Genomic DNA, 72,089 nt, shown 5'->3' with positions numbered 1-72,089 from the left:
ATGATATACCGTTTAGTGGTCTGGAGAAAGAGCCTCAGGTGGATGAGATAGCAGAACTCCTTCAGTTGAAGATATCAGATGTGAAAGCAAACATGACTAAAAAAGGAGGAATTTGGGGGTTGACTTCTAAGTTCTTGATTGGAAAGGCTTCTATGTTGGCTAGTAAAGGAAGCATGATTGCTTTTGAGACATTTTTGGCCTTGCTCATCTATGGTTTGATACTCTTTCCCAACATTGAAAATTTTGTCTATGTTAATGCTATTCGGATCTTCATGATTGGGAATCCTGTACCTACTTTGCTTAGGGATACTTATCATTCCATTCACCATAGGAATGATAAGAAAGGTGGACTTATCAACTATTGCACTCCTTTGCTCTATAAGTGGTTTATTTCGCACTTACCTCAGGCTAAGAATTTCTTGAACAATCATGATGGTCTCTCATGGTCTCAGAAGATCATGCCTCTTACTAATGGGAATATCCATTGGTACAATCCTGCTTATGACATTGGTGAGATTATTGATCGTTGTGGAGAATTCCCTAATGTACCTCTTCTTGGTATACAAGGAGGAATTACCTACAACCCCATTATTGCAAGGCGTCAATTTTGTTACCCCATGAAGGAGCGACCTGCTAGTATTCTTGTGTCAGGAATCTTCTATCTTAATCAGGATGGAAATTCGGATATGAGAAATCGGTTTGTGCGTGCTTGGCACCATGTTGATAGGAAGAGACATTTGGGAACGAAACAATGCGTTGCTCTCAAAGACTACACTGATTGGGTTCAAGCTAGAGCTCACACTTTTCAAATGCCTTATTTACTCGAGGAGCCTTCTCTACTCATTACTCCACCTTTGTCTTCCACTATTCCTGTCGAAAGTAATGAGGAGCACCTAGAGCTCGTGGCCAAGATGAGATTGGAAAGAGATGCTTGGGAGAAGAAGTTTTATGCTTTGGAAGTGGAGAATAAAGAGTTGAAGATACATTTGAAAGAAAAGGATGAAATGCTTGATATCCAAGATGGTTGGTTGATGGAAAAGGATGATCAAATCCGTCATCAAGAAGAGTTGCTTCAACAACATGGAGAAAAGCGAAAGAGACAACAAGAAGATTCGGTTGCATGGAAGGAAGTGGCTGATAAGCTGATGGTCGAGAATGCTCATTTGAAGGCCTTTTATGAAGATGAATTGGAGAAGCTCCGTAGGAAGCTGCAGAGAGGAGTTGGATCATCGTCAGAAGTGTTCCCTTCCAGTTTCTAGTTTTTTCTTTATTTTGTAATTTTGGATCTTTGAATCCTTTTGTAAGCTTTTCTATTATTAATGAAGAATATTGTTATGTTTTATGTTTTTTGCTAATGTTTACAATCAATGTCTTAAAGTTCCTTGAAAACCAATAATAAAAATCATTTGCATTGCATTTCATGCATCATTCCGCAATTTGGTCTTGCTTTCGAGAGTATTCCCGAGGTCTTATTCAGTGTTCTTCATACAAAATCAAGTTGTCTCACCGGTATAATACTCGAGCTAACTTCAAGAAGAAGATGGAAGGTCTTGAACAAGAGAATCGTGAGCTACGTGAAGAGGTTGTTACTTTGAGATCTGGTGTGGAACGTCTCACTGCTCTGGTTGAGACATTGATGGCTAATCAGAATCGGAATCAGAATCAATTTCCTACTCCCAATACCCAAGCTCAGGGTCAAGCTACTGTGATTTATGAAATTGCTGCTACAACAATTCCTGCCGTTCCTGTTGGTGCTACTCAGCAACGTATGCCTAATGGATATCCCTGGGGCATGCCTGAAGGTTATTTGTCTGTTCCTGAGATGACTCGTCCGTTGACTCCTGTTATGATCAACACGTCTCCTATTGTTCATACTGGTCCTTTTGTCCCGGAGCCCATTTATGATGCTGCTCCAAGTGAAATTCATGACAGAATGGATGGTTTCCAAGATCAGTTTGAAGAATTGCAGAAAGAGATGAAAGCCCTGCGTGGGAAAGAACTGTTTGGAAAGAATGTGCATGATCTTTGCCTTGTTCCCAATGTGAAAGTACCTGCTAAGTTCAAGTTGCCTGAATTTGAGAAATATAAAGGAAATTCTTGTCCTCAGGCACATCTGGTGACGTATGTAAGGAAGATGTCCATTCACACTGATGATCAATGTCTGTTGATCCATTATTTCCAAGACAGTTTGACTGGAGCTGCTTCTAAGTGGTATATGGGCCTTGATAGCACCCATATTCGCACTTTTAATGACTTGGCTGAGGCGTTTGTGAAGCAATATAAGTATAATGTGGACATGGCTCCTGATAGAGATCAATTGCGAGCTATGATGCAGAAAGAGAAGGAATCCTTCAAGGAATATGCTCAGAGATGGCGTGAGGTTGCCGCCCAAGTGATTCCTCCGATGGAAGAAAAAGAGATGACTAAGATTTTCCTTAAGACTCTTGGTCCATTTTACTATGAGAAGATGATTGCAAGTGCTCCTGTAAACTTCACCGAAATGGTGGGTATGGGTGTCAAGTTGGAAGAAGCTGTGCGAGAAGGTCGTCTGGTTCGGAATGACAGTTCGTCTGGTGGTGCGAAGAAGTATGGTTCTTCATTTCAGAAGAAGAAAGAATCAGATGCTAATGCTGTTTCTCATGGGAGGAATAGTCGATTCAGAAATCAGTCTCAACAAGTGGCGTCAGTAACTCCTGTTGTGAATTCAGTGCCTGTAGCTCCTGTTAATCAACACCCAGCAAGGCGGAATCCGTATCCTTGAGTTAATATTGATCCTATCCCTATTACGTACACTGAATTGTATCCTACTCTAATTCATAAGAAGTTAGTTCAACCAAGGTCACCACCTCCTGTTCCAGAGAAACTCCCTTGGTGGTACAAAGCTGATGCCACTTTTGCTTTTCATCAGAATGCTCCTGGGCACGATTTGGAAAACTGTTGGTCCCTGAAGAATGAAGTTCAGAGATTGGTTCGTTCGGGAATGCTTTCTTTCCGTGATATTGGCCCTAATGTGAAGAACAATCCGTTACGAACTCATGAAGCGTCTGCTGTGAATATGGTGCATGGATGCCCTGGGAAGTATAAGATTTATCGTGTGGAACACATCAGAGGATCATTGGTAGAGATGCATGCCACTCTGTGTGAATACAGTCATTATGAGCATAATCATGCTGCTTGTAGGATTTGTTCAGTTAATCCTCGAGGGTGTTACATTGTGAGAAGAGATTTACAAGAGATGATAGATCAAAGGCTCATCGAGATTCTGAGGGATAGAGATGAAAATGATGTCAATGTGATTGAACCATGCTTTGGAATCCCAGAATGTGTAGAGATTGGGTATTATGGCAAAAGTGCTGTAGAACCTCTTGTGATATGTTTGCCTGGATCTGTACCTTATAGTTCTGACAAAGCTGTACCCTACAGATACAATGCCACCATGTTGGAAGCTGGAAAAGAAGTTGAGATTAAGCCTCTGTCTTCTGTTGAGAATATAGCAGATGTTAGTAGAGTGACTAGAAGCGGACGAGTTTTTACTCAACCCCAAACAGTTGTGGATGTCTAGAGGAATCCTACTCAAGTGCCTGTGAACAATAATGATGCGACAAAAGTGAATGCTGGGTCATCTTCAGGAAAGGAGATGGATGAGATTTTGAAGCTTATCAAGATGAGTGATTATAAGATTGTGGATCAGTTGCATCGCACTCCGTACAAGATCTCTATAATGGAGCTGCTGACAAGTTCTCCTGCTCATAGGGATTCTTTGATGAAAATACTTGATCAAGCCTTTATGGATCATGATGTGACGCTGGATCAGTTTAATGGGGTTGTGAGTAATATCACTGCATGTAACAATTTGAGCTTCAGTGATGAAGATTTGCCTGAGGAAGGGAGAAATCATAATTTGGCTTTGCACATCTCTGTCAGTTGCAAAGAGGACTCGATGTCCAATGTGTTGATCGATACTGGTTCATCGCTGAATGTCATGCCGAAATCCACTCTTGCTAAGCTGTCTTATGGTGGCACACCAATGAGATTTAGTAATGTGATTGTCAAGGCTTTTGATGGATCGAAGAAATCAATGGTTGGAGAGGTTGATTTGCCTATTGGTATTGGACTATTTGTCTTCAAGATTACTTTTCAAGTGATGGACATTTTCCCTACATATAGTTGCTTATTGGGACGCCCATGGATCCATGAGGCTGGGACAGTTACTTCGACTATTCACCAGAAGTTGAAATTTGTGAAAGATGGAAAGATGGTTGTTGTGAATGGCGAACAAGCTTTGCTGATTAGTCATCTCTCTTTATTCCGTACCATAGAGGCTGATGAAGTAGTGAATGGCGAACAAGCTTTGTTGATTAGTCATCTCTCTTTATTCCGTACCATAGAGGCTGATGAAGTAGTCATTGGAACTGCATTCCAAGCGCTGTCTGTTAATGATGAATTCAAAAAGGATGAAGCTTCCATTGCCTCCTTCAAAGATGCTCAACTGGTGGTTCAGAATGGACATTCAGGAGTATGGGGACAAGTGGTGAGTCTGCAAGAGAACAACTGGTTGTTGTGAATGGCGAACAAGCTTTGCTGATTAGTCATCTCTCTTTATTCCGTACCATAGAGGCTGATGAAGTAGTCATTGGAACTGCATTCCAAGCCCTGTCTGTTAATGATGAATTCAAAAAGGATGAAGCTTCCATTGCCTCCTTCAAAGATGCTCAACTGGTGGTTCAGAATGGACATTCAGGAGTATGGGGACAAGTGGTGAGTCTGCAAGAGAACAAGAATAGAGCAGGTCTGGGATTTTCTGCCTCAGACAAGTCTCTGATGAAGCCTGAATCTGCTTTTCGTCCTTATCAGGAGATGTTCCATAGTGCTGGGTTTCTACATCCGACTCCTCCAGAAGTGAATGCTATTGTTGAAGACGAATCAGAGCCAGAAGTGCCAAACTTTGTGACCCATAGAAAGATGATTAAGAACTGGATCACCATTGACATTCCTGAGTATACTCATGCTTCAAAGTAATTTGCTTTTATGTTTTTCAAAAATCCTTTCATTCTGCTCAAGATGAAAGTGAAGTTGTTAGGGCTTTTTCCTGTTTGTTTTAAACATTAAAATCATCAATAAAAGTCATTTTGTTTCTGCATATACATGCTTTTTATCTTTTTGCTTTTTCTGGAAAGTGGTAACACAAAAAACCTTAAAAATTGTTTTCATTTGCCATAATCTGCACGATTACATGTTTGCATATATCTTTCCTTTTCCTGAAATAATAATCACTTGTGCAGATTAATCAGTAAAACCGTTGAAAGTAATGACCCTGCACCCTCTCCTAACTTTAAGTGTCCTGTGTATGAGGCGGAAGAAGAGAGTAATGAATGTATTCCTGATGGGATTTCCCGACTGCTTGAGCACGAGGAAGACACCATTCAGCCATATAAAGAGCCGTTAGAAGTCATCAACTTGGGTTCTGAAGAGGATAAGAAGGAAGTCAAGATTAGGGCACTGCTTGGTCAAGATGTTAAGAAGAGGATGGTAGAGCTTCTTAAAGAGTATGTTGACATTTTTGCGTGGTCCTACCAAGACATGCCTGGGTTGGACACAGATACTGTGGAGCATCGTTTGCCGTTGAAACCTGAATGCCCTCCTGTCAAGCAAAAGCTAAGAAGAAGTCATCCTGATATGGCGGAAAAGATTAAGAATGAGGTCTTGAAGCAGATAGACGCAGGTTTCCTTGTCACTTCTGTATACCCTCAATGGATTGCCAATATAGTGCCTGTTCTGAAGAAAGACAGAAAAGTTCGTATGTGTGTTGATTATAGAGATTTGAATAAAGCCAGTCCGAAAGATGATTTTCCTCTACCTCACATTGATATGTTGGTAGATAGCACGGCAAAGTTTGAGGTTTTCTCCTTCATGGATGGTTCTTCAGGATACAACCAGATTAAGATGGTAGCTGAAGACATGGAAAAGACAACCTTTATTACGCCATGGGGGACATTCTGTTACAAAGTGATGCCTTTTGGGTTGAAGAATGCTGGCGCGACGTATCAGAGGGCCATGACCACTCTTTTCCATGATATGATGCACAAAGAAATTGAGGTTTATGTGGATGACATGATTGCCAAATCCCAGTCAGAGGAGGGGCACATGGAGGATCTGTTAAAGTTGTTTCAGCGTTTGAGAAAGTATCGTCTCCGCTTAAATCCAAATAAATGCACTTTTGGTGTCTGTTCTGGAAAATTATTGGGTTTCATTGTCAGTCAGAGAGGAATTGAAGTAGATCCTGATAAAGTCAAAGCAATTCAGGAAATGCCAGCACCAAAGACTGAGAAACAATTGAGAGGTTTCCTCGGACATTTGAATTATATCTCCAGGTTCATTTCCAATATGACTGCTACCTGTGAGCCAATCTTCAAGTTGTTAAAGAAAAATCAGGGATGTGTGTGGAATGAAGATTGTCAGAAAGCTTTTGACAACATCAAAGAATATCTGCTTGAACCTCCCATTTTGCTCCCTCCGGTTGAGGGAAGGCCTTTGATTATGTACCTCACAGTACTTGAAAGTTCAATGGGATGTGTGTTGGGTCAGCATGACGAGTCTGGTCGAAAAGAGTATGCAATATACTACCTTAGCAAAAATTTTACCGAGTGCGAAACAAGATACTCGCCGCTTGAGAAAACTTGCTGTGCTTTGGTGTGGGCTGCTCGCCGACTAAGACAGTATATGTTGAATCACACCACCCTATTGATTTCCAAAATGGATCCAATTAAGTATGTATTTGAGAAACCTGCATTAACTGGAAGGATCGCACGCTGGCAAATGTTGTTATCAGAATATGATATTGAATATCGAGCTCAGAAAGCTGTGAAAGGAAGTGTGTTGGCAGAGTACCTCGCTCACCAACCAATTGATGATCGTCAATCTATCAGAATGGACTTCCCAGATGAAGATATAATGTATTTGAGATCTCAAGATTGGGATGAACCATTTCCAGAAGAAGGGCCAGATCCTGAATCCAAGTGGGGTTTAATTTTTGATGGAGCTTCTAACGTTCATGGCCATGGAATTGGAGCCATTATTGTCACTCCGCATGGGTCACATGTACCTTTCATTGCAAGGATATGTTTTGATTGCACAAATAATATTGCTGAGTATGAAGCTTGCATCATGGGACTTGAAGAGGCCATTAATCTGAGAATTAAGATTCTTGATGTTTATGGAGATTATGCGCTTGTGATTAATCAGATTAAAGGAGAATGGGAAACTCGTCATCCTGGCTTGATCCCTTACAAAGATTACGCCAGAAGGCTGTTGACGTTCTTTAACAAAGTTGAATTTCACCACATCCCTCGAGATGAGAATCAGATGGCTGATGCATTAGCCACATTGTCCTCCATGTACAAAGTGAACTTTCATAATGAGGAACCTCTGATTACAATCAGGCGTCTTGATAGACCTGCTCATGTATTTGCAGTTGAGGAATCAACAGATGAAAAGCCTTGGTATTTCGATATTAGGCATTTCCTTCAGACTCAAGAATACCCACTTGGGGCATCAAATAAAGATAAGAAAACTTTGAGGAGACTGGCTGGTAGTTTCTTCATCAATGCTGATGTTTTCTATAAAAGGAATTATGACATGGTTTTGCTCAGATGCGTGGATAGACACGAAGCAGACATGTTGATGCATGAAATCCATGAAGGTTCTTTTGGTACTCATGCCAATGGACATTCGATGGCTAAAAAGATGCTTAGAGCAGGTTACTATTGGCTGACAATGGAATCTGATTGCTACAAGTTTGTAAAGAAGTGTCACAAATGTCAAGTGTATGCTGACAAGATTCATGTGCCCCCGACACTTCTCAATGTCATTTCCTCTCCATGGCCTTTCTCTATGTGGGGTATCGATATGATTGGCATGATTGAACCCAAGGCTTCGAACGGACATCGATTCATCCTGGTAGCAATTGATTATTTTACCAAGTGGGTAGAAGCTGCTTCATATGCTAATGTGACAAAGCAAGTTGTGGTCAGATTTATCAAGAACAACATCATCTGCAGATATGGTGTACCGAGCAAGATCATCACTGATAATGGCTCGAATCTGAACAACAGCATGATGAGAGAACTGTGTGAAAGTTTCAAAATTGAACATCACAACTCTTCGCCTTATAGGCCAAAGATGAATGGAGCTGTTGAAGCAGCAAATAAGAATATTAAGAAGATTGTGCAAAAGATGGTTGTTACGTACAAGGACTGGCATGAGATGCTCCCATTTGCTTTGCATGAGTACCGTACATCTGTTCGTACTTCAACCGGGGTAACCCCCTTTTCTTTGGTTTACGGTATGGAAGCAGTGCTCCCCATTGAGGCTGAATGGTGTCAGAGCAGGTTTGATTAGTTGAATATGATAGAAGAAAAGAGAATGACGGCTTTATGCCATGGTCAGTTATACCAGAAAAGAATGAAGAAAGCTTTTGATAAGAAGGTTCGACCTCGTGTATTCTGTAACACCCCGTTAAATCTTGTTATTAATTTAATTATTTTTCTTTAATTAAATTATAAGAATTAATAATTTTGGGAATTATGTGGAAAATGATGAAATATTGGTTTGGGCTAGAGTGGTGAGTAGCAGAAGGGGGGGTGTTAGCTAAGCAAGCCCATTATAATATTTATTTCATTTTTCATAAAATAAAAGGATTTGGGAAAAGAGGAAGTAGAAGCAAAGGAGACAGAGTCTGAGAAAAGAAGAACACGTGAAAGTGAGAAGAGCCAAAGGGGGAGAAGAACTTCGAAGATTCGACTCTGAGGTAAGGGGGGATTCTTCGGGTTAGTAATCCTTATGCAATTGTAGGTAGTATGATTGATTAGGATTATTGTCTAGTTCAATCGTACGTGTCGGGTTTGGGAATTTTGTTAGGTTTTGATGAATTTGTATGAATTACATGATTCTGTTAATACTCATGATATATGCTGTTATTACTTGGATAAAACTTGTCTGAAATGTGTGATGATGTGAAAATTGATGGTATTTGTGTGCTATGTTCGTATGTACCTGAAATTGGGGAAATGGGATAGGGTAAATGCTGTCAAAATGGTGAATTTGGCTGTGCAGGTACGTAGGAACCGGTTCCCGTGTGGGACGAACCGGTTCCCCCTTATAAAAAACAGAGCGTGTGGATTCTGGGCAGCTGGGAACCGGTTCCCAGGTAGGGACAACCCGGTTCCCCATAGTAAAAATCAGAGGCGTGATTTTGGATGCAGCCAGGAACCGGTTCCCATGTGGGACGAACCGGGTTCTGCAGCATATTTTATAAAAATGTTTTATTTTCAAAAACCCATAACTTTTGATTCGAGTATCCGTTTTATGTGCCGTTTTAGGCGTTGCGAAGCTAATGAGATGCTTTATCTGATGAAGTAATAATACGGGCAGTGGCCGACTTATTTATTTATTCAATTAAATTATTGTTGAATTGGATTGAGGTGGCAATTAACATTAATGTGATGTGTATGTTATTGTGATGATGTGGTGTATGTTGTGAATGATTGAATGATGCTTATACATGTACATACTTGTTATGATGTATTGGTAAGAGGTGATAAGCGATGTTAAGCATCGGAATGATGATCATGTATGATGATGTAAGTATATGTCATGTGTGCATTATTCATAAATCATTTGCATTGGAAGGCTAATTCCCATTGTGCGGAGATTAGCGGGAAGTCATCGTGTGCCCATGTGGGGTGTGAGCGATGAGGCAGTAGTCGTGTGCCCATGTGGGGTGTGAGCGACTAGAGGGCAGTATCAAAGAGAGAAGTCCTGTGATGTGATTCACGAATCTTGGTACCACATGCATGAGTGTCAGTCCATTCATTGCATTATAGCTTGATATAATTGGATGATTGTGTGGTGTGATAGATGATGCTTATGTGCTGATGTTTGCCTGTTATAATAATTTCCGATTATAAGTATGTTGAATGGATGATAATTGCTATGAGATCTTATTGCTTATGATTGTATAATGGTTATTAATTCGAATGAAACTCACCCTTACTTTGATGATTTCAGATTAAGGATGGAGAGGCGTCTTGATTGGGTGAAGATAGCTTGTAGGCTAGCCCGTAGTTCGTGTCGAGTCATGCTCTGATTGTAACACTGGGATCGATTAGTCTAGCATTACTTGTTATACTTTGTTGCCATTTTGGCTATGGATTATGTATTGAGTATTTGTGTGGAGTTGCTTCCTAATACTGTTGAATTATGTTCCGCTGTGCTAAACACTTGTTTGATTTTGGTTAATTTCTAATAAAGCATGACAATCGACTTGATGTTTTTATTTATTTAATAATTGTAGCATCCTTGATGTGTTATTACTCTGATAATATTATATTTTCCGCGGGGTTTAGAAGGGTGTTACAATAGTGGTATCAGAGCATAGTCGGTCGTTAGAGTCAGAGTCTTAGTGTCAGTGTTCCCTTGTATGTGACTAGTGTAAGGTAAACACTGTCAATACTTTTATTCTGATGAGGTTGTTTTGTGATTGAGCAGAACAATGGCTGGAAGAGGTGGAAGGAACGATGACGCTATCGCGGAGGCTTTAGGCATGATTGCTGGTGTACTGGGAGGGAATGCTAATGCAACTGCGATTGGTGCTGACAGGCAGTTGAACAGCTTTCAGAGGAATAATCCTCCACTGTTCAAAGGCACTCATGACCCTGATGGTGCTCAGAAATGGTTGAAAGAGATCGAGAGGATCTTCCGAGTAATCGATTGTGCAGAAAATCTGAAGGTGAGGTACGGTACTCACATGCTATCAGAAGAAGCTGATGACTGGTGGGTTACTACTAGGACTGAGTTGGATTCAGATGGGATTGCGATTACTTGGGCCATATTCAAGAGAGAATTTCTGAGGAAGTACTTTCCTGAAGATGTGCGGGGAAGGAAGGAAATTGAGTTCTTGGAGCTGAAACAGGGTAGTATGACAGTGCCGGAATATGCTTCCAAATTTGTGGAATTGACTAAGAACTACATACACTACACCAACGATGCAGCTGGAGAATTCTCTAAGTGTATCAAGTTTGAGAATGGTCTTCGTGATGAGATCAAACAGGGTATCAGGTATCAAAGAATTCGCCGATTTGCTGATTTAGTGGACTGTAGCAGAATCTTTGAGGAAGACAGTCTTAAGCTGAAATCATCTCACTCTCGCGAGTTAGTTGATAAGAAGGGTAAGAAGCCTATGGACAGAGGTACACCATATGGTAGGGGAAACCCAAGAGCTGGTAATTGGAAAAGGCCTAGTGGGGGAGATTCTGGTGCTCCCGTTAGGTGCTTCAACTGTGGTGAAACAAGACATAAGAGGAATGAGTGCAAGAAAGAAGAGAAGAAGTGCTTCAAGTGTAACAGAATGGGTCATATTGCTGCTGATTGCAAAATGAGAACAGTAACATGTTATAACTGTGGCGAAGAGGGTCATATCAGTCCGCAGTGCACCAAACCAAAGAAGGACCAAGCTGGAGGGAAAGTCTTTGCTTTGTCTGGATCAGAAACTACTCCGGAGGATAGACTGATTAAAGGTACGTGTTTCATACATAACACACCTTTAATTGCGATTATTGATACTGGTGCGACTCACTCGTTTATTTCATTGGATTGTGCTAAGAGGCTAAATTTAGAGATATCACAGATTGGTGGAAGTATGGTTATTGATACTCCTGCGTCGGGTTCAGTGACCACTTCATCTGCATGTTTGAACTGTCTTGTTGATATATTTGGTAGGAAGTTCGGAATGGACTTAGTGTGCCTTCCACTCAAACAACTTGACGTTATTTTGGGGATGAACTGGTTGCAATTTAACCGAGTTCATATCAACTGTTTTACGAAGACGGTCATCTTTCCTGAAGAAGCTAATGTCGATGAGTTGGCAATGACTGCAAGACAAGTGGGTGAAGCAATTCAAGACGGGGCAGCCGTGTTTATGCTTTTTGCGTCGATGGAAGTGAAAGGAAGAATAATGAGTAATGAACTACCGGTGGTACGAGAATTTCCAAAAGTTTTTCCAGAAGATGTTAGAGAGCTACCACCTGAAAGGGAATTAGAGTTTGCCATTGAGTTAGTTGCTGGAACCAGTCCTATATCGATGGCACCTTATAGAATGTCAGCATCTGAATTGACCGAATTGAAGAGTCAATTAGAAGAATTGTTGGAGAAGGAGTTCATTCGTCCGAGTGTGTCACCGTGGGGTGCACCGGTGTTATTGGTAAAGAAGAAGGAAGGATCTATGAGGTTGTGTGTAGACTACAGACAACTGAATAAAGTTACTATCAAGAATTGGTATCCATTGCCGAGGATTGATGATTTGATGGATCAGTTGGTCGGAGCTAGTATATTCAGTAAAATTGATCTGAGGTCTGGGTATCATCAGATTCGTGTGAAGGCGGACGATATTCAGAAGACTGCGTTCAGAACGAGGTATGGTCATTATGAATACACTGTGATTCCGTTTGGAGTTACTAACGCACCTGGTGTTTTCATGGAATATATGAATAGAATTTTTCATCCGTATCTTGATAAGTTCGTCGTGGTGTTCATTGACGACATTCTGATATATTCCAAAAGTGAAGAAGAACATGCAGAGCATCTCAGAATTGTACTGGGAGTGTTGAAAGAGAAGAAGCTTTATGCCAAACTGTCGAAATGTGATTTCTGGTTAAGTGAAGTGAGTTTCCTGGGTCATGTAATTTCCAAGAACGGTATTGCCGTAGATCCAGCAAAGGTAGAAGCTGTGTCTCAGTGGGAAGCTCCGAAGTCCGTGACTGAAATTCGTAGCTTTCTGGGTCTTGCAGGTTACTATCGGAAGTTTATAGAAGGATTTTCAAAGTTAGCTCTACCATTGACGAAGTTGACTAGGAAGGGTCAAGCACTCGTTTGGGACTCGAAGTGCGAAGAAGGGTTTCAAGAATTAAAGAAGAGGCTGACCAGTGCTCCTATTTTAATCTTGCCGAATCCGACAGAATCTTTTGTGGTGTATTGTGACGCTTCATTGATGGGACTTGGAGGTGTACTAATGCAGAACCAACAGGTAGTCGCTTATGCGTCGAGACAACTTAAAGTGCATGAGAAGAATTACCCGACTCATGACTTGGAGTTGGCAGCAGCGGTGTTTGTGTTGAAATTATGGAGACATTACCTTTATGGTTCACGGTTCGAGGTATTTAGTGATCATAAGAGTCTTAAGTACCTATTCGACCAGAAGGAGCTTAATATGAGACAGAGGAGGTGGTTAGAGTTCCTTAAAGATTATGATTTTGAGCTGAATTACCATCCGGGTAAGGCGAATGTTGTTGCTGACGCTTTGAGTAGGAAGTCCTTGCATATGTCGATGTTGATGGTGCGAGAACTAGATTTGATTGAACAATTCCGGGATTTAAGTTTGGTATGTGAAGGCACTTCGAATAGTATTAAGCTAGGTATGCTAAAGCTGACAAGTGGAATTCTTGATGAAATCAGAGAAAGGCAGAAGGAAGATGTGGGACTAGTTGACAGATTGACTTTGATTAACCAAGGAAAAGGAGGTGAGTTCAGAATTGATGAGAATGGCATAATGAGATTTGGCGACCGTGTTTGTGTTCCTGACGTTACTGAACTAAAGAAGAGTATCTTGGAAGAAGGACATCGTAGTGGATTGAGTATTCACCCTGGTGCTACTAAGATGTACCATGATTTGAAGAAGTTATTCTGGTGGCCTAGAATGAAAAAGGAAATAGCTGAATTTGTTTATTCTTGTTTGACTTGTCAGAAGTCAAAGATCGAACATCAGAAGCCGTATGGGACTATGCAGCCTTTATTTATTCCTGAATGGAAGTGGGATAGCATATCCATGGACTTTGTATCTGGATTGCCAAGAACAGCTAAGAACTATGAAGCCATTTGGGTTATTGTGGATCGACTGACGAAGTCTGCTCACTTCATACCGATGAGGATGGATTATTCGATGGAAAGGTTGGCACAGTTGTACATTAAGGAAATAGTAAGTTTGCATGGTATTCCTTCGAGTATCGTATCAGATAGAGATCCGAGATTTACATCCAGATTTTGGGAAGGGTTACAGAAGGCCTTGGGTACTAAATTGAGGTTAAGTTTTGCTTATCATCCACAGACTGATGGTCAGACTGAAAGGACGATTCAATCATTGGAAGATCTATTGTGTGCTTGTGTATTGGAAAAAGGTGGTGCATGGGATAGTTATTTGCCGTTGATTGAGTTCACTTACAATAACAGCTACCATTCGAGTATTGGTATGGCTCCATTTGAAGCTCTGTATGGTAGGAGGTGTAGGACACCACTGTGTTGGTATGAATTTGGTGAAGGTGCAGTGATTGGACCAGAAATTGTTCAAGAGACGACGGAAAAGATTAAGATGATTCAAGAGAAGACGAAGGCTTCTCAAAGTCGTCAGAAGAGCTATCATGATAAAAGGCGGAGAACACTTGAATTTCAAGAGGGAGATCATGTGTTTCTGAGAGTAACTCCTAAGACGGGTGTTGGTCGAGCACTAAAGTCAAAGAAGTTGACGTTGCGTTTTATTGGTCCGTTTCAGATTATGGAAAGAGTAGGAGAGGTGGCTTATCGTATTGCTTTACCAACAACACTTGCAAACCTACATGACGTATTCCATATATCTCAATTGAGGAAATATATTGCGGATCCGTCTCATGTAATCCAAGTGGATGATGTGCAAGTGAGAGATAATATGACGGTTGACGTGTTGCCAATGAGAATTGAAGATCGGAAGTTAAAGCAACTACGTGGTAAAGAGATAGCTCTAGTCCGAGTAGCTTGGGGAGGAGCTGCAGGTGGAAATGTTACGTGGGAACTGGAGAGTCAGATGAAGGACTCCTATCCCGAACTCTTCGTTTGAGATATGTTTTCGAGGACGAAAACTCTTTTAGTGGGGGAGAGTTGTAACACCCCGTTAATTCTTGTTATTAATTTAATTATTTTTCTTTAATTAAATTATAAGAATTAATAATTTTGGGAATTATGTGGAAAATGATGAAATATTGGTTTGGGCTAGAGTGGTGAGTAGCAGAAGGGGGGGTGTTAGCTAAGCAAGCCCATTATAATATTTATTTTATTTTTCATAAAATAAAAGGATTTGGGAAAAGAGGAAGTAGAAGCAAAGGAGACAGAGTCTGAGAAAAGAAGAACACGTGAAAGTGAGAAGAGCCAAAGGGGGAGAAGAACTTCGAAGATTCGACTCTGAGGTAAGGGGGGGATTCTTCGGGTTAGTAATCCTTATGCGATTGTAGGTAGTATGATTGATTAGGATTATTGTCTAGTTCAATCGTACGTGTCGGGTTTGGGAATTTTGTTAGGTTTTGATGAATTTGTATGAATTACATGATTCTGTTAATACTCATGATATATGCTGTTATTACTTGGATAAAACTTGTCTGAAATGTGTGATGATGTGAAAATTGATGGTATTTGTGTGCTATGTTCGTATGTACCTGAAATTGGGGAAATGGGATAGGGTAAATGCTGCCAAAATGGTGAATTTGGCTGTGCAGGCACGTAGGAACCGGTTCCCGTGTGGGACGAACCGGTTCCCCCTTATAAAAAACAGAGCGTGTGGATTCTGGGCAGCTGGGAACCGGTTCCCAGGTAGGGACAACCCGGTTCCCCATAGTAAAAATCAGAGGCGTGATTTTGGATGCAGCCAGGAACCGGTTCCCATGTGGGACGAACCGGGTTCTGCAGCATATTTTATAAAAATGTTTTATTTTCAAAAACCCATAACTTTTGATCCGAGTATCCAATTTATGTGCCGTTTTAGGTGTTGCGAAGCTAATGAGATGCTTTATCTGATGAAGTAATAATACGGGCAGTGGCCGACTTATTTATTTATTCAATTAAATTATTGTTGAATTGGATTGAGGTGGCAATTAACATTAATGTGATGTGTATGCTATTGTGATGATGTGGTGTATGTTGTGAATGATTGAATGATGCTTATACATGTACATACTTGTTATGATGTATTGGTAAGAGGTGATAAGCGATGTTAAGCATAGGAATGATGATGATGTATGATGATGTAAGTATGTGTCATGTGTGCATTATTCATAAATCATTTGCATTGGAAGGCTAATTCCCATTGTGCGGAGATTAGCGGGAAGTCATCGTGTGCCCATGTGGGGTGTGAGCGATGAGGCAGTAGTCGTGTGCCCATGTGGGGTGTGAGCGACTAGAGGGCAGTATCAAAGAGAGAAGTACTGTGATGTGATTCACGAATCTTGGTACCACATGCATGAGTGTCAGTCCATTCATTGCATTATAGCTTGATATAATTGGATGATTGTGTGGTGTGATAGATGATGCTTATGTGCTGATGTTTGCCTGTTATAATAATTTCCGATTATAAGTATGTTGAATGGATGATAATTGCTATGAGATCTTATTGCTTATGATTGTATAATGGTTATTAATTCGAATGAAACTCACCCTTACTTTGATGATTTCAGATTAAGGATGGAGAGGCGTCTTGATTGGGCGAAGATAGCTTGTAGGCTAGCCCGTAGTTCGTGTCGAGTCATGCTCTGATTGTAAGACTGGGATCGATTAGTCTAGCGTTACTTGTTATACTTTGTTGCCATTTTGGCTATGGATTATGTATTGAGTATTTGTGTGGAGTTGCTTCCTAATACTGTTGAATTAAGTTCCGCTGTGCTAAACACTTGTTTGATTTTGGTTAATTTCTAATAAAGCATGACAATCGACTTGATGTTTTTATTTATTTAATAATTGTAGCATCCTTGATGTGTTATTACTCTGATAATATTATATTTTCCGCGGGGGTTTAGAAGGGTGTTACATATTCAGAGAAGGCGACCTCGTGCTCAAAAGGATCTTGTCTTTCACCTCCGAATCAAGGGGCAAGTGGGCTCCTAATTTTGAAGGACCATATGTTGTTAAGAAAGCCTTCTCTGGCGGTGCATTAATTCTTGCAACTATGGATGGAGAAGAGCTCCCACGTCCCGTGAATGCTGATATAGTCAAGAAATACTTCGCCTAAAAATAATAAAAGAACAGCTCGCTAAGTTGAAAACCCGAAAGGGCGGCTTAGGCAAAAAAGAGCGTCTCGGTGGATTGAAAACCCGAAAGGGTGGTCCAGGAAAAAATTAGAGACATAAACAAAATAAAATACCCGGTGGACTGAAAACCCGAAAGGGCGGTCTAGGCAAAAGTTAGGGATTCATGGCAAGTAACTACATCAGACAAGACTTGATCATCAGCAGTCATCTGTTTATCATAAAGAAGTTCAACACATTTCAACGGAAGCCTTTGCTCAGGAATTCCAAGTTGAGAGAGAGGATAGGGTCATTACATTTCAATGTACCTTTTCCACAAAATTACCACTTTCCAAACTTTGTAATAATCCATGGGGTCTTTCCTTTTGCAGGCTACCATTCTATTAAAAAAGTTTGAGCCTTTACCTTTTATTGGCAATCTTATTTCTTTCATATCTCTCAAAATGTCATTTATTGTTGATAGTAATTTTTGAAACAAAAAGAAAATTGGTCTCAACAAAATCCTTTTTTGAAATATATAAAAGGAAGTTTTACTTTGATTCATGAGTGCATTACAAGGAATGGATATGTTGATATGCAAAAGAAGAAGAATGTGTTCCACTTAATGCATCTTTGGCCTGGTTCGAATATGGTGTAGAAATCAGCTGTTTTGTTCTCTCAGCTCCAATGTTCCCTAGTGTTGGGTAGCATTTATTCTGAAGCCATCAAAAGATTGTTATAGCAGTTTCTGCTCTGGTGTCCAGCTTGAGACATGCTTGATTATGTTATCTTCGTACTCTATATCTTGAGTTAATTCTTGTGTTAAGTTTTGGCAGCATATGCATCATTAACATGCATCAAAAACAGTCATACATTCACATTTGCCATCATGAAGTTCACTGTCAAACAGACTGCTCTTTCATTTAGAGTGTTTTAAGCAGAAAAAGCTCACTTTCCTTGAAAATTCCCACTGAATTTGTTTCTAGGTGGATAATATGTTTCAGTTATTCTGTTCAGATATCTACGAACAGAAGACCAGTGAGTTTCTCCCTCACTTAGTCTAGTCTTTTTGGCAGATTCTTTCCATTTGGTCATGGATTGAATTTTGGTTGTTGGACGATGAATATTGAGATTATGCATTTGTGTTTGCATCCTCAAATCATTGAAAAAAGTTTTATTGATTGCTCTTCACCGTCATTGGTACAAAGGGGCATCTCTTCATACCTTCAGTGGAACGTTGGTATGTGTTATCGTCAGTGGTACGGAGGTACATCTCTTTCATCGTCAGTGGTACGTTGATGAGTTATCTCTTTTTATATCATCTGTGGTACGGTGGTATATCTCTTCATACCTTCAGTGGAACGTTGGTATGTGTTATCGTCAGTGGTACGGCGGTACATCTCTTTCATCGTCAGTGGTACGTCGATGAATTATCTTTTTCTATATCATCGGTGGTACGGTGGTATATCCCTTCCATACCTTCAGTAGAACGTTGGTATGTGTTATCGTCAGTGGTACGGCGGTACATCTCTTTCATTGTCAGTGGTACGTCGATGAATTATCTCTTTTATATCATCAGTGGTACGGTGGTATATCTCTTCATACCTTCAGTGGAACCTTAGTATGTGTTATTGTCAGTGGTACGGCGGTACATATCTTTCATCGTCAGTGGTACGTCGATGAATTATCTCTTTTTATATCATCAGTGGTACGGTGGTATATCTCTTCATACCTTCAGTGGAACGTTGGTATATGTTATCGTCAGTGGTACGGCGATACATCTCTTCATATCATCAGTGGTACGATGGTGTGTTAACGGAAGATTGGCATTCTGATTCAGGATGCGTACTTTCTCATCCCCAGTGAAATAGGATACCCCATTTTCTCACCTCCAGCGAAAGGTGATGCTTTAACCTCTCTGGTGCGAAGTGTTTTCCCCAGAGAAGTTTCTTTTCCCACCAAAGTTTCGTCTCTCCAACAAAGTTTTGCCTTCCCCAGTGGAGTTATGCCAGCAAGACATTTGTTTCCCCAGTGGAGTTCCTTTTTTCTCCCCGGTGTTGCCATGTTTTTTCCTCATCATATGCATTCATTAAACATTGCATAGCATCTTAGGTTCAAAAATTGTGTTTTGTATATTTAAGTCTCTTCGATTTCGTCAAAACGAAGATTTCCAATCATCGTATCTCCAAATCGAAGAAACTTAAATAGGGGCATCTGTCATACCCCAATTTTTGACCCTAAGATCCTATATCATTCATATCCCAATCATTAATCAAGAGCTTCACTTGGAAGTTTTGTTTGTGGTGTTGCACTCACCTCATCAATAAGAGGAACCATCAAGCACCAATGATTGTTTATCTTGTATGCATATTGTACTAACCCAAATACAAAAAATATTGCTCTGTTTCTTTGTAAGCTTTTGTTTTGTAGGTATCAAGCCAAGACATGCAATAAACAAGGCATTTTTCATGTTTTGGACTAATGAAATCGATTTCCCTACTGGGTAAATCGATTTCCCTGCAGCAATCTTCAACAAAATCACATTCTGGACAGCATGAAATCGATTTCCCTCCTGGGTAAATCGATTTCCCTAGTGTAGTTTGCGCCAAATTCTCTTCTGGAACAGTGTGAAATCGATTACACTCCTGGGGAAATCGATTTCCTTAAGGCGAAATTCAAAAAAATATAAAGAGGGAAGCTTGACATCATTTTGGCACCTTTTTATTTGATCATTTTATCAATTTTCCACCTCATCAAAATTAACCCCTTCATTAAACCCACTTAAACCTCATTTTACCATTTTTACCATTTAAATGCCACTTTAATTACCAATTAACCACAAATTAATTACCAAACACAAAAAGACCAAACTACCACTACTCTTGCTCCAATTCTATAAATAGAGACCACTACTCTCTCATTTCTCAAGCTTTGAGAGCCAACAAACCCCTTGCAATTTCTCTCCTCATCCCTACCAAATTCACCAAAGCTCTTTGTTCTTTCATAAAGTTTGTGAGTCACACCTTGAACCTCACAAAATTTGAGCTAAGCCACCTTTCATTTCACTCTTTTTCTTCAATTGTTGAGAGATCAAGATTTGTGTTGGTGATTCTTGAAGTAGATCTAAGTTTTGTTCAAGAATTGGTAATTTTCATCATCCTTTTTCATCTACCATAATGTGATTCTTTTGTGCTTGTATGTGATGCATCTTTGATGCTATATTGGTCCTATTTGATGGTGATTTGATGGAAAATTCGTGCTCCAATGGATATGTGATCATAAGGTGTTTGTATATTTGTTCAAATCAAGTTTCATGCCTTTAAATGATGTTTTTGCTGAAATTGACACTGATGAAATCGATTCCCTTAAGGCTGAAATCGATTTCATGTTGTACGTAACTTGTTTTTTTTGAAAACTGCACTATGGAAATCGATTTCCCCCTGCATGAAATGGATTTCCTGCTGGCAGAATGTGGTTTTTTGCCTTTTTATGCTTGTTTTGGTTTCCTTCTTCCTCCACTTCATTAATATCATTGGATCTAGGATGTTGATAGGTTTGAAATGACCAAATCCATAATATTAGATGAATGATATTAATGATAGTGTGAGTTGATTATCTTTTATGTTTTTTTATCTTCTTCTTCTCCTTTTTTCTTTTGATCGATGAAAGTCTTAATACTTTGAGAATTCTTATGGATTCTTAGTAAAGACTAGATCGTTACCTATTTTCTTTTCGTGTGGTATTGCTTTCGGAGAATGATCTACATATCATTTCTCTCGCATGCATTAGCACATAAAGTTTTGACCGGCCTCGTTGTAGGGTGATTTCTACATAAATCACTTGGCGATCTGCTTAACATAGCGCAATATTTCGTGTCCCGAATAAAAAAAGATCAAATATGGAAGAGAATTGTATGCGGTTGATTTAAGACTTATGGAAATTTATCGTGTAGTCGCTATGATTTTATCAAGCTTCTGATAAGTTTCCATTAAATTTAAATCCGAGAACATCCTTCACTCACCATTGATCTTTCTTACTAACTTTGATAACATACTTGACCAGTTTCAAGATGGTTATCTTTAACATCTAACAACTAACTTTAATTTCCGCAATTTATTATATCGCTCTTTATATTTCTCGCTTTATTGCTTTATTTTATCATTTAATCATATTTACATTCCGCTATTTTCTCTTTGTCCATTTGGACATATGTTTATGTTTCCGCTATTTTCTCTTTGTCCACTTGGACCATACTTTACTTTTATGCTAAAACACTAATAAACAACAAAAATCTAAAAAACACTTAAGGCTCTCTTTTGGACTATTGGTTACTATCCCTAGCATTTTGGAGATTCGGACTTATGGACTTAGTGCCTCTGGACCCTTATTCTGTTGTTACTCTGCTCTTATTCTGTCTGTTTGGCATTGGATTGTTGTCTATTTGTATGTGCAGGTATTTCCTTGAAAGCCCTTGATGGTTAATTCCAAGGCATTGATATAAGGATTTTACCCGAAAACAGCCGTTACTCTGCCCAATTTTCGTCACAATTTTAATGCGCTTAATGCAAAGTGGTGCTAAGATAATAAGTTCATTTGGATCCCCAAGTGATAATGTGTTGGTTTGGTATTGATAAGTCCAAAGGATGGGAAATCTACCTTGACTCATAATGTCAAGTGTTGGCTTCTTTTTCTGTTAGATCGTTTCTTTCCTTAGCTTTTATTTTACGCAATAGGATAGCCTCTTCATCTCCTCCCATTCTTAAATTTTCAAAATCTTCTCTCTTTTTCCAAAACATTCTTATGTTTGCAAACCTTTTCAAAACCTTTTTCTTAAAAATTATCTTTTGCCCTTAGTGGCCTTTTCCTCTTTTCTTCAAAAGTTTAGACACTATTAATTGTCGAAACGAGTGGTTATACCCCACGATTTTGAAATTGATTGATATAATGCCGCGTGAGAGAGCTAGTGGCATACTCGTTGATTTTATCCGAGCTGGAGCCCTTCTTTCATTTGCGATGCAAAGAACTCATTTGTTCTCATGCTCAAGATCAATGGCTGAGTATTTCTCTCCGACGACGATAAAGTGTTTATTCGTTTTTAAAACGTTTTTCCCTTTAAGCGGAACTACATTAGCTCTGACTTCTCCATTGCACCGAGGAGGTATGTAGGCACAAAGCTTAACGCTTTGCCGAGCTTATTTTAAAAATAAAACAAACCCTTTTTAGCACACACGACACAGATTTTCAAAAAGGTTCCTGTGGAGTACCACAGATATGAGGGGTGCTTAAAACCTTCCCCTCATATAATCAACACCCGTACCTAAGATCTCTTCTTTTTGTTTTAAAAACAAACTTTGGGTTTTATTCGTTCTTTTCCCTTTTCCTTTGGAAACAATAAAGCGCGGTGGCGACTTTCACTGAAATATTGAGTCGAGTCAATCCCATGGCTTCGATATCAGATTTTCCCCGCTACAACAATCACCTGCAAACCCCCTCAGAAACATGGAGTAGATCCACTTTCTTTAGAAGCGTCTTTAGCCCAAAACAGGTGGTAGTATCTTTTCCCAATACTTCGACCAGGTCGATATCGAAGAACTTTTCCTTTATTTTGTAAAGGAGATTTGGCTATTAGGTTCTGCATTATTGTCCACAGAAGTGGTCGAAGAGGCTCCATCTTTAATAGGCGAACCACCCTTTGCATTCATCATGGCTTTGAGGAAGCCCACAGGATTGGTAGTTTTGAGACGCTCTAATTCAGTTGAAAAGAGTGTTGGAGGGGTATTGGTCAAAACAGTCTCGTGAACAATGATCTTCCCAAAGGGTTAATTCTCTGTTTTTTCTAGTTTCATTCTCAGGGTCAGTTTCCTCACTCCTTATAGACTGTTCAATTCCTTCATCAGTATTAGATAGCTGGGGGTTGTCCTCCATCTCAATATTTTGATCAATGATTGGAGATGAATCATTCAAGCGAGTACCTTCAGTGTGTTGAATGGAAGGAACGTTTGTGGAAGGTTCATCATCTTTGATAACCAGAGAAAGATCTGGTGAATTTCGTTGTTGGATAGCTTCCACAAGAGTTATTTTACATCAAATCGAGATTTATCGAAAGGAAAATATTAGTAAATAAAAGGGACATAAGAATGTATCTTGAAGATTTTCAATATCAGCAGAAGGATTTGATGTCTTGAGATCAGAGGTGGCAGTACCCACATCATCCTACAAATTTAGAAGGGTTTAACTCGAATTAAAGGTTAGGATGGAACTACAGTAAGGTGATAAAAGATCAGGTTCCTTACCTTTGCCAGAATATTATCTGGGCTCGAATTGTGACTCTCACCGACAGGTATGGTTCCAACTATCTTTTGAGGTTGTTCGTCAGAAGAGATTTTGTCACTCGAAGACGTAGGCTTCGAAGTCCCAGATCCCTTTCCCTTAACTGAGGAGACGCTGATCTTTTGTCTTTTCTTCATCATCAGTTTGGTGTGAGGAGGAGACCCATCTTCGTCATCTGAAGCAATGGCGACGCTTGCAGTCGAAGCTTTCCGTTTGGGAGTCGTGTGAGGTTTTGTATTCTGGAAATAGTTATGTCAGAAATATTAATGACATTAGAGCAAAACATAAACCAGAGGTCAAAGTACTTACCACAGGTTTTTTGCTTGTATTGGTGGAATCGTTTCCACTTGCTTTCTTGCCTTTCGAAGCTGCAGCAGCTTTACGAGTGTTAGTAGCAGGATCTTTGATAACTTTTCTTCGGCCAAGAGCTATAATCAAAACAAGACAAGTTAGTTTAAAGACAAAATGAAGAAATGCCAATCGAAAGGTTATCCAGTTCCAAACCTTCAGGTATTGGATTTAGAACACTAACGTGTTCGAGACTTATGTGAAGATGTCCTTTGAAGGTATGCTTAGTCGGAACCACTCGTTCAGCATGTTTTTTAGATTATTCACAAAGAATTTTGGGGACATTCCCACACATAAACCAGCATGGGAAAGGAGGGCTTAGAGCCACACCATAGTCAGCGCTGGGTAGTGGAGGAAATTTGGGAGGATATAGTTTGAAAGCCACTTCATAACGTTGTTCAGGATGAACATATGTGGGCAGTTTTAACTTATCCATTTTGTTAGAAAACTTCTCGCGTAAAGTAATCGCTGCTTCATGAACGGTCTGACTAAGATCATTAGGCCTATAGATAGTTTCAAAGAATTTTTGGAAAGCCTTGATTTCTTTAATGTGCGTCGTAGTACCTTTCTGAAAGCACTCCTGTACGACAGCAAAAGCCTCAGTCAGTTTGTGTGAAAGACCAACAACGTCGAAGATCTGATTGTCATAATATTCTGCCCACCACTGATGAAACTCTATAGTGGAATAGAATGTGGGTTCGAAAGAGATAGGAGTGAGGGTTGTAACGCCAACATATCTAGCGATCTTGGGTGCAAAGTTTTCCTCTGTCGAATGCATGGTATGTAGACACGTATGGCTCTTCTTGTCATACATACATTTGGGTTTAAGATGAATAAGCCCGAATTGTCTCGACACTAGATTAGGTTGATAGCTTAGGAGACAATAATGGTTCTTTGTAATCTGCAATCGATGATATAACATCTTAGGAGTTAAGAAAGGTTCCCAAATAGTCATCGATTCAACCTGTTGATCCAGGGAGGGAGTAGGAAACTTTCGTGTAAACCATTTAGGACCTACTTCCCTTTTTACAAATGGAGCCATCGAGGGACTAAAATTTTAGCGCTTAGCAAACATCATGATATATGCTCGAAATGCCTCAGGAAGTTGACCTCCTTATTCTGGGGGAGTTAGGTAAGCAAGTCTTGTTCCTTCGACTGTTCGGTTCTGAATAGTTGCGTCTTCTTTGTCAACTATACCTTTATTTGGGAGAAAAGCTTCAAAGGAGGCATTAAGCCACAATTGCAATAACCAAAAAGGCCCCGCGAAAAGTAAAGAAGTCCCAGTTTTGTATGTTTTCAAGAAATCTACGGATTCGCCAAGACTTTCGTAGAGGTACCCAAGAATCAGTTGGTTCAAATTCAATTTCTTCATGGCATTAAGTTGATTGGCCATACAGAGATATCTCTTAGCTACTTGAAGAGACCTTGAACAGAAGACACGTCTCGAGAGCCAGAGCGCTAAGAATGCAATATGTTATTTGTCTGAGACTTATCGTTTGTTTTATCATGGTGTTTTATAGTAAACACAGTGTAGGTGGCTTTAATCTCACCAAACTTTATGGTATCAATATCCATATAGTTGGGGTCGAAATCTTCCCCCGTTGGTCGAAGCCTTGTGATAGCAGCTATATCGAAGAGAGTTGGGGTAACCATCCCACATGGGAGATGGAAGGTATTGTAAGAAGCATCCCAGAAATACATGGATGCTACCAACATGGTTTGGTTATACTCTAAACCAGATTTCGATAACTGGATCAAATCGTAAATCCCTAATTCTTTCCAAAATGAGGCTTTTTTGGCTTCAACTTTAGCCAACCAAGCGCAATATAGATCATAATCTTTTGCTAAGGGAATTGCCCTAAAGACCCTAAGGATATTGGTTATGTATTCTAACCTAATTGTTTCTCGGACTATAGAAGCTTTAGTCGAAGAACCTTCAGCGGCAGTGTTTTCAGCAAGGAGTGGTTTACCCTCATCATCTATCTTATTTCTACTAACTAAAGGCCTAGTCTTATAGTAAGCAGGAAAAAATTTATTTTGAAGGTGAGTATTACAACCAAGTAAAGGACCCATGAAAGCATGAGTTTTTCCAAAAATCGTGAAAGGGATAATTACCTGAGAAGCGTAAATAGCGCGAGTTTCCTCCATATTTGGTTCTGGGATGTATTGTTGATTTCCCAATTGTGAAGGACGTTGAAGTTAATGAACATGTTAAGAAGCGTTCACGGTTTGCATCGTTTGGTTTTGATCGGTGGAGGAAGCCATGAATGAATTTCTTCAAAAGATAAAGAGATGATGAAAAAGGGTTTTGTTTCTGCGTTTGAAGATGCTAACGGAGGAAACGATTGTGAGTAGAAAAAAAGGTATTGCAAACACTGAAATCCTTTATTTAAAGGTTTAGTAGAAACCCTTCAATTTTCTATTTTATTTGGTTAATTGAGTTAATGAGACACGCGTCAGCAGTTGATTTATCCATCTGACGGTCTAACAGTTGTTAGCCTTACTCCTAGTATCTATTTATTGGGGGAAATTTGTTAGTTGAAGATTTTGAATAATAATTATATTCTTCGAAGATATAGGTCTCGGAGGAAGAATGGCTTTGAATGGCTATTTTTGAGATTGTTATAAATCATGAAGATTCCTAAATCGAAGCTGGATTGGAATAGATGGCCTTCGAAACCTAAAGGTCGAAGAAACTTAGGGTATTTTGATATATTCTCATAAAGGAAACGTTTCTACGAGTCGAAGAGGGTTCGAGCGGGAAGATTTGAAATTCAAAAAGTTTCGTTTGAATCAAGGAGGAGATGTGGAGCCTCAAGAATTCGAAGCGAATGCAAGCGAGCAACATGGCATTTCGTTAGAGTAGGACTGTTAGGGTCAAATTAGTATAATTAAGGGTCTTAGTGGTAGGATCCAAGTGTGTTCATTTTGTACAAATCAATCAAGTATCAAGCGTTAGAGAAAGAGTTTTCGCTGAGAAATGTACGTGTAACACCGTTACCTTTTATATATTTGTCTTTCCTTTACAAGAATGAAGTATTTTAACATTCCTTTATTTTCTTGTCGAATCTTTAACATTTACAGTTTAAATTCCTTTACATTTCTGTCGAAGTCATTTATGTTTATTGTCTAACCAATTTCAATTTACTCTTTGCAATTTATTTCGTCGCATTAGGTCTAGTTTTACTTTATAGTCATTCATAGATTAGGATCATCTCATTAAAGAAAACTAAAACTCATAAAGTATGAATCGAATCATCATAAAAGATAACTTTTCGACACATATCGTAGGATCAATCTAGTCGATCCTGCGAGTAACCAAAGTATATTCATAGTTTAGGGGACTAGCGGTTGTTTGCCAGAAATCACCGTAAACAAGTACCTGATGTCCTCCGCAGCCATGCGGTTAAGACCGCACCTGTAGAAATTCGGCACCTGGTTCCCTCTAAGGGGGGTGAAAGCACTGGCACGCGACATGACCTCTGTGTACTCCTCTACCTCTCCCCAGACAATAATGTATGGGAAGTGCTGTAGTATCCAACCCTGAAAACACGGTTATTTTAAAGTACTATCAAAAAAATATAAAAAAAGTAGAAGAGTATAAGATTGTTACCACCAAATAGAGTACAGTTTCCCGCAACTATCCTTGCCTTCCATAGACATCCCTCAACTGGAACAGATGTAGAAGTCCCGGCTGGAGCGGGTGTATCAGGTGGAACAGCAGCTCCATCTGTCACCTGAGATATAGCACCCGTTCGTGACGCACAGATGCGTGCTGCGCAGTCCTCCCATGTATATCTCTATCTGGCCCCTGAGTCATAATGTCTGCATAGGTAACCATACATGAACAATGAAATATAAATAACAAGAAACTAAAAAAAATACTCTTTCCGTAGATGCACCTACGAAAGCATGTTATTTCAAAAACATTGGGTGCTTCCATAGATGGACCTACGGAAGCATGTTAGTTTTCAAATACATTGGATGCTTCTGTAGATGGATCTACATGCCTTTTAAACAAATAAACAAGTAAATTAATCATTTAATCAATTAATTAAAAATTGTTAAAATCAAATAATTATGCTAATAAAAATTAATTAGCAAAACTAATCAATTTTAATTAATAAAATCAACTAATTAAAATAATATTTAATTAATCAATTAAATGTAAACAATAATAAAAAAAAGCAAGGATGTTAATGGACTTTGTGAGTGTGTGTAGTAAAAAAGGAAATTTCTTAATTCACCCCTTGATACTCTTAGGCATCTAGCGCAATTCCATTTATGCCCCCTGATTTCAGAGATACATATCAGAAAGAACCTTTTTTTGTTGCCAAAATTAGGTTTTTTCCGGAACTACATCTACGGAAGTATTTTAAACAAAATAACATTGGGAAAAACTTCATAACAATTCAGTTCAGGGGATTTTTTGGAGCTACATATACGGAACGTCTTAGAGCTAGAAGATTCCATAGATATAACTTGAGAACTTTCTGAGATACTTTGAACCAACATGATCACTCCCCATTGTTGTTTTTCTTCTTCAACACTCACCTTCACCAATCTAAAAACACCTCTTCACTCCAAAACATCAACTTTTTGGTGCAACAAATCAAAGAGAGCAAGAAAAGACTGAATTTCAGGTACATTGCTCACATTAATCATGAAGTTTTTGTAAAAAAGAAAGTAATTTTGCTTATGTAGGTACAACTTCAGAACGTGTTAAAGATGAACACGTTCCGTAGGTACATCTCCGGAACATGTCTGTGCTATTTTTTACAGCAGTTTTGTAATTATTTGTTATTGTTTACAAATAGTCATGGTGCATCCCGATAATATCTCAAAAGAATTAGTTTCTACAAACGATGTTTCTCCGAATGTTCAAGGGGTTGTCGTGAAGTCGGTAAATGTCGACGGTGACTTTAATAACAAGTAAGAGTTTGATGATCGTGATAGCATGCTCACATGGATTCGTAGGACTGCAACTAGACTTGGTTTTGGTGTGGTAATAAGAAGATCAGATAATGGTTTAGAAAGAAGAAACGCTTTTGTAACAATATGGTGCGAAAGAAGCGAGAAATACAAGACTCCTCTAGAGAAGTTTAAAAGAGACGACACAGGTAGTAGAAAATGTGAATGTCTTTTTAAAATTCATGGTTAGATGTTGGCTACCAAGAATTAGAAATTTCGTGTTATTTGTGGTTTACATAACCATGAATTGTGCTCAGTGTTACAAGGTCATCCTAGTGTATATCAGCTCAAAGCGGAAGAGAAAACATGTATTAGTGACATGACCTTAAATCTTGTACAATCAAAAAATACACTTGCCACATTGAAACGGAAGGAACCCGACAATGTATCAAATATAACGCAAGTGTATAATATCTGGTACCACACTAACAAGACGATTAGGAGAGATAGAATTGAGATGCAACAACTGTTGAAATTGTTGGATGATAATAGTTACGTGTCTCGGTACAGAACTTGCAACGATGGAGTTACAGTCTGAGATATTTTTTGGACTCATCTGGATTCGATAAAGTTGTTCAACATGTTCTCGACAATGCTCATTCTTGATTCTACCTACAAGACCAACAAGTATAGACTTCCATTATTTGAGTTGGTTGGTGTTACATCTACCGATAAGACATATGCTGTTGGTTTTGCTTTTTTGAAGTGTGAAAAAGAGGATAATTTTACATGGGCATTAGAGGTGTGTCGGTCACTTTTGAAGGAAAAAGTAGATATGCCTAAGGCGATTGTTACGGACCGCGATACCACACTGATGAATACGGTGGCAAAGGTATTTCCTTTTTCTAATGCATTATTTTGTCGATATCACATATCAACGAATGTGAGAAGTCGGGTTAAACCTGCGGTAGAGAAAAAACAACTAGAGTCCAAAGGTGGAAAATTGGTGAAGCCCAGTGTGATTGTTGAAAAAATAATGGATGCATGGAATCGTATACTAAATTCTTCCACAAAAGATTTATATGTCGATTCCGTCATTCAATTTCGGAAAGTGTGTAAAAAGTATCCTGCTTTATTGAAATATATTGAAAGCACCATTCTTGATCAGGTGAAGGAGAAGATTGTTTATGCATGGATTGATAATGTTCGACACCTTGGGAATACAACCACCAACAGAGTTGAGTCGGCCCATGCTAGTTTGAAAAATTAGTTAGGTAATAGGAGGGGGACTTGTGGCGAGATTGGGACTCTGTTGCACCCCAATTTTTGACCTCTGAGATCCCATCATTTTCTAAGTGTTATGATCATTATTGTTATACCCCAAAATTTGCCTGCGTTTTTAAAAAAAAGAGAAGTCAACAGACTTCTGTCTAAAAATTTGGAGTTTTATACAATCTTGGATTTTTATATCATAAATATCCTGATTTTATAAATACTCAATTTTTAGAATTTTTTATACAGTATTTTGGTTCGCTGTTAAATTTATTCTTACATAAACGCCAAATACTGTTTATCACTTCATACACTGTTTATTTGAGATTTATTTTCAGATAAATAATGCTGACGCAGTTGGTACAGAATTAAAATTTGCAGGCGCGGAGTCCGGGTTTCAGATTATACTGGAGAACGAGTTTTTGAGACCTCAAATGGATTTCATGGATCTCCATATGTCTCAAAATACCACCAGACAAATTTTCAAACTTCGATTCGCTCAGACGCACAGTCAACAGCTCAAACAGTCAACAGACGACCAGTTTGACCAAAAAGTCAACAGACAGTCAAAAATGCAATTTTTTGTCAACATCCATATTTTTTCAAAAGATTCATCATGTGATCAATGGTTGATCATAATTCATCAAGAAAAGTTCAGAAATCGACAAAACTCAAAATTGCAAAATTAGAGTTTTTTAGCTAAAAGTCAACTGAACTTTGACCGACCATAACTCTCTCATAATTTATCAGAAAAATTCCAACCAAAGCTCGTTCTCAAGGAAATTCAATTCTCTACAACTTTGATGTTGGGACCAAGGTCAAGAAATGCTTCCGCCTAAGAGATATAAGCCAAAACATTACGGGTCATTTTGAAAGTCAACAAAAAAGCAGTTTTTTGTCAAAGCCCATATCATCAAAATAACTTCTCCAAATGCAAAAACGCTTCCAAAGTGGCTTGTAGAGGACATCTTGGGATTTCCAAAAAGTTAAAGAACACTTTCATAGGATCAAAATTGAGGGAGATATGCCTTGATGAAGTTGACCTTTTTGGAAAAAATGCATGGAACAAGTAATGACCAAAATTTGATTTTTTTTCAAAAAGGCCAATTCTTTTGTGATTCAATCTTGATTCTCATATGTTTAAAGGGCATCCACGACCCATCCATGATTCATGACATTTTTATTTCATTTTAATTAAATTTTATTCATTTAAAGTTTAATTAAAGTGAGATAATTCAAAGATATTATCAAAGATGCTTATGGTTGCCAATCAAGACCAATTCAAGATGCTTAAATATATTATTGCAAGGTTGAAGAGAATAATACTTGAGTGTTTTAACCATGGTTAAGAAATACACTCATTGAAAATATTCCATTATCATATTTTTTCCACAAAATCAATCATTATTTTTTCCACTTGCTTGGCCTCCTAGATCAAACTCTTTGCCTATAAATAGAACTTCATTTTCTTCATTCAAGGGAAGAGGAAAAAAAGGGAGAAACAAGAGGAGAGCACAACAACAAACACCAAAGCCATAGCATAAGTTTTATATTTTCCAAAAGTTTCAATAAACTTGTAAAAATCAAGGCTCATTCAAATAGCCACTTTCAATCAATTTCAATCACTCTTTTCCACTCTTGGAACATCATAGAGTAAGTACAATGTAATTTTTAATATGTAGTAGTGTTAGGAGTTCATGAATTAAAAACTCCATATTTATGCATATTTTCAATTTCTCAAAAAAATGTTTTAATTTTAGTTTTAAGTTGATAAAATGTTTATTTAATTTTTAACATAAAAATATTTTATTTCTTTTCATAATTAATTTATATTGCTTAATTAATTAGTAATTATGTAAATATTGCTTTTTAATTATTTTTAACCAATCAAAAAACTCCAAAAATATTTTCCTTTTAGATTTAGGTTTATATTTTTTATAATCTAATTTTTTGACATATAAAATAATATTTTTCTTGTTAAGTTTAATTATTTGTATAATTATTTGTTTAATTAGCTTGTTAATTAACTTAAAATCAAATTCCAAAAAAATCACAAAAAAAATGAATTGAGTTTAATTTGTTTTATATTTATTTTTGTATATTATTTGATATTATTTCTTATCTTCCTTTTCTTTGTCCAAGATCGGAATAAAAGATCAAATATGGCAGAGATTGTATGCAGTTGATTTAAGACTTTTGGAAATTTATCGTGTAGTCGCTATGATTCTATCAAGCTTCTGATAAATTTTCATTAACTTTAAATCCGAGATCATCATTCACTCACCATCGATCTTCACTAACATCGTGAATATACTTGACTAGCTTCAAGATGATTCACGTGCTAACATACTAACAATTAACTTTAAATTCCGCATTTTATTATATTGTCCTTTATATTTCTTGCTTTATACTTTATTTTATCATTCATATTATTTATGTTTCTGTTATTTTTTCTTTGTCCATTTTGACATATTATTTATGTTTCTGTTATTTTTTCTTTGTCCATTTGGACATATTATTTATGTTTCTGTCATTTTTTCTTTGTCCATTTGGACATATTATTTATGTTTCTGTCATTTTTTCTTTGTCCATTTGGACATATTATTTATATTTCTGCTATTTTTTCTTTGTCCATTTGGACATATTATTTATATTTCTGCTATTTTTTTCTTTGTCCATTTGGACATATTATTTATATTTCTGCTAATTTTTCTTTGTCCATTTGGACATATTATTTATGTTTCCGCTATTTTCTCTTTGTCCATTTGGACGTTTATATTCCGCTATTTTCTCTTTGTCCATTTGGACGTTTATATTCCGCTATTTTCTCTTTGTCCATTTGGACGCTATGTTTATATTTCCGCTATTTTCTTTTTGTCCACTAGGACCATACTTTACTTTTATGCTAAAACACTAATAAATAACAAAAATCTAAAAAAAACGCTTAAGGTTCTCTCTTGGACTACTGGTTACTATCCCTAGCATTTTGGAGATTCGGACTTATGGACTTAATGCCTCTGGACCCTTATTCTGTTATTACTCTGTGGTTGTTCTGTCTGTCTGGCATTGGATTGTTGTTTGTTTGTGTATGCAGGTATTTCCTTGAAAGTCCTTGATGGTTAATTCCGAGGCATTGAGATAAGGATTTTACCCGAAAACAGCCGTTACTCTGCCCGATTTTCATCAGAATTTTAATGTGATTAATGCAAAGTGGTGCTAAAGATAATAAGTTCATCTGGATCCCCAAGTGGTAATGTGTCGGTCAACTGTTGGTTTCTTATTTTGGTTAGATCATTCTCTCCTTAAACTTTTATTTTAAGCACTAGGATAGCCTCTTCATCTCCTCCCACTTCTTAAATTTTCAAAATCTTCTCCCTTTTTCCAAAATCTTCTTATGTTTGTAAAACCTCTTTTAAAAATCTTTTCTTATAAAATACCTTTTGCCCTTAGTGGCTTTTCTTTCAAAGTTTAGACACGATTAAGTGTTGTAGTGAGTTGAGATACCCCACGATTTTGAGATTGATTGATATAATGGAATCTTTTTCACGTGAAAGAGATAGTGTCATACTCGTTGATTTTCATCCGAGTTGGAGCCCTTCTTTCATTTGTGATGCAAAGAATCTATTTGTTCTCATGATCAAGATCAATGGCTGAGTATTTCTCTCTGACGACGATAAAGTGTTTATTCCTTTTTAAAAAAAAAACCATTTTCCCTTTTAAGCGGAACTACATTAGCTCTGACTTCTCCATTGCACCGAGGAGGTATGTAGGCACAAGGCTTAATGTCTTGCCGAGCTTATTTTAAAAATCAAACAAGAGCAAAAGTGATCTAAGCAAAACTAAGAGCCCATGGATAACCATGGATACAAAGGGTGCTTAAAACCTTCCCTTTGTATAACCAACCCCCCGAACCCAAAATCTGTCAAAAGGTCTTTCCTGTTCTTTTATGCCTTTCCTAAATGTTGGATAAAATAAAAGTCGGTGGCGACTCTTGCAAAAATATAAAAAAATCAAAAAAAAACAAAGAGAGCAAGGAGTCAGTTCGCAAAAACCGAGTTTACAGACTCCGTAAATCTCATGATGAAAAACGAACATAATGTGATACAAACCACATTTGGTTAGAGCATAACGGTGTTGGAACATCGATTTAAGGACAACATTCTTTATTCTTAATTGATCGGTAATATGTTTTGGTCTAGGTTGAACTATATTTTTCACGAGGCCAAACGAGGTGAAACTGTAGGTTCTGATAGCGCAAAGTGTGGCTTCACTATTCCTAAAACATATGGTCTCCCGTGTGCTTGTGTTATTTCCAAGAAGATGAAACTAGGTGAGCCAATAAAAATGGACGAAGTTAGCCCTAATTGGAAAAGACTTAGTTTTGATGATGATGGTTGCATGGAAAGAGGTAAACCGAATATCTCTATTTCTATTGAATTGGAAATGATACAAGAGAGATTTTCGAAGGATGGTGACAACATGAAACTCCATATCAAACTACAATTGAGGAAGATAGGATATTCCGAAACAACAGACATGAAACCGCCTTCTCAGCCGATAAAGACAAATGGTGCTCCGAAGAAAATGAAGCATACACCGAATGATAACTCGACTACACGGTCTCCTTCTTATTGTGAGCATGTTGATAAACTTTTTCCCCACTCACCGACTCCTAAATCTCAAAAGAGTTCCATGAAAGGAGATCGCATAAGCAAACCGTCTCCCGTAACACCCCCATTCTAACCCCAAGGAAATACTATAATTATGTAGCAAGATCAAATTAAATTTAGCATACATATCCCAAAGGACGTCACATTTATTTTTAAAAACAACAAAACATACACCTGGTCATAATCATAACACTTATTTAAACTTCATGTTTCATACGCATATCACAACGGAATAATTCTTTTCTCAATTGATAACAATCATTTCATCTCATAAAATGAACCATGTATCAAGGCTTAGGCACTAAAGCACCATCATCATATAATCTCAAAATACAATACCAAATAAAAGAGAGTATCACAAGAATCTCTCTAAATAACAACATGAGTTCAAATAACCCCCGTGTTACATGACCAGAGCATGACTCGCTACCTAAGATAAATCTAAGCAAAAGCTAACTCCTTCGACTAATCCTCGCGAGAAGCACCGCTATCTTGAGCACCTAAGCAATGTCGTATAACACATCATTCCAACAGAAGGGTGAGAATTCATATCATCATGAAAATATATAATAATAAGTAATGCATAACAAACATTCACCAACCGAATTCATCACACTTCACATATTCATGGATTCAACATTTTCCAATACATTTCATATATTCACATATGCAACATTGCTCCACAATTCAAGATACCAAAGATATTCAACCACAATAACACAATGTAACAATTAAACCAATTATCACCTATTTCATATCAAAACATAACCTTCACATTGACTCACGTGACTCAAATGCAACTCAATGCAATGTGCATGTGGTACCAATCGTGAACACCAGGTTCACTTCACTCTAGATTCCCACTAGGATCCGAGCCACAAATATGAACATCTAGTTCACCATTCCAGATCCCCATGATCGGAAAAATAGCAAGTGTACTATTTTCACCGATGTAGTAATAATGGGTTTTACCCCAAGTATCGATCACGAGGATTGTGTAGGAAATATAAATTATTGTAACTAGTCAATTAAACAAAATAGCATATGGGTGTTTTTGTTATATTGAAATAACTGAATTAAAATAAATAAGCTGAAATTAAAGTTAAGCTTTTGTGTATAAATTTAGAGTAATGCCAAGGTAGGTGTATGATCAGCCTTATAATGACTCTGTAAAAAGATCTCTTTAACAAGTTCATATGATGCAACTATTTGTTCTTAAGGGTGTTTTCCTAAGTCCTTAGTGAAATCCTTTTGGTTTGCAATCCTAATGCCTAAGTCCTTAGAAACAAAGGTTTGCAAACCAAAGATGTAAATAATCAAGAACGTTCAAATAACCTTACGGTATCCCTAGTCCTAGGTGATAACTATAAGATTTAATTGTTTAAAAATCTTAACAACCGTAGTCCTACAGACTGTTAACCGTGGATCAATCTTGTTTTGCCGACAAAGAAAGCATAAAAACATTAAACAATCAAATTGCAAAGTACCAATACTTGATTAAAGAAATACGATATTCAGAGTCGTTACAATTCCAATCAGGGACACCCCCTGGCATTAGGGGGTTTAGCCTCTCATAGTATTCAAGAAACCAAAATTAAAAAGTTTAGACATTACAAAGATTAGGAGAACTCTGATCTTCAATGGTGTCCACCGTTGAATCTCTTCGTCTTCCAAAATCTTGATGAAGCTATCTTCTCTGCTCTGGAATTCTATCGTACGATCAAAAGTGCCTTCCCCTTGTCTCTCAATTCTCTTTTAATCCCTCTAGGTTTTCAGATCTCAGCCAGAATACCCAAATTGCCTCCAGAACTTTAAAATTGTAAAAACATAGAAAATCAGAAATTCTGTCCGCACAGGCTGACACGGCTGTGTCACTTGACACGGGCTGACCGTGTCAGCTTCTGCCACTTTTGGGGAGAATTCTTCAGCAGGTTGGACACGGCCGTGTCACTTGACACGGGCTGACCGTGTCAGCTTCTGCCACTTTTGGGGAGAATTCTTCAGCAGGTTGAACACGGCCGTGTCACTTGACACGGTCTGACCGTGTCCGCCTCTACCTCTTTTGGCTTTGACTTCAACATCAAAGTTGTAGCCCTTTTCGTTAGCGAAATTTTGCCACCGGAACCGCGTCATTCCGAGTTACTAAGCTCCAGTTATGATCAAAATACTACACACATGTCACGATTTTCAGCTTCTTTTACACCAACACTTGTGCAATTTCCATCTGATCCAGAATTAACCTACAACCACCAAGTAGAGAGATCAAAAGCATCTAAAAAGACATGATAAAGGGCATAAAAACATAATGCAAGCAATTAACTAATATTAAAGGAATCAACGAAAAACTCTTGAAAACAACCACAAAGTGTTACCAAGTATGACGATCTTATGCCGAAATTAAGTAGAAATGGTGACCGATCACAACCCCAAACTTATCTCATTGCTTGTCCTCAAGTGTTGCAAGAGATCAAACCGAGGTCACCTTAAACTTTTCTTTTCCACAACATAGTCGATGTCTTTCGCAACTTACTTCCCTTTCTTGATTAAGCTTTTGGACTTATCGAACCTTGTTGTCCATCACACTTCACAACAGAGTGTATTTCACCTGCAAACTTTTCACACTTCTCACATTGTCTCTCGGGGTTAGAGTGCTTTTCGCTCAACATCACGATATGCAATATCAACCCTTGACTTTGCATACATCCTACTTTCACTACACAAAAATAATTCACACACTTTTGAGGACTTTTTAGGTTGTAACGGGGCTGAGGTGGAAGGAAGGATAAACAAGGAATTGATATGCAAATGGTTTGTGAACTAGCACTTATGTTATTCTTCTTGTCTTTGTGTTCGGTTTTGTGTGAGGGGGTTTCTTCTTAGACTCTCCTTTTTACCTAATTACCAGGCAATCAACATCGTTCGAGTCTTTCAAATCTTTTTAGGCAAGTGTTTCAAACTTTTTTTTTTCTTGTGCTTTACACACTTTTCTTTTCTTTTTTTTCATATCACACTTGCCCTTTATTTTTTTAAGCACTACCCCAAACTTACAATTTCACACAGATTCAAAAGAAACAATAATTACACAAGTGCCGAACAAAGATGATAGAATTATGGTTAAGGATGACATGTGTGGGTTGAAACAAACAAGGGGTAATGGCTCAACAGGTTTAACGAGTGATAAAACATAAATAAATGAAGGACGGAAAGGCTCTGGGGAGAACAAACAAGTGCCTCAGTGTGTGATTTCATATTTGTACTGTGTCGGTAGGACAAACGCAAAATTAGAGAGATAAAGTCATACCTGATTTTACTCTCATGATGATCTTTACATGTGTTTGGCTTTTTATGTTCCTCACCATGTAGGCTAAGTTTGCAGCTTCAACACGCCCTTTATGTCATGTGACTTTCTTTTCCGGCTCGATTTCACCACTTACCTTCTCAGTCCAGTTCTTCAAGTTGCGTCCGAAACTTTCGGCTATGTCCACTTCCAAAGTACCTCGAGAGATTAAGTTCAGGTTGCACCTTTCATCCACTAACTACCATTCATCATTCATTCAGCATCCATCACTCAATCTATAACATAATGTCAACACAACACACAAACAAAAACAAAAAATGAAAATCAACTAAAAGCAACTGAAAAGAACCCCTCCCACACTTGAACTAAACATTATCCTCAATGTTTTAGAACCAGCCTCAGAGAGGTTGCTTACAGAGGTATTGCATTCCAATGATCACTTCCTAGCTTCCACTGGAGATGCTCTCTTTTATTTCCTGAAAATAAGACAAACAACCAGAAAGATTAATTATTAAAACCGTGGGTTGCCTCCCACGAAGCGCTTCGTTTAACGTCGCATGGCTCGACGGTCCATTACCCTTTTTTTATGGAGGGTATTTCCTTTTCCAAACCTTGTTGCTTGCCACTTCCGCAACCGCGAACTCATGAAGATGAAAAGCCTGGATAACTTTTCTCTTCAATTTGCTTCCCACATTTTTCTCGATTTCCTTAGCTTTCTTAGGACTTTTGACAGCTACATAAGTTGGTTCCAACAGAGAGGCTATGCTTGAAACTTTTTCTTGGAGATTTTTAAGATTTTTGTCTTCTTGTTCACCTTCCGTCATACCAGTTGAAGTTTTCTCATTCACATCTGACCTATGTTTCCTGACTCCTAACATCTTCAAGGTTACTTTTTCATCAAATGATTTCAGCGTTAGCGTCCCTTTTTCAATGTCAAAATTACAGCGGCCTGTCGACAAAAAGGGTCTCCCAAGAAGGATAGGAGTTTCTTCATCTTCCGGAATGTCTATGATGTGGAAGTCAACAGGGAAAACAAACTTATCAACTTCCACTAGTACATCTTCAGCTACCCCATAGGATTTCTTAATGGTGTGATCGGCAAACCTTAACTGTGTCTTGCTTTCACTAATCTTTTCCAATTCCAGCCTTTTAAAAATGGACAAAGGCATTAAACTCACACCAGAACCAGAATCGAGGAGTACCTTTTTAAATGTCATATTCTTGATAGTGCATGGTATCGCCACCGTCCCAGGGTCTTTCCTCTTTATTGGGATCTTTCTTTCTAACGAGACTGTACCACACTTCTCAGTTGTAATTTTTTGTTCTCCTCCTAGTGATCTCTTTTTTGCCAACACCTCCTTCATAAATTTCTTATACAAAGGCATATGCTCAAGTGCTTCAAAGAATGGTAGGTTTACTTCTAACCTTTTGAATAATTTAGTGAACTTCTTAAAGTCTTTCTCTTTTGAATTCTTCTTTGTTACTCTTGAAGGGAATGGTAGTTTGATCACCAGTTCAGCATCTTTCTTATTTTTTTCTTCAACTGGTTTAACCGGTGGTATCGCGACTTCTGGTTCTTTCGGATTCTCTCTTATCTCCAGATCGACCTCTATTACCATGGGGTCATCCCTTTCCTCTTTTTCTTTTTGCGATTCTAACACTTTCTTACTCCTTGTTGTAATAGCATTAATCTTCTCTTGGTCTTTCGGATTTTTCACAGTTGTGCTTGGAAGGGTACCTTGTGCCTGTAGAGTGAGATGATGTGCTATTTGACCCACTTGAACTTCCAGATTTTTGATTGAAGCTGTGGTGTTCCTGAGATTGGTTCTTGTCTCTTCTTGAAACTGAGAATTTTGAGCTGCCATTATTTCAATAGCGGTCTCCCAATCTGCTTTTTTCGGTACCTGTTGTTGACCTTGAGTTTGGAACTGTTGTGGATGGTGTTGAAATTGTTGCTGATATGGAGGTTGTTGTTGTGGAGATCCTTGTTGTTTCCTTGTTGGTCCTTCCATGCAAAGTTAGGATGATTTTTCCATCCTGGATTATATGTATTGGCGTATGGATTATTTTGCCTTAACATATGAATCTGCTCAACTTGTTCTTGTGTTGCTACACAATGCATAGCAAAATGCGGTCCACTACATATTTCACACACAACTGAGGCACTCGGCTCAACCAGTGCTACTTTCTGTTCACCAATGTTCATCTTCTTCAATCTTTTTTCTACTTCAGCCGCAATTTGTTCTTCCATTTTAACTACCTGATCAGCAAGCTTCAAATCAATTTTTCCTTCCGGTTGGCTCATTGCACGGTCATATAACTCAATGTGCTCATTAGCGGCAATAGCTTCTATGATTCTCTTGATACCAGTGGCTGTTGAAAAATTAGTTGAGCCACCAGCAGCAGTGTCGATAAGCTGTTTTGTCTTAAGTCGGAGACCATTAACAAAAGTCTGCATTTTCTCGGTTGGGTCCATGTTATGAGTGGGACAAGCCACCAAACACCTCTTGAACCTTTTATATGCATCTCCCAGTGATTCCCCTTCTTTCTGCTTGAAATTCACAATATCATATCTTTTTCGAATAAAGACTGATGCAGGGAAATACTCATTAAGGAAAGCCGATTCCATCTGTTGCCATGTTGTGATGCTTCCCGCTGGAAGTGAGTAAAACCACTCTTCCGCGTCGTCGGATAAAGTGAATGGGAACATCACGAGTCTCTTGGCTTCTTCAGAATGGCCTTCGATCTTTAATGATGTTGTTGTGGTGAGGAATCTCTGTAGATGCTTATTCGCATCTTCATTGATTCTTCCAGCAAACGGCTTGCTCTCTAACTGTCGGATAGTTGAAGGATGTAGTTTGAAGTGTGCCACGTTGACCGGTTGATTTACGATGGTCATTCTTCCAAGCGGTGCATTAGCTCTTCCATAATCTCCTAAAAGCCTCTCGGGAGGGGGTGGGTCAGCTGCCATAGTTTCAGGCTCAGATTCTGACTGTTTGGATGAAATAGATATTCTTTCTTCTTCTTCCGATTCTGAAACTGTAGGTGATTCTCCTTTTGAAGCCAGTCTTTTCTGCTTAATTTCTCGGAGTCGTGCTCGCAATAATCGTTCTGGTTCTGCGTCAAAAAGAATTTCAGCCGAGGCCTTACCTCGCATACAAGACTAGACAGTTAGTAGTTGGGAGTAAATAATCAAGAACGTTCAAATAACCTTACGGTATCCCTAGTCCTAGGTGATAACTATAAGATTTAATTGTTTAAAAATCTTAACAACCGTAGTCCTATAGACTGTTAACCGTGGATCAATCTTGTTTTGCCGACAAAGAAAGCATAAAAACATTAAACAATCAAATTGCAAAATACGAATACTTGATTAAAGAAATACGATATTCAGAGTCGTTACAATTCAAATCAGGGACACCCCCTGGCATTGGGGGGTTTAGCCTCTCATAGTATTCAAGAAACCAAAATTAAAAAGTTTAGACATTACAAAGATTAGGAGAACTCTAATCTTCAATGGTGTCCACCGTTGAATCTCTTCGTCTTCCAAAACCTTGATGAAGCTATCTTCTCTGCTCTAGAATTCTATCGTACGATCAAAAGTGCCTTCCCCTTGTCTCTCAATTCTCTTTTAATCCCTCTAGGTTTTCAGATCTCAGCCAGAATACCCAAATTGCCCCCAGAACTTTAAAATTGTAAAAACATAGAAAATTAGAAATTCTGTCCGCACAGGCTGACACGGCCGTGTCACTTGACACGGGCTGACCGTGTCAGCTTCTGCCACTTTTGGGGAGAATTCTTCAGCAGGTTGGACACGGCCGTGTCACTTGACACGGTCTGACCGTGTCCACCTCTTCCTCTTTTGGCTTTGACTTCAACATCAAAGTTGTAGCCCTTTTCGTTAGCGAAATTTTTCCACCGGAACCGCGTCATTCCGAGTTACGAAGCTCCAGTTATGATCAAAATACTACACGCATGTCACGATTTTCAGCTTCTTTTACACCAACACTTGTGCAATTTCCATCTGATCCAGAATTAACCTACAACCACCAAGTAGAGAGATCAAAAGCATCTAAAAAGACATGATAAAGGGCATAAAAACATAATGCAAGCAATTAACTAATATTAAAGGAATCAACGAAAAACTCTTGAAAACAACCACAAAGTGTTACCAAGTATGACGATCTTATGCCGAATTTATGACGAAATTAAGTAGAAATGGTGACCGATCACCCCACCATAGTTCAACAAGCATATGCAATTAATATTATCATTTCAATCTTAACCATACAAGCATATCACAATAATCCATCACATATGAATTATCCCACCATTTGCACAAACATACATGTATCATGTTATCATCACCAACAATGCATTCACATAGCATTAACCATCTCAACACATCACAAATAAAATATAGCATACAAAGCCAAATAATGTTATTCACATCCAACACCCATTCTCAAACCAAACAACACAATTACAAGTCATTTACCTAATCAAATTATTATTAAATCATTTATTGCCAACAAAACCATTTTTAATGAAAAGAATATGGCATTATCTTTCTAACACTTCGAACGAGGACTCAAATGCTGTTACGGTTCAAAAGCTATGAATTGTTACAGTTTCAAAGAAAATGCAAACACTAACATCATGCACTGACACTACAAAACCTCATTACACACCAAATAGATTTATTTCTAGAAATGAAACCTTTTTTACAAGACAGTACATTGTATTAGGTTTCTCCAAGTTTGAACAATAAGTAAAATTAGACACCCGAAACTAAGTTATGAATTTTTGTAATTTTACCAAAATCCTGCATTTTTCCTGTGAGCAGCTCTCGGGTTCCCACTCAAATCCTCTCAAAATCTCATCTAAACATCACTATAACACAAATAAAATACATAGTGTTGCACCCAAAAATTTGCTCTCTTACTTTTGGTACAAGTTATGGTGGATGTTTATTCCGTCATTCAAAAAAATCAAAAGTAAATATTAAAGAGTTTCCGCTGTTTCAAGACAGTTCGGATCAAAAGTCTGCTTTTATGGTGCGACTGCAAAATTCTTAACTGCCGAATGGAAGGTCGTCTGGTTGAATATTGCATGAAGATGAAGAAGTTACTCTTAGATTTTCATTTCTTTTTCCTTATGTGTTTAAGAATTTTTAGCTTAAGATTCAGTATTGATGTATGTACTAAGCTCATCATGAGATAAACTCCTTTATGTTGAGCAATGCGAAGTTAATATAAAATAGTTGTTTGTGTTAAAAGATGTGTTGTTAGTGCTTTATTTTATCATGCATTAATCTGTCATAAATTTACTTCTTTGAATGATTAACTTAGGAAAAGATACAAGCTTGTTGTTGTGAGAGATTCCACAACAAGTGTATTTCATGATAAAAGTGATTGAAAATAGTAGGAAATAGATATTAAATAGATTAGCTACTTTAGATATAAAGAGTTACAATCATAGAGAATATTCCGAATAAAACCAGACACACATTAAAGTTATAAGTGGGACTTAGAGATTTGCCCTCTTGCTTTTTATATATGTTTATGATGATGTAGAGATACGCCATAAGATCACATTCATACCTCTTCGGGCATGACATAACACATCATGTACACACAATAGACCAGTTATATTAACACATCATTGACCAACATATTCTCATTATTGATTTCATTTACTCTTGCCAAAGTATTCCTATCATTGTTTGCTTTGAAAAATTGAACTTGTGACAACCATCAATTATTCTTACTCTTGCTTGTGCTCATTTACAAAATATTGTTTTACAAATCAAAGTTATTTTTCACTCCTTGTGGGTTCGACATCCTTACTATTATATCACTTGCTACTTTAAAATACATGTATACTTGCATGTGACACCACATATTTTCAAGCAACAACACCCCTTACAAATATTTTGAAAATTGAATTGTTTGATGTGTGGGGCAAAGAATTCATGGGACTATTCCCTCTATCTTTTGACAATCTATAAATATATAATTGTGACTATTGATTATGTGTCCAAGTGAATAAAGTCAGTGGAAACCCTAATTAATAATGCTAAGATAGTGACCAAATTTTTATCAAAAACATTTTCACTAGATTTAAGGCACCTATGGCTATCATTAGTGACGAGGAGACTCGTTTCTATAATAAATTGTTTGAGAATGTAATGAATAGATATTCAGTCAAACACAAAGTTGCCACGACCTACCATCCACAAAATAGTGGTCAAACTGTGCTTATATAAGTTATGTTTATTTTGATGCTACTTCTATTTATCTCGTACTAGACATTAATGTCTAAATTTAAAATTTTAAACATTTAAATTATATTGTATTATAATTATTGTTATTATTATAAGTATACATAGAAATTTATTAAAGTAGAAAGTTTTGTAGAGTTGACACTTATGTCATTATTCTTACTTTATCAAATATATAATTATATATATTTATGAGAAGTTAAGATATCCAAACTTTTATTCTAGGAAATAAACTCTCAAATTTTTGTTGTTATGGGTCAATTAAAATATGGCACACCCATATCATTAAACATTAGAGTTTCGGCTTAATTCATCTTTATAAAAGTAATTTATTATATTTGGTGAGAGGTGTCACTTTATATAAACTATTCCAAGGTTTTATCTTTAATTAATATAAGATTTCGAATCTTTTTAATACACCTTCTTACGTCCAACATATTTTTTAGATTTGGTGTTTGGATACAAACAGTAGGAAGGTAATTCATGATGCGATCGATAGACTCTAATACTATATTAGAGTTTCGACTTAATTCATTCTTACAAAATTGATTAGTTAAATGGCGATTGTCACTCTATATAAATTGTTTTAAATATTTATTTTTAATAGGACTTAGAATCTTTCTAATATTAAATTATCATAATTTCTTTATCTATGTGCGTTGGTGAAACTTTAACAAGTGAGGTGCTCAAGAATGAGTACCAACCTAAAATCTCTAATTAAGGAGGAAGATATTTATTACGATTTTATCCAAAAAAATATTTAGATAGATAAATATATAGTTAATACATTATAAACTTAAATTTTAATATCAATTTAAAATAATTGATAAATCACACGGGATTGATTTCTCACAATTCTCATAAATTAAATATAATTCTTTGAGTCATGTGTATCATAAAGAATGTCATCATTTACATGCATAGACAGCCTTAATATATGTGATAACTAATACACATTTTCTCATCCTTCATATATTAAGTAAGATCTTTGAGTCATGCATGCCAGCGATGTATAAGAGATTGTTATACGCATTAAATATATAAAAATACTTGTAAGCCTTAATTTTTAGAGGGTTGCTATGTTTACACCCAAAATTTTACACTATGTATTTATACCCTATCAAATACAACATGATTCATGTTTTTTTTTTATCAAAACAAATAAAAAATAATAATTAAACATTTTTAAAAATCAAAACCGTATAATCAAACGGTGTAGGTGTTACTTTTAGCGTAAAAGTAACATTTTTCTCTAATTTTTACTAGATATATCACTGTGTTATACGAATTTAAGTAGAATGCATATTTAAATTTTTTTATATAAAAAAAAAATTATACTTTTGATAAATATAATTATAAAATTAACAAATGAACATATTTTTTATACTTAATAAATTAACATGTTTTGAATATTAATGATATAATTATATTTAATTATTTATAAATATGAGAACTAAGATGAATTTAGATTTACAAGTTGAACAAATATTTAAGCAATAATTAATATAGTTTATAAGACAAGTTCTAAAAAGCCTTTGTTGAATTTTTTAAATTTAATTATTGATATAGTGGAGCTCTTCTTCAACTCTTTATATTTTAAAATTTTAACTTAGGTTTAAAATGTTTAGAAGATTTTACCTATAATAAATTTTGAAAAGAGCATAACTTTGTTTTCTCAATAATAATGTTCTACCTGTCATAAATTTTTTACTAAAATCAATTAATTACTCTATAATCTATTTCAATTCCAATATTTTAAATAAGTTATTAATTCAAACAAGATCTATGATCCAAAGATTTTCCTCTAAAACTGATACATCCTACAATGATTGCATATCAAAGAAATGCAAATAAGAAGAAAAATCATTGATAGATTTTCTGACTGTTTCTGGCGGAGGACAATTAAGTTTCCAGCATTTTCTGGTGGTTGAGTTCAGTGCAGTCAAATTTGTTTGTCCTACATAAACAATGAGCAAGGTTGTGTTTTGTTATTTTAAAAATTTAAATTGTGTTGTAAAAATGTGCACACGCGTCCATTGATTAATGCATGTTAAATTTGTTTTAATTTATTTTATACAATTTCTCAATCTTAACCCCCTTTACTTCGTTTCAATTTATCATCTCACTACTTCTCTCTTTCCACTGTATGTCTCAAACTAAAACTAGAATTGAAAAACTATACAAAACAGAAAGACATGGGGAAACTATGGTGGTAGTGAATAAGTCGCATAGTAGTCAGTACATGAGGAAATCCTCTCCATACAGAGAAATATAAACGTCATTCGGACTCCCCAAAGTATTCTAAATTGTTTTTTTGGTAGACATTTTTGATATAAAAGGGTGAGAACATGTTGCCAAATACGAAATCCTCGCATCTACTTACACTGAAACACAATTTTGCTTCATTTATAAGACCCGACAGATAAAAAGAATTTCGACAAATAGGTATGAGAAGTTTTGAATAAATATTTACTTAAGTTAATTGTTCTCAATTTATTTTTCCTTTTAACGAGGAGCATATGCCATGAAGGAGTCACATAGATAGAAGTAAAGTATTTTTTAAGTTTAATATTTAACTTTCTATTTTACCAATCTATTGTATTCTATAACTTTTCTTCTCTTATTGTTTTTCTTCTTATTGTTGAGATATTATTGAGATTTGTCGAGATATTATAGGGATTGATATTATTAATATAATATCAAATATAATCTAATATAATAATATCAAATATAATCCAAGTTGTGTAAGCCAAAGCCCAATCTAGGTTGTATATAGTCATAGTCTATATCATTATTTGTACAATTCAATAAAATAATCCTTATTTCCTTTATTCTATCTATTATCTCTTTACTAAAAGTGCCTCATGCACTAACAAATTGGTATCCTGAGCTTCCGGTTATTGTTCTTAAGAACTTCACGTCAGATATCGTGTTTCCAGGGAACATAAATTAATCGCTGTAAAGATGAATGGTACTAATGGCATTTCGAATTCGCTTCCAATGCTTGACTGCAAGAATTGGATTCGATGGAGAAAAGAGATGCAATCTCTGTTTGACTTTCATGAAACCCCAGAAGTAGTTACTAATGGAGTTCATGTGCTGGCTCCAAATCCATCCAACGCACAGAAAACTGCCCCTGCTGTTTGAATGCAATACGCAGCCTTGCAATCCTTCTTCTTAGCTTCGGTGTGAAGAATTCAGTTATGCTTTCATTTTCTTCAACCGAAAGCAATTCATACGTTCTTTTTTGTGAGTTAGTAACCTCACCTCTTTCACCTTCTCAGCGCCTCCAAATGACTTCTCCATAATTTCCCATGCTTTTTTCGCTGATGCAGCATCACACAACTTCTTATAGTTATTTGGATTAACACATTGATGAGTTATAAAGAGGGCTTTAGAATCTTTTTCCTTCAATTCTTTATGTGGAACCTTTTGTTCATCCATCGTGTTTTCTGAAGTTCCCAAATATCTTGATAGCAAAAAACAATCTTCATCTACTTACCCCAATTCTCGTAAATCTGACTCATCAAAATTGAGAGACTCGTCGAAAAATGACATTCTGATGATTTATTGGATGATTCATCGCGCTATACTTCCCAAGAATCACACAGCCAAGACTCTAGATACCTGCAGGTTTTAGAATTACACCCAAAACATGGAGGATTCTGAATCAATCTTGATGAACAAGAATCAATTCTTTAATTGATTTGGCCTCTTGTTCTTCACTCTTCACTCTAGTAAATCAACGTACACCATGGTCGCAAGATGATTCCGCTGCACAATTATTATGAGAAAAGAAAAGAAAAGATGAATCGGGGAAGAAAAGAGAAATTAGGATGGGGAGAAAAAGAAAATTTCTGCAGAGTTTCTCTCTGCTTCCGTACTGAAATTTTATTCAACTTTTCTCAATAAAACTGCATTACGACAAATGATAGGGTGTCTCCTTATTTATAAGCTGAGATTGCTTGTTCACTAAGCAATCTCTAACTAACTAAAACAATGCTAAGTTGAAATTCGGTTGAGACTATCTCCTTCGACATTTTGACATCTATACTATTTCGACACACAACACATTTTGACATAAAAAATTACATTCTCAACCGAGCTATCCTTTAAGGCATTTAACAAAGGACAACAAAGTGGAGTAGTTCAAAAACAGAATTCACAATTTGAGCTTTTGATATATTCAAGATATTTTGTAAAATTTTTTTCATTTTTAAAAATGTAATTTTTTTCACTTTTTTTTACTTTTTTTTTTTTAATGAAATGGTTCAAAAACTTATATGACAAAGTATATGCTTATGAAATTATTTTTTCATTTATCAATTTTCTTTACATTTTTCTCTCATCAGAAATCATCAACTCCATTATTTCAAATTAAGTTTATTTTATAAACAAAACAAAAAGACGTTAAAATAGAGAGGTTAAGTAATAAGGATATAATGGTTTGGAATAATACAAATTTTTTTGAATTGGAACTGTACCTTTTGTAATTGAATTAAAGACTCATTCATTTTCTTGTCTGTACTCATTTCGAGCAAAGAAAAATTGAATGGCTCTGTTCTTGTAAATAAATGACTTGTTTTTTGTACCAGATGATTCTTTAATAATTGGAGAATGCGGGAATTGAACGCTCTGCAACCTAAATTTGATTCAAAGCACACCTTTGAATCTTTGAATCCAACACCTCTTTCAATGTAGAAGTCAATCCCTGGCCTATGCTAGGTTAAAATATCAATTTGCGTCCGCAAAAACAGATGTGATAAAATGGTTTTGACAAATATCGATATCAATATCCTTATCACTTTTTTATATGTTAAATAATAAATTATGGTTAATTTATACCGTGACAATTAAAATCAGTATCACAACATTTGTATTGATCAAAATTGCAAAAAACATAACGCGACTGTCACTGTTTTTTAAAACCCTACTTCCTAAATATGAGATTATATTTAGTTATAATCATGATAAATTTTAAACTTTGTGTAATACGAGAATTTTATGTTACTAAAATTATACTATTTTTACACTTTAACTGTCTCTAATTTACCGGACCAACCCAGTGTAGGTGCAACCTGTGCTATCGTATTGGCCAAATCTTGAAGGATCCAATAATTTTTTTAATTTCCAATTTACTATATTTTTTGTATGTTTTTTAAAATAGATGTAAAATTATAATTTGTTTTCAAAATCTATTTTACATTTTTCTTTTAAAAACAGATATAAAATTATAATTTATTTTAAAAATCTACAATTTTATATTGATTTTTTTAAAAAAATTGATATAGTTCAGATCTATTTTTTAAATTAAAACAGGACTCCGAATTATTAATAAGGGCCACAATTTGATCTATGAATCCACCTATTAATCCACTAATTTTAAAGGTGATTAAAGGGTAGCTGACGTAGTATTTGTAATGCTTTGATTTATTAGGGACATGATAAAATGATATTAAGGTGTCAAACTTAATAATATAATATTTTCGATAACTCTTTACCATATGTTCATATAACTAAATTGACTGTTGATTTGAAAGCTAACATCATATAGGTCATATCCATAAAATTTAACATTAATTGGAAATCATTTGATATATGTTAAAGAGAATGATCAAAATTAATAATTTTGTTAAAGTTTTGTAAGACATTGATTTTTATGCATTTCGTTAACATATTAAATTATGTTCGAATTGATGTTAAATTTTATCGACGTGATCTATATAATGTTAGCTTTCAATCCCACGGTAAATTTTATTATACGGATATGAATTAAAGAGTTTTCAGAAATATCATATTACTAAATTTAACATCTTAATGTCATTTGATCATGACTCATATATATATATATATATATATATATATATATATATATATATATATATATATATATATATATATATATATATATATATATATATATATATATATATATAGAGAGAGAGAGAGAGGAGGGTTATATTGACTCCAAGAGTAAGTGTTCAACACTTACTCCAAATCATAACCATTGATTATCATTAATCCAACAGTTTTAATTAAAGTTTTATATAAAAAAATATTTCCAAAAATAATTAGATTAAATGATCAATTAAAAAACCGTTAGATTAATGAAAATCAATGGTTATGATTTGGAGTAAGTGTTGAACACTTACTCTTGGAGTCAATATAACTCTCCTCATATATATATATATATATATATATATATATATATATATATATATATATATATATATATATATATATATATATATATATATATATATATATATATATATATATATATATTAATGAGTGAACAAATTAAATTAGTAATATTTCTAGCAATTGATCATATCTAAGAACTTTAAACAAATGGGTGCTATTATGGCTGCTTGCAGCTCAACTTGCTTCATTATGTGGTCCCAACCTTTATTGTGAACTCATTTGCAGGATAATTATGATTAACGAGCACAATCCCATGGCATCACATGCTAGACTTATAAATAATTGTAAACTAGTTAAGGGTTCCTTAAAAATGTTTTGTATATTGTATTGTATGTTGTCTTAGCTTTAAAAATTTAATCTTTTTTCTATTTAAAAAAATGATTTTTAACTTTTAAAAAATATATTAAAAGTTTTTTAAACTCATATTTTAATAATTAAAATATCAGTTTTGATATTACGTAATATTTTTTTTTAATAAGCAATTTGTATCTAGCGGGTTTCGAACTTGAAACCTTGAGAGGATGATATCACGTAATATAAATATATATTATATATTAAAGTTATTTAAAATAGTTTTAAATTTAAGTGATTATTTTAAAGTGAATCTCGTAAGAAATTATAAAATATTTTAAAAACATATTTGCAAAATAGTAAAAATTATTAATAAAAAAAGAGAAAACATGGAAACTAACGGACAAATTTTAAATAATAATCAATTTGACATTCACATTTTACGGAGTATGAGAGAAATATATATATTTTTTTTAATTTTGAGTGTTATTTCAAAATCAATAAATATAATTTAGACAAATATTTCATAAATTTTCATTATTTTAACAATTTATCTTATACTGTATTCAAACACTACTGTAAAAAACACATGTTATTTCGGACACGAAGGAGATTTTATCTCGATGACACAAACAGGGCAACGAATGATGTCATAAAAACTTACCACTTTACTAACCGATATAGGATGGTTGAAATTGTCATTCACTATTACAAATAATATATTTTATGACAAAACTTTCATCTAACCCAAAATAAAATTGAGGAATAATGTCAAGGCGCGCCATGTTTTATTTAAAAAAATCACATATTTCTTCGATTTTTAATATAACCGAGATAACATAATACTTTAATTTTATTTAATGAGGTGAATGCTTCATTATAAAAACTTATTATTTATTATAGTATAAATGATACTCTGTAAACTTTTTTATAAACCGTATATAAAAGTTAAACTCAAACTTTATATAATTAACGACGTTACCATTATTTTGCTACTGTCATATACTAGTATTTATTGATATTTCTTTTATATTCACATAGGTGGGTTGGTTAGGTTAGACAACATATAATAGCAACTGCTGGTAGCTTTTTCTTTTCCTTTTTGGGTTGGTACAAGCTTATTTCTTTTACAATGATAACTTTTTGTTTGGTGCTCGCATGATAGCTTTGATTGATAGATGTGTTATAATGCAAAAAAACAAAATTCTTCTTCTAGTTAGATATATTTCTATATATGTAAAATTCTACAAGTGTTAATTTCACATTTGAATTCTTATTTGTTATATGTTAAATTCGTTTAGGCTTTGTTTTCAATTGTGATAAGTCATTCTTGTATAACAATCAATGTAAACAAAAATATATATCAATAGAATTTAGATGTGATGTTAGAATTCTCTTTTCATTTAATCAATCAAGGTAATAGATTTAAATTTATTTTAGAAAATGTAAAAATATTATTAAAAAAATAGATATTAGTCTTACATGTACTAAATATATGATTTATAACTTAAAAATCAATGCTAATCAAAATATATGATAATCAAAGGTGTAGATTTATTGCGATTATTTACACCCTTTTCCAAGGTACATTACATTTTTTTTAGGAAAATTAGACTTATTTGCTAGATCTCCGCGAATGAGACGCAGATCATGCCTCATATTAGTTGGCACCTTTCGTACTTCACCTTAATTTTTGGACCTGATTCATGCCTTTCGGCTTGTATTCCAAAAATTGGAGTTACAAGGGTTGGTTCATGCATTCTTCAATATTTTCTCTTTGGTTTGAGAGTCTGTTATTGATATTGATCACTAAGGGTTGATTTCTTTCAAGCGGTCTCTTAAGGTATTTGAGGTCTTTACTAACTCTCAAGAATTTTAAACTTAGGCACGTGATAGTTTGACCGCTGAATGAAGGCCCACGACACCGTGTGTACTAGTGCTTGTAAGACTAACCCTAATGGCCTTAAGCCCCCTTCCAACCATGCTTTCATCAATGTTGGAGCCCAAAAAACATCAAAAGTTCCCAATAGAACTATTGTATGATGAAGCAGGCCTAATTGAGCTTGGGAATGAATGTTCCACCCGAATTAGGGTATTTCTCTATGACTTCGAAATGTCAAGACCAAGGATTGGTACATAGATACCGGCTACTTGGGTAGGCCTCTTGTCACAAAGATGCTTATGATACTATTGGTATGTCTTATGACTTAGGATTTATTTTTTATGTCTTTTTTTCTTTACCAAATTTTCAATTTTATGTGTAGATCATATGGACCGAGAGAATATATTCAAACACATAGTCGCCTCTTCCACAACTATTTCCCTTGATGTTCGTTTATTGCCATACTTATTGATATTGGCCTGCCCACCATAGATATTGATACATCCACTAGACTTGTTTAAATTGTTGTGGTCATGGGCCCTCATGTTGAGATCGTCCCTCCTCCCATAAAGGTTATTGTTGCCACTACAAATACTTTTGAAGATGTTTTTTCTAGGTTCAACAACATTTATATGTTGAGCCTAGATGATGTAACAAAGCAAGGTACCAAATGTTTAGTTACCCAAAGGGAAGACTTTGGGTTGTGACACAGGCATTCGAGCCATATTCACTTTAATTCAATCAATAAGATAACATTTAAGGATATAGTAATTGGTCTACCTAAAATAAAATTTTCAAAAGATAAGTTATGTAACACATGTCAAATGGGAAAACAAATAAGAACATCTTTTTAAAAACAAAATTGTGTTTCCACAAATGAGTTTCTTAAGCGTCTCCATCAAGATTTCTTTGGCCCCTCAACAACTAAGAGTCCAAGAGGAAATTTCTATGGCTTCTAGATAGTAGAATATTTTCCTAGATTTAACGGGACTATATTCTTAGCTCACAAAGAAGAAAATTTTAAAGATTTTGTTAGATTTGCCAAGCTTGTCCAAAACTAATTTAATAATAATAACTTTAAGAAGTGATCACGGTGGTGAATTTGTTAATCATCACTTTGAAGAATTTTGCAATGAAAATAATATAACCACAACTTCTCATGTTCGCACCCTCCATGACATAAAGGTATTGTAGAGCATAAAGATCGTATTTTAAAAGAACTAACATAAACTATGATAAGTGAGATAGGTCTACCTAAAATATGATGGTCATTAAATTTATCATAGAGAATATTCCATACGAGCTACTTAAAGATAGAAAGCAAAATATTTCTTACCTACGCATTTTTGGAAGCAAATTTTTTATCTTAAATAATGGTGAACACAAGCTAGATAAGTTCAATGCTAAAGTAGATGAGGTAATACTTATTGGGTATTCTTCATCTGGTAACATTTATAGTGGGTTAAACAATAGAACATTTACAATTGAATATTCTATGCATGTAACTTTTGTTGAAACCAAACCCCAAGAGGCGAGGAAATATATTTCTTTTTGTTTAAATGTTTCAGGTCTAATGATGGAATTCTTAGTCAAGGATCATGGTCCAAAAGTGGATCCTCCTAAAAGTGAAGACATTAAAGATGATAAAGAGGAAAGCAAACATGACGATGATAAAGAAGATACCGCAATAAATTATCCTTAAGACTGGATTGTTGCGAAAGACTGTCCATTAGACAATATTATAGGAGACATAAAAAAGGTCGTAAGCACACGTTCCCAGATCAATAAATTTTGTAATTATACTGCATTCATTTCATAGATTGATCCAAAAAATATCATTGATGCTTCGAGTGACTAAGGATGGGTCATTTTTATGCTAGAATAGCTCAATCAATTTAAATAAATGATGTATGGAATCTTGTCCCACATCCTTAGAATAAAATAATCATACGCACCAGATAGGTTTTTCAGAACAAACTTGATAAAATGGTATATTTACAAGTAATAAGGCAAAGATTGTGGCAAAAGGATACAATCAAGTTGAAGCGAATGACTATCAGGAGACATATGCACATATAGTTCGTCTCAAAGTGATTCAACTCCTTTTGGCATTCACATTCTGTCTAGATTTTAAGTTGTATTAGATGGACATCAAGTCTGCCTTCCTTAATAGTTTTATAAATGAAGAAGTTTGTTTCTCAACCTCCTGGTTTTGAGGACCATGAAAATCATGACTATGATTTTAAACTAAAAAGGGCTATCTTTGTCTCAAAAAAGCTCCTAGAGCTTGGTATAAGCGCCTTGGTGACTTCTTACTAAAAAAGGATTTGATTATATAGAAACGTTTCAAACCACGAAAAAAACACAGTCGCCACTGAGCTTTACTTATTCCAAATGAAAGGGAAAATATTGAGAAAACCCCTAAAAGAAAGAGGAAATGGTCTCGCAACCAGATTCGGGCTCAGGAGTCGATTATGCAAAAGGGGAGGTATTAGCACCCCTCACATCCATTGTAGTAAATGGGAACCATTTTGATTGTTTTGTGTGTAAGGGTATTGTTATCTAAAGGCTGCTTGTTATATGGTTATCGAATTTAATTAAGGGGAAAATAAGTTTTTAATTAGTGTGCTCGCCTCAGATTTGAAATCTCATGCCTACGTATCTCCATAATGTAATGAAGAAATAAGAGCTCTATAGTTCACAGGGTAGAAAGCAAGTGTTTGTTGGTTATTTTTAGTGGATGATATTAACGTTTGTGTTCTAGCAGTTAAACGTTGCTTGTATGATCGCATGTGATGAGGCTTAAGCGTTATTTGTATTGCAGTAAAACGGAAATAACATATTCTTTATGAAAAGGATTTTGATAGCCCTAAGGAGAAAAAAAAGGGTTTGATTTGTTGAGATGAGTTTATATGGAGACCAGCCTTTAGACAGGGAGCTCTATAGTAGTATCCAAATTCTAGGGGAAGGAAGAGGCTTGTGCCCAATCACTTCCTTTTTCATCCAAAAGATTTTGTTATGAAAGAGATGAGACGAGTAGAGTCACGTTTCTTTACCGAAAGACAAATATTCGGATAGTGAGCTCTACAATAATATCCTAGCACTCAGAGAGGAAGAGGCAAGTGCTCAATCACTCCCTTTTTAGTTCAATAAGGAAAGAACTATACTCGTTTTATTTAGAGTACTTATTTGGAAGGCAAGCCTCTAGACAGGGAGCTCTACAGCAGTATCCAATGTCTTGGGGAAGGAAAAGGCATCTGCCTAACCACTTCCTTTTCTGTTCCATTTTTATTGTGAAAAAGAAGATTTTGAAAAAATGAACTTGACATTGGATCACATGTTTGAAATTTTGTTTCTGTTTTTGGTTTCAATTGTATGGAATGGAATTAGATACTTGGTGTTAGACCAAGCACTTGCGTGTAGTGTATTCAATTGAGTTTGTTTGTTAAAATACTCGACGCTGGATCAAACTTTGTTTTTTTGTCTTGTTTTGAAATTGTTATTTTTGTCGTCTTGTTTTATCTCAATTATAAACTTGCAAAGGAAACCGATAAAGAAAAATAAAACCTATGCTATAACATGTCCATTGGATGGGGGGAGCATTTTACCCACCAAGGGGGGGGGGGGGGTGAATTATACACTTTCATGGGGAATGGGAACATATTATCCATGATGGGGGGATGGAACCATAAACCGTATAAAGGTAAATTCATACAAGTATAAACCATCAATCATGCAAAAATTTAAGTGAAAAAAATTCATAAAATGGCCAATAAAAAATTAGTGCAAATGTGATGTAAATGTGTTAAAATGCATGACAAACTCAAGTTCTAAAGTTCAACTCATAAAGAACCTAAGAGATTATGGTTTCTAATTAATGATCCTAAGTAAAACCAAACAAATTAATCAAAAATAAATTTTAATGCTAATTGAATTTTAATTAAAATTATTCTTAGAGAATATTAGACTAAAAAACAATTATCATTTTTTATTGTTCTTAGGGCATTTTTATATTTTTTGCTCTAAAAAACCTAGACCAAAAAAAAAATAATAATAAAGAAGAAAGGCCTCTGGGGTTGTGAAGCCTGAAACAGGGAGTAGTAATGGCGCATGGGCCTTGGTCGAAAAGCCATAGGGTTGTTTTATTCATTTCAGTAAAAATATGGGGGTGCGTAAGAGTAAAGCCCTCATAGGCTTGTAATCTGTAACACTCCGGTTTTATTTACTAGTTATTTTACTAATTATTTATTTTAATAATTATTATATGGTATAGTAATTAATTGAGTATGTGATTTTGTGAACATATGTGTTATATGTGTTGGATTATTTTGGGGTGAAAATGATAAAATAAGTAATTGAGCCTAATAGTATGTTAGGAAGAGTAAAAGTGAGGGTTAAGAGTTAGTAAGCCTATTAAGAGAATTATGTTAGTAAGGGTTTAACTAACACAAGAGAAAATAGAAAGTTAGAAAGAGAAGTGGAGAAAAGGGGAAAAGAGGAGAAAGAAGAAAAGAGAAGAAAGAAGAAAAAAGAGATAAGATAAGAAGAACAAAACTCTAGAGGATCTATATCCAATGTAAGGGTGGGTTTTTCATATGAATATGGGTATATGATGTATGTAATGGGTAGTAACATGTGTAGATTTTGGGGATTTCAATTTCTAGGTTTTGAAAAGTTAGGTTTTTATGTGGAATACATGAAATTGATGATTTAATCATGTCTTGATGTTAGTAATTGATGTTATATGATGAATACATGTTATTGTGCTTCTGTTTCTTGAACTATGGTTGTATTTGAATGGGTTTTATGGTGAAAAATCGTGTGAAACAGAATCGGTCCGAAGCAAAAATTTTCTGGTTTTTCGTGAGCGGGCTTAGCGTGGTAAGGGGCGCTTAGCGAGGTCTTGCATGAAATTTTTTATATTTTCATGAACTAAACTGAATCTTGTATGCTGTTGTTTTATCACGAATTTTATGGACTTTTCTGAATATGTTTGGATGGCTTTTGAGGCAATTCTTTGTAAGAACATAATACTTGAATTTTGTGAATATGTTTGTTGTGAATTGCAATTGGTTGGAATTAACATTGTCGAGACTTATTTGCTACATGTTAATTGTGATGTGTTGATTTGGTGAATGCTATGAATGGACTTCGTGTGTGATTGATAATATGATATGTGTATGTTTGTGCAAATGTGAGGTAATTCATATGTGATGAATGGTGTCATACTCCAAAATTTGTCCACCATATTCAAATATTCAAATTATTTCAAAATTGGATTTTTTTTATAAAATTTTGAGGTCATTCACATTGACGTCTTGAATTTTATAAATATTCGATTTAAAGTCTATTTTAAAATATAATAATTTACTTAAATTATTTATATTTTAATAAATAGCAAAATGTTTTCTCATGCTTCATACACTTTCAATTGGCTTTTATTTCAAACAAATAATATAGCACAATTGGTAAGGAGGTAAGGCTTGCAAGTACAAAGTCTCGGGGTTGAATCCCACTTCTAACACTTTTTTCTTTTATTTGTTTATAACTATAGTTTTAATTTTATTTTCATTTATATTAAAAAATCACAAAAGAAACATTTTTTATCATTTTATTTTTAATTTTCGTATTAATTAAATAGACATTTTTCAATATAAGCAATTTTAACTTTTTATGCATTTTTAGTCAAAAAATCACCAAAAATCATAAAATATTTAAAAAAATCCAAAAAAGAAGTTTTAATATTATTTGTCCTATTTTTAGCACTTTTTATAACTTAGGGAACAAGTCAATCTTATTAAATTAGTTTGATTTAATTTTTTATTAGAATTAAAACAAATTGATTTTTGGGCTTTGAATTGGTCCATAGTTTTACTATAATTATTTTTCTCCCTTACTCCGACTCTCTCTCTCTTCTCATTAACCCAAAAAATATTTTCTCCTTCTTCAGGGTTGCAATTCCGGTTGCAGCACATTTATCAATTTTCCCGCCTATCAGTCGAATTCTGAAACTACTGTTTCGATTTGCTCCGAATTTTTTCCAGAAGTTCAGAAAAAAATCATAGAACAATACTCCTTTAGAATAAACTTCTAAAGGACTTTGACCCTCAAAATCGCAAATTTCTCTTTTTTCTATTTTATTTGATTTAATTTTTATTTTCATATTTTCAAAAAAATCTAAAAAAAAATTGTAGTTTCGTGTTCTTATTTTATTTGATTTATAATTAGGTTTTTATATTTTTTTGATTTTATTTTAATCACTTTTCTATTTTTCCATTTGTTTTCTTAACCGTAACATTGTGTTGGTTTATGAACAGGTTTTCTATGGATTGACCAAGTGGATGGTACCCCAATTGCTTTTTGGCCAAAAACCTTTGGTATTTGGCCGAATCAAGGTCATTCATATTTGGCCAAAAACCTTTTGGTATTTGGCCAAATCAAGGTTATTTGTAATTTTGTCCATAATTTAATTTTCTAAACCCCAATTCTTTTCTTGTGTTATTATTATTACTATTACTAATATTCTTATTCTTCTTATTATCTTATTTTTGCAGGTACCTCCTTTGGCCAAATAATTCTTCCTTATACTTATTTGTTTGCTTCATTGCCCTTGAAAACTTTAGTAAAATCTTTTTTTTAACCATTAACCCTAAAATATATATAATAGGTAGATGTTGTCCATTTTCAGGGGTTAGGGTTAGGATTTTATCATATTCTTTATTTTTTGGCTAATAATTATTTTTAGGCTAATAATTATTTTTAGGCTAATTAATTTATTTTTAGGCTAATAATTATTTTTAGGCTAATAATTATTTTAGGCTAATTAATTTATTTTTGGGCTAATAATTATTTTTAGGCTAATTAATTTAATTTTAGGTTTGTTAGCCTTGTTTTCAAAAAACTTTTTTGTTGCCTTTTCGATCTCCTTTCAATTTTATTCTGCTTTTATTTCCGCGCCCAATTCTTCCTCTATATTGTAACTGCCCCAAAGCCTTGTAATAGCTAGGGGTTTCTGTTATTTTGACTCTATTCATCTGCAGGTGTTTATTGTAATAGATTTAGGTTTTTAGTTTCCGCCTTTACTTTCTTGCCTTTATTTTTCTGCCTTACATGTGTTTATTGTAATAGCGTAGGAACTTATAATTTTGTCTTTATTTTTTATTTTTAACTGCGTGGTTAGTAATCCTAAGGAGTGCATGCCTTGTTAAAATGAATTAGCCCACTTATCTACAAGATAAATATCTGAATTTAACCACATGATTGTGCTACACACACCTTTAGGATAACCCTTCTTATGATGCCTGTTGCCTTTTAATTACGATTCTAAAATAGTCAAGTCCCTCGATTCCAAGGTTACCTAAGCAAAACAAATGTTACTCTCAGTTCATTATCATATGAGATCTAGTCCCTCAATGTTGCCTCGAAATAAGATGATTGTCCCATTGCTAAGGTATCTGTTGATGCTCTGTCTGTCCTGTATTATTGTCTAATGTTTGGCTAAAACATATAATAGTAGCAAATGGTCAAAATGTGAATCTTGCATGTTTATAAAGAACAAAACAGGTACAAGCAAGATGTTAGATGGAATGTCATGACATCAAATCAAGACATCGCGCCTGCAGAACTGGAAGGAAGATTCAGTTTGTACTTAACAAATACAGAATATTCTATGTGAATATTATGTAATCCTATGTGGCGCATATTTAAAGGTCAAAAGAATAATTGAAGAATCAGATCAGAAGATTGAAGATTCAGGAAGAATCAGATCAGAAGATTGGATTCAGCAGTTTCTAATTTAGGAAACTCAGGATTAAAAGACCTTATTTGTAGCAGAATATTTTCTGCATATTTGTAACAGCCAGAGTGCTGCGATTTGTAAGCCCAAGTCCAATTGGGATCAGGTTATAAATAGGAAACTTTTGTAACCTAGTTTAAGATAGAAAACCTGGTTTTAACGATGTAGTCATTAGGGTTTCTATAGGTAAACCACCCAGATTGTGGGATGGCTGCCTTATCCTTCTCGAAACCTGTAGGTTAGAGAAGTGATTGTCCTCACTGGAAACCTGTAGGTAAGAGTTGAGTATTGTAAGCTTGATTGAAGCTGTGAAGCAGATCAAGTATGTGTTCATTGTTAATTGTGTAAATAGCTGTTGCAGGGTTGTAACAGTTAGGTATCACCAGGGAGTGAGCAAAGGTTTTCTTATCTTGGATGGAGTTCTGAGATAGAGATTGCATTGGGTAGTGACTAGGTAAACCAGAGGTTGTTTATCTGTAAACCAGAGGTTGTTTATATAAAATAGTACTACTGATAGTGGAATATTCTTCCTGGCTTGGTAGCCCCCAGAGTAGGTTAGTTAGAATCGAACTGGGTTAATAATTAACTGTGTTATTTATCTTCTGTATTGTTTGTTCAGTATGAATGTTATGACTTTGTCTGTAACATCAGGTTCAGAAGTGTTAGTTGTTCCTGTACAGAACCATGTAAAAATTATAATATGGTTATGTATGCTGAACATGTGTGATCCCAGGTCTCATTGACTCTTTCCTAAGAGTAATTAAATAATGAGGGATCCTTGTATTCTGCTGGTGCTACATTAATAACAGATCAGATATCTTGACATCAGGATTGACATCCGAGTTTGTCATACCAGAATTTTCAGTATCCTCGTCGGTTGCCTAAAGATTAAATGATTATTCTATCCTTCCCTAAAGACCACCTGCCCTCTTTATGGTAGGGACAGTCTTATGGCGAACGATAATTCTGATGACCCTTTTCAAATCCAATGAAAGGACTATCTGCCCTCTTTATGGTATGGATAGCCCTTTCAAACGAAAAACTTAAAGAACAAGAAAGATACTCTTAGGGTAGGTGCTCCTAATTGCTTGCTCAAACATTCAAAATTTCTTTTCATACACCTTTTTTCAAAATAATTTCCAAAAGGCTACACTTATTTACAAGTTAAAGTCCTTATTCAAATCCTTTTTCTATTCACACACTACACTATAAACATTTTGAAAACAAGTGAGCTAAGCAATTAAGAGCCCATGGATAACCATGGATACAAAGGGTGCTTACACCTTCCCTTTGTATAACTTATCCCCCAAACTCAAAGTCTTTTAAAAGGTCTTTCCTGTTCTTTTTTCCTTTCCAATTGGATAAAATAAAAGTCGGTGGCGACTCTTGCTATTCACGACATTTCAAAAAGTCAGTTCTCCCACCGTGTTACAAATGGTGTGATATATGCTTGTACAATTAATATTTGAGGATGGTCTTAATTGCATATAATTGTTGGTATTTGCACATGCATTCATTCGTTGGGAAAGAGGTGATGTTCGTTAGTTTCGTGGAAACTAGTCACTTATCCCAAACCTTGGAGATGGGTTTGAAGCTTAGACGACATGCATATTTTTGGTGGCTATCTGTCTTAGAGATGGACGTGGTGATACCGCTAAGGATAACAATTGGTACTACATGTATATTGCATTGAGTCGCATTGGAGTCACATGTATCGATGTGAAATGTTAAATTGGCGTGCTTATGTGATAATTGTGTGAATGGCACACTGGTAGTAATTGTGATTGATTACATTGTTATCTTGATTTGTTGAGCTATGTTGTATTTGTAAATCATGTGAATTGTATTTAAAACTGTTGAATACATGAATATATGAAGTGTGGTGAATTCTATTGTTGTATGTTATGCCTTACTTATTATTATATATTTATATAATGATATGAATTCTCACCCTTATGTTGAAATGATGTTTTGTACGACATCACTTAGGTTACGAGGAGTAGTGGCATTTGGCTTGCAAGGATTAGTCGTGGAGCTAGTTTCTTTATTTTATCGTTATTCTAGGTAGTGAGTCATGCTATGGTTATGTAACACGGGGAAACGTTTTAAATCATGTTTATGTTGGGAGATGTTTATTATACTTTCTTTATATTTTGATGTATTTGAGATTATGTGATGATTGGCATTTGGTGCCTAATGCTTTTTGCATGACTATCTAGTATGAGTTTCATTATTGGTATCGTTTTGAGATGATTAATTATTCCGTAGTGATGTGTATATGAAATATGAATTTAAATGTGTGTTATGAACATGACCAGGTGCACTTATGTTGTTTGTGTTTTTTCGATACATGTGACGTCCTCTTTTGATATGCATGCTATTTTACTATGATTATGCAATATATTTTTTGCGGGTTTTAGAGGGTGTTACATTAGTGGTATTAAAGCCTGTTCGACTAGTTGGCCAGGTTATTAATATGTTTATTTTCCTTTTGTAATCGATTTTTGTTTGTGACACAATCGGTACTGTTTGTATGATGTGTAGCTTATTGGTTGTTTAGATGATGGTTGTAGGAAGGAATGATGATGCTATTGTCGAGGCATTGACGATGTTGGCTGGTGCTATTGGGCAGGCTCCGAATGTGAATGCTGGTAACAGAGAGGAGAATGGGTTCCGTGCTTTGGGGAATTTCTGGAGGAAAAATCCACCTATCTTTGAGGGAGAGCATGAACCTGACAAAGCACAAGCATGGTTGAAGATTCTTGTAAAAGTAACTTCTCCTTATTTCTCAAGCTTCATTGTCTTCTTAGGTTTAGTCCCTTCCTTTTATAAGCAAGTGTTGCTCTTAGGTTGGATATTCAATCTGGCCATAACCTTCGGCAAATCAAATCAGATCATATCAAATCTAATCGAATCTTCAAATGCAAGACAAAAGGTTTTGACATCCAATCAAGCAAATCAGATATCCTGTTATCTCTTCAGCTTTGAAATGAAATCTTCAAAGAATCCAATCTTGAATGTGCTTCTTGATCCATAAATAACAAAACAAATCTTCTGGAACAATAGAAACATATCTTCCTAAAATAGAAACAACATAAGCTGCAATATTGTAGCAACATGTCACGACATATTGTCCAACTTATTGGTGAACATATTGTTTTACCAAAATGCGGCCAACAAATCAAAACCTAACAATCTCCCCCCTTTGGCAATATTTTGGCTAAAACAGTCTTTGCATAAAACTTCCAAAAAACAAACTAGGAGAGATACACAATAAACATTATTTCAAATATTCATCTTAATAATAATGCACAAACAAAAAATGAACTACATCAGTACAAACATCAGAGGCAAACAAAAACAATTAGAGTTATACGCAGCAAACTCCTTACAAACAGACCCAGCAGCAAATGTATCACCAGAGATTACAACGCTTTCAAACTCCTGAAATTTTCAGAGACCAGAACTCCCCCTATCTCATGTAAAAAAAACTCACCCTCAAGGGAACATCCAAATAATCATGAACTCGTAAACTTTCCAAGTTCACACATATCAGCAGAAATAGTGTAGATCAAGCATGGCAGACAATCATGTTCCCCTAAAAACAATTGCATATTTGGAAAGCAACCAAAGACTACTCTCCCTAAGTAGTGGTAAAATCCTATCACAATGTTCGTTAAGATGTCAAGACATTTGACATGACAACACTCTTTACTCTTAAAAGACTAACACTTTACTCCCTCTTTTTAGCCAAAAATTGACAATAATAAAGTAAATGTACAAATAACATTTGAAGCACACACTTATGGGAAACATACAATATCATATGGAAACACAACTTTCTTGACTATCTTCAGGTAGTCTTCCACTTTTTACCCCTGTCAAAAATCCATATGCACTTCTTGTAGCTTTCACATGTTTTAGGAGTGTTGACACTGAACTCCTTTGCCATCACATTAGAATGTGTCCTCTTCAAAGTAACCATTTGATATTTTGTTTTATCCTTTAATAATAACAACCTTCTCAGGCTCATCATGCATTATAAAATAGAGGAATAGTACTGTATCTATTGTATTCCTCCACACCTGTAATTGCTATAACTCCTCAATAGTGCAAGTCCCTAGCCCATTACTTATGTTCTCAAATTTATTTGCATATAAGACTTTAGTAAACATAACAATCAGTCATTCCTTAGTGTCTATATGATCCTGAGTAACAACCTTTCCTTCAAGAAGATTCTTGGTGAGATGATTATGACTTTCTAGGTTCTTGTTCCAGCCATGTTGAATGAGACATCGAATAGAATTCAGATCTTCACAATGTAATGTCATGCCATCTTGCTTGACATTATGTTCCTTTACCATTTGTTTCATCCATACTAGTTGAGAGAAACTTCTTCTTGTTTTTCCAAATTCAGCTTCAGTGGTACACCAAGAAGCACAAATTTACTTCTTTTTGAACCAGGAAATCATTCTATTTCTCAAAGAGAGACATCCATCAATACTACTGTCCCACTTTGCATTGCAAAAATTTTTGAGCATGAATTTTGTACTGTGAGAGTATAGCACACCATCAATGATATATTCCTTTCTTTCCATAAGTCATAGAGAGTTGATGAAGTGCCTCCCCTAAAAGTGACCCTATTATGAATATAACATGCAATATTTATAGCCGTTACCCAAAATTTCAATGGCAATTGTTTAGCATGAAGCATGACTCTAGCTGATTGTTGTAAAGCCTCAGTCTCTGCTCAACAATTCCATCTTGCTGAGAAGTGATGAAAAAAGGGAATCCATGACTGATAGTTTCAGAAGCACCAAATTCATAGAATTTTTCATTCTCGAACTCCTTGTCATGGTCACTCTTAAACTTGGCAATCACACTATTTTTCTCCTTTTAATTACTTTGACACAGATCTTTGAAGACTTCAAAGGTGTCTGATTTTTCTCTAAGAAAGTTCACCCATGTAAACCCAAAAAAATCATCTATAACAACATAAATATACCTCTTTCCATCCAAGCTCTCTATCTGCATTGGTCCCATTAAATCCATATGAAGAAGTTACAACACTTTGGAAGTGGTCTGATGTTGCAACATTGGTTGTGACATCTCAATTTGCATGCTAATCTCACACTCATCACAAAATTTCCTTTCCTCAATCTTGAGTTCTGGAATTCCACTAATAGCTCCTTCAGATATGATTTCTTTCATTCTTTTGAGATGAAGGTGTCCAAACTTCTAGTGCCATAACTTCACTTCATCCTCCTTGTTTATTAAACATGTGGGAGAATAGGCGGTTATTTGAGCTTCCCACATATAACAGTTGTCTTTTGACCTGAAACCCTTCATCAGAATAGCATATTTATCATCTTTGACTAAACATTCTGACTTTGAGAAATTGACTAACAATTGTTGATCACACAGCTGACAAATGTTGATAACATTAGAAGTTAGTCCTTTCACAAGAAGAACATATTCTAGACTAGGAGATCCAACACACACCAATTTTTCAGCTCCTTTAATTTCACCTTTAGATCCATCACCAAATCCTATAGAACTTATGGGCTGAGATCTGATATCTACCAATAACTTCTGAGCCCCTGTCATATGTCTAGAGCATTCACTGTCAAAGTACCAATCTTCTCTAGTTAAAGCTCTCAAAGAAGTGTGAGCTATAAGGTTAACATCCCTTTTCTTTAGAACTTCTCTTTTTACTCACTAGATTAGCCTTAGAATGAGATAAAAAAATTGAACTCCATACAATTTGTAACAAAAAGGATTTATATGACCATACTACCACAATAATGACATCTCCAATTTGAGGATTAGGATTTAGTTGAAGTTTCATCACGTCTGCTAGGAAATTGTAACATGTGAGTGGACCTTGTGATCATTTTCTTATTTTCAGAAGGAAATAACTTCTCTACAGACATTTTCTTTGTTTATTATCAGATTGATAATTAACTCATGTATCTCCACCTTTTTTCATAATATCAGCTTCATCTTTTATCCTTCTCAAAGAATATTTCATGTTATTAAGCTTGGAATTTAAGAGATTTACCTCATTTTGTAGATGAGAAGCAATACATAGAAGTTCCTTCTTCTCATTCTCTAATACAACTATGATCTTTCTATGATTTTCCTCTATGTTAAGACTTTTTTCACACCTGTCACAAGTTTCCTTGTAAGAAACATCCAGATCTTCATAAAAGATATTTTCATCACAGGATTCTACTTCATATGCCCATCTCTTAGTGAGAGTAGTCACAAGTTTGACAGTCTTAGTGTTAGGTTCCTCTTCTGACTCATCATCATCAAACCAAAATACGGTAAAGCCCTTTTTCTGTATCTTGAGAAAGGTTAGACATTCTGGTTTAATATGACTAAATCCTTCGCCCTCAAAATATTAAATCCCTTTGATTTGATTGGACTTCTCTTCCGTTCTGGTTTTCTTTTGAGAATCATAGTTATTGTTGATATCAGATGAGATGTCTTGACATATGGTCTTACCCTTTTATCCATTCTCATCAATATTCTATTGAATTTCTTTTCAAGTAACACAATGGTATTTGACAATCCTTTCTCATTATCCAAATCAGCCTGACTTTCTTCATCTTCAATATTAGATACAAAAGATATGCTCTTGTTCTTTTTCTCAGACTTGTCACTAATAGCCAATTCAAAAGTTTGAAGTGACCCAACAGGTTCATCAACTCTCGTGCTGCTAATGTCTTGAGCTTCTTCAATAGATGTTACCTTCATGTCAAATTTTATAGGTAGAGACCTAAGAATATTCCTAACAATATTTTATTCTAACATCTTCTCCCCCAAGGTGCTGGATGCATTTTCTATTTCAAGAACATTCATGTGAAAGTCCTAAATGTTCTCATCATCTTTCATCTTTAGATTCTCAAATCTGGTAGTAAGAAGCTGAAGTCTTTACATCTTCACTTTATATGTGCCTTCATGAGTTGTCTTGATGATTTCCCAAACATCTTTAGCAACAATACATGTATTAATGAAGCTGAAATTTTTTTTGTTCACTCCACTGAATAAAGGATTCAAGGCTTTGGAATTTCCAAGAGCTAATCCATCTTCCTCTTTGGACCAGTCTTCTTCTGACTTCAAAGACTCATTCACATCTTTGTCCTTCACAACAGGATGATTCTATCCTTTCAAAATAGCCTTCAAAAAATTTTTGTCCATGGATTTTAAAAAGGCTACCATTCTAACCTTCCAATAATACCAGTTCAAAGCTAAACAACCCTAGTTTATAACTTATCACCTAATCACTACCTTATGGAACTTCTACCTAGGATACTCCTAGATATGAAAACCCTCTATCACTTTCCTAAATCATACCCTTGTGATTGTAAATAACAATAACAATTTACATAAGACATACTTCCAATTAAATAGATTACACTCTTTCTTAAAAGCTTATAAGTGAATCATAATGAATAATGAACAATAAGTCAAACTCTATGTATCAACATGATACATGAGTGACATACACAAAACATACTCTAAAAAGATTCCCAAAACCCTAAGACTCTTGCAAAAATAACTTCTCCTTATTTTTCAAGCTTTGTTGTCTTCTTAGAGTTAGTCTCCTCCTTTTATAAGCCAGTACAACTCTTTGGCTTGAATATTCAATCTGGCTATAACCTTAGGCAAATCAAACCATATCATATCAAATCTAATCAAATCTACAAATGCAAGGCAGAAGGTTTTGACATCCAATCAAGCAAATCAAATATTATGTTATCTCTTCAACTTTGAAACAAATCTTTAGAGAATCCAATCTTTAATGCACTGCTTGATCCATAAATAACAAATCAAATCTTCTAGAACAATAGAAAAAGATATTCTAGAAATAGAAACAACACATGCTGCAATGTTGTAGCAACATGTCACAACATCTTTTCCAACTTCTTGTTAAATATATTGTTTTACCAAAATGCAGCCAACAAACTAAAACCTAACAAAGGGGGTTGAAGAGTGAGAATGAGTCAATGTGGAAGATGATGGTTGTTAAGATTGAAGAGTGAGAACGAATAAATATGGTAGATGATGGTTGAAGACGACCCTGAAGTTAGAGGTAATTGAGGTATATATATAGAATTTCTGTTTGTGAATTCAGTTAGGGCTTGAGTAGTGTGAGCCATTGGATGAGAGGGAATTAGTTATAGATGGAGGGTTTAGATCAATCAGTTATGAGTTAGTTAGAAGTTTATTTGAATGTTAGTTATATTGGATTTTGAGAGGGAAATGAAGTTAAAGGCTGGCTAAGTTAGTGAAGTTAATTAGTTAGGGTCGGTTTTAGGTCAGTTGATGGAGTGTTGAAATTAGTTATAAATTTTTTATGCTAGTTATTTAGTTGGTTGGAGTTTTGAATTAGTTTAGGGTTTGAATGAAAGTTAGTAATAGGTTTGGATTGGGATTGAAATAATGTGTTGGCATGAAATTGATATAATTATGATGTATGTGGAACTGTATGTCTTGAACTGTTTGTTATGGTCATGATGGAATGGATGTTAACTTGAGAAATGTATGTGTGTTTATGATGAATGGGTTTTAAGTACGACATGAGTTGGATTGTGTTTGATTTGGCTGTACTGAGTGATTGTTTAACTTAGAATTGGTCTTGACTTTGAAATGTTTTATGTACTGCCTTGCTTGATCATTTCTTGAGGCTGACTATTTCTTTTGCTTGTTACAATATGTTTGTTCTAAGGCTTTCATTTTATACGATTGTAATGTGATGTTTTGGCTTGACTTGACCTGAGTTTGAATGCACTTGATTTCATCTGATTCTGATATGAATGAATGATACACGTTTGATGCATTTTTTAAGGCAATGCAGGTTTTGTTTTCTCTTTTGATAATATCCTCTCCATTCATGTCCATGTAGGTTTGGCATTTGGATGATGGCAATGCCTATGGCTACAGGTATGTTATGATTTGGCAACATGTTTTGTTCATGATGTTACTGACGGTTTGGCATGATCTTGGCTATGTAATATGGAGTTCAGTTTGGAGTTTTGACATGAAGTTCAAATTTGGAGTTTTGACATGATTTTGGAATAATGAAGGTAGCATGGTTGGAATTAAGTAGAAATAGGTCTTAGAATAGTAGTCTGACTTTGGTCAACTGGTTGACCAAAAAGTCAACAGTTGACAAAAAGTCAACTATAGACCAAACACCATTTTTGTAATTTTTCGATATTGTAATGTATTCTTTTGCATTTGTAAGGAATTTTGACTTTGAAATGACACTTCAATCCTCTTTCTTTGAATGTTGACCTTTCATGTAGTTTTCTTTTTTAATTTTCCATATTTCTCAAGTAACCAACTTAATCTTCTTCAATATTTGTAAACTTGAGTGAATAAATCTAATTGCAATGATTACCAAAGATATGGGTCAAAATGAAATTTGTCAAAAAGTCAACCTCTCATGGTTGATTATGACTAAAAGTCAAAGTTTTTGCAAATGTCTTTTAAATGCTTATTTCCATGATGTATACTTCAAATAGAAATGTTTGGATTTGAAATGGAGAGTCTTCCAAAAATTAGGTCAAAAAAGTCATCTTCCATAGTTGACTTTGACCAAGAATTCAATTGCAGATGTAGTGGCTTGCTCCATAAGTAAACACACCACAAAACCCTAATCCATGAGGCTTGTCATATAATGAAATCTTGATCCAATACCATCCAATGGAATTCACAAAATCTTGTACCATAAGTCACAAATGAAGGTCAACCCTAACCATCTGATCAATAACCAATTGTTGAGACACAATTGAAATCCAAGTAATATGAATCCTTTGAACCAATGTGTTACATGATATGCAAATGGAGATGAATGTATGTTCTAGACTAAAAATGAATGATTGGAGAAAATGTATGCAAATGAATCAAAAGTTATGAGGCAGATAAATTGAGTGAGGGGTATGGAAAATTTGAGGTATGACAAAGCCTAGATACTAAGTTGTTTATAAAGCATAAAGGATTTCATATTCTTTTATCTTATATTTATGTAGATGGTATTATTTTTGGTTTTACCAGTGAATCGTTGTGTAGAGAATTTTATAGCATCATGTAGGATAAATTTGAGATGTGACTGATGGGAGAACTCAATTACTTTATAGGCTTATAAATAAAGATAACAAATAAAGGCACGCCCATTAGCCAGACAACGTATTGCTTGGAGTTGCTTAAAAGGTATGACATGAAAGATTTAAAATTCATATCTACATCAATGGCTTTAAACCTCTAATTGATGAAGATGAAAAGGGATTGGAGATCGAGATTACCAAATCAGAGGTATAATATGATTTATGCTTTATTTAACTACAAGTTAACCTAACACTATGTTTAGAGTATGCATGTGCACTAGGTTTCAAGCTTTCCCACAAAAATCCCATTTTAAGATTGTTAAACACATTTTAAGGTAACTTAACGAAACTTTAAAAAATAGTCTTTGTTTCTGAAAGAAGTGAATGTAGCTCACAAGACTTCTCTAATTCTAATTTTGCAAGGGTAAGCTCCCCTTGAGGTTCTGAGTTCGAAGGAGCCTAGGACCAACTTTCGGAGGCTACGTGGGGCATGCTCAAGGGTATGCTCTCGGGTGGATTAGTCGGTACGGAAGGAAGGATACCACTCTATAAAAAAAAAGTAATAGTACTTGTCACTTGTTTTTTTTAAATTAAATAAAAAATAGTTTGAATAGTTATTTTCTTAAATATTTCATCTTTTTAATGTAACTTTTTTTTAATATCAGAATTTGAAAAAATCAGTTAAATTTGAAGTTATTTTAATTAATTTTTTATAAAATTTATTTTTAAGATACCTTTTGAAAAAATTATATTTTTTTGACAATATTTTTATCTTCAATAATATACATTTATTATATAATATCAAAATTAATCTTTTAATTTATAAAAAACAAATTAAAAAGCTTTTCATATTTCAAAAAATATTTTTATAAAAAACATTTAAAAAAAAATCATTTTATTAAAACTGAAACAAACATGTCAATGATGTCATAAACATTGTTGTACCAATTTACTACTCATCTTTGCCGACATTGTGGTCTAATTTATAAGCTATCCAATATCCACATTTTATCCAATACTCGATTGTTTATGCACACTTGATACTCGTGAATCGTGATACGTCCAAAACAAAACACTTGGAAGTGATGGTTTTAACAAATTTATAGAATGACTAATGAACATTACCCAAAGTCGTTACGTATCTCTAAGGGCAGAATTTGATGGGGCCATGCACGGGTGACATATATTGCTTTTAAGCCTGAAAAAGAGAGTAATTTCCCCCAAATATCTAGCATACAGAAATGCAACTATAACAATTTCTTATTGCAATTAATAACACTAAAGTCACAACTAAGATAAGTGAAATGTGGTTAAACACAAATTTATAAATGGTACAAAAATTATTTTTATTTTTAAAGAGTCATCATTTAGTTCAATTTGATTTAAGGGTTAATGAACTTTTTCGTCCCTTTAAATATTTCAAATTTCGTTTTTAGTCCCTCCAAAATTTTCCTTCAAGAAATCGTCCCTTCAAAATTTTTCTTCCGAACTATTGGTCCCTAACGTCAAATTTCGTAGCTAATTGGTGGCTAAAGTCGTAGCTAATCTCTAGCAAATTTGACGTTAGGGACCAATAGTTTAGACGAAAAATTTTGAAGGGACGATTTCTTAAAGGAAA

The sequence above is a fragment of the Vicia villosa genome, unplaced genomic scaffold (assembly GCF_029867415.1).
Source record: "Vicia villosa cultivar HV-30 ecotype Madison, WI unplaced genomic scaffold, Vvil1.0 ctg.000022F_1_1_2_unsc, whole genome shotgun sequence".
NCBI lineage: Eukaryota > Viridiplantae > Streptophyta > Magnoliopsida > Fabales > Fabaceae > Vicia > Vicia villosa.
This window is presented reverse-complemented; position numbering follows the sequence as displayed.